Source organism: Capra hircus (genome assembly GCF_001704415.2).
Source record: "Capra hircus breed San Clemente chromosome X unlocalized genomic scaffold, ASM170441v1, whole genome shotgun sequence".
NCBI lineage: Eukaryota > Metazoa > Chordata > Mammalia > Artiodactyla > Bovidae > Capra > Capra hircus.
In genome coordinates, this window is record NW_017189516.1 from 8818968 (window position 1) to 8891056 (window position 72089).

General features: G+C 40.3%; 1 long non-coding RNA gene and 1 pseudogene across 3 annotated transcripts; one reads left to right on the forward strand and one right to left on the reverse strand.

Annotated features, from left to right (window-relative positions):
• Positions 1-1020: 1020 nt before the first annotated feature.
• On the reverse strand, positions 1021-1962 carry LOC102168808 (annotated as a pseudogene). The gene has a single exon (XR_001917561.1). The product of XR_001917561.1 is annotated as a ferritin heavy chain pseudogene (transcript).
• A 14882-nt stretch (positions 1963-16844) lies between these two features.
• On the forward strand, positions 16845-51520 carry LOC102169084. Of its 2 annotated transcripts, none has more exons than XR_001917557.1 (6): positions 16845-18973; positions 37019-37107; positions 38603-38739; positions 40209-40418; positions 43500-43630; positions 44355-51520. It is a non-coding gene; the product is annotated as an uncharacterized LOC102169084 (long non-coding RNA). The 2 variants fall into 2 exon arrangements; XR_311252.3 differs by lacking the exon at positions 16845-18973 and adding an exon at positions 31251-35615.
• Positions 51521-72089: the final 20569 nt, after the last annotated feature.

Here is a 72089-nt window from a genome sequence, read left to right on the forward strand (position 1 = left end):
GAATAGGGCTGGGTCATTATTGACGATTTATTTATTTGTGACCTCGGACAAATTATCTCTCTGAATGTATTTCCTCCTCCTTTTTCCACCTAACTCATAGCGCTATGCACTAGTTCAGGTGAGTGAGAGGATCTACAAATGTAAAATAATATAAAATGCCAAGCTAAAGTAACATATAGTTAAAACATCATATTGTTATTATATTAAACAGGTTGGTTCAGATTATAGGTGTGCCCTTTGGTGCCAGCATCAGCACAAGAAACCTAGGCAGGAATTCCTAAAGCAAAGAGGACAGTTTCCTCGCTCACCCCTTATTTACCAGTTTTTAAAATAAGTTTACTGAGGTATGATCAATACACAAAGTCTGTACATATTTAATGAATAGGACTTGATGAATTTGGAGAAAGAAATGGCAACCCACTCCAGTATTCTTGCTTGGAGAGTCCCATGGACAGAGAAGCCTGGCAGTCTATAGTCCATGGGGTCGCAAGAGTCAGACACTACTTAGCAACTAAACTACCACCACCACTTGATGAATTTGGAGGTAAATATATACATGCAGCCATCACCATGATCTGTGTCATGAACATATACAACAACTCTAAAACTTTCCTCCTATCTTCTTATTATTTTTGTGTGCTAAGAACATCTAACATCTACTCTCTTAGCAAATACAGTACAGTATTGTTAACTATGGGCACTATGCTGCACAGTAGATCTCTAGGACTCACCCATCTTGCACAGCTAGAACTTTGTACCCTTTGACTAATACTTCCCCATTTCCCCTTCCCACTAATCCCTGAAAGCCACCATTCCACCCTCTGCTTCTGTGAGTTTGACTATTTTACCGTCCTCATATAAATGGTGTCATGTAGTATTTATCCTTCTGTGTCTGGCTTCTTTCACCTAGCATAATATTATCCAGGTTCATGATATCCAGGTTTCCTCCATTTTCTTTCCTGGAAGTCTCCCTCTATACACACACATTTATAGTCAGATGAAATCAATTTTTTTTGGGGGGGGTACCAAATTACTTTATTTGAAGGAATGGTACTAAAGAAAGAACTTAAGTAGATGTTTTGTTACAACTTATAGAAAAGATGAAGGTAACCCAAATATGCATGCACTGCCTTGGTGACCAGGGAAGTCACCCGTGTGGCTGTGGGAAGCCAGCCTGAGGCTTAGCTGTCACTGTGTCCCAGGGTGTGCTTGTCAAAGAGGTACTCTGCCATGCCCGATCCAGGGGCCCCCATCTTGCGCAGGTTGGTTATGTGGTCACCCAATTCTTTGATGGCTTCCACCTGCTCACTCAGGTAATGAGTCTCAATGAAATCACACAGATGGGGATCATTTTTTTCAGTGGCCAGTTCGTGCAGTTCCAGTAGCGACTGATTCACATTTCTTTCCAAGCACAGCGCACATTCCATTGCATTCAGCCCATTCTCCCAGTCATCACGGTCTGGTTTCTTGATATCCTGAAGGAAGATTCGGTCGCCTCGCTGGTTCTGCAGCTTCATCAGTCTCTCAGCATGTTCCCTCTCCTCATGAGATTGGTGAAGAAAGTATTTGGCAAAGTTCTTCAAAGCCACATCATCACGGTCAAAATAGTACGACATGGACAGGTAGACATAGGAGGCGTAGAGCTCCAGATTGATCTGGCGGTTGATGGCGGCCTCCGAGTCCTGGTGGTAGTTCTGGCGCACCTGCGAGGGGGATGCGGTCGTCATGGTGGGCGGCTGAAAAGGGGCGGTGGTGGTGGTGGCGGCGGCGGCGACGGCTGAGCGGTGCTGGAGTGGCGGCGGGGACCTTGGGCCGGTCGGAGGGCGCTGTCAAGTGGTGACGAGGGCTGGCTCTGAGTGGCCGGCCGGGGTGAGGGGGGGACGAGCAGCCGGGTTCCGTTCAAGCACTGTTGAAGCAGGAAACCGCGGCAACTCTCCGCGAAGACTGTCTGAAATCAATTTTTATTAAAGGTTAAATGTAGTCTTTTAAAGTTGTGAATGTCAGTCACAAAATGATAACTTGAGGAACATGGATGCAAATTCCCAAAGTCATCTCCCTACCATTTCCCATTTGGAGATAAAAAGATACTAAATTTGGCATAGTCCTTGCCCTCAAATAACCCTAGATAGCCAATTGAATATCTCCCAGGGAACAGAGAAGTAACATAAATGAGTTAAATTATCGAATAGAAGACAATAAGGCGTTATAGAGACTATGGGCAACTAGACAATGTATGTTCCATATGATGACATTTCTACTTAAAAATCAAGAAAATGAACTTGAATACAAAATCTCAAAAGACCTGTCTACTTACTCAAAAGGTTGCCCAAAAAATGCACTTGGTTGCTCTTTTGTCTTTATCTTGGCCAACTGGTACCCACCATGCCTAATCTCTTTCCAGCTCTCTGCACATTTTTCATTTAAAGAAAGGGGACCTGGCAGTGGCAGTGAGGACCACTCTGGATAGGGAAACTGGAAATCTGATTTTTAGTCTCAGTTCTGACTCTCTTTTTCCACTTGCCTATTCCCAAGTACCCATCCTGAATATATTGCACAAGGTGACAGTAGGTCTTTGAGCCTCGGTTTCATTAACTATAGAAGTAAAAGACTTAGATTCTGACCCCTAAAATGCCCTTCAACTGAGATGTTCTGTATTTAAACTTGGGCTGAGGAAGACGTAGTATTGGTAGCTCTTTTTCTGTTACTCATGCCAGAATTCCACCTGTCCCTCGTCCTGGAACAGCCACATTAACTTTGGATTGACTCAGACTCAGAGGAGTCAGCTTTCTTTGGATGAAAAGTTTCTTCCTGACAACTTTGCCTTTACTCAGAGAAGAGGGCTACCTTTGCAGAAGGAAACCAGTTAATACCTCTTTGATCCCCTGCCGCTGATGCAAGCAAGGAAGAGGGATTGGATACAGGAGGTGAAAGCCAAGAAGTGACATCTGAGGAAAGTGACAAATGCCAGCAACAAAGATATCTGAGAGATCTTTGGCCTTTGGCCCTCTTTGCTTTGCAACGATGAGATATGTGGCCCATATCTACCTCAGTCACGTCCTAGTTTTCTATCGACTTTCACCTGGTACCTATCCCAGAGTATCCCATCCTGGATAGCCCACTCAACAGAAACATCAAGATAGTGGTGTTGGGGGGAAGCCATGTAGGGATCACTATGAGTATGTGTGTTTGGGGTAGGAGGACAGAGGGCAGTGAAATTCTGGGGTCACTTCTCCTCACAATACAGTGAACAACTGAGAGGTCTGGCTGATGAGGGAGACTGAGAAGAGAAAGACAAAGGAATTGCATCAAGAAGGATGCTGCCAGTCAGGTTGAAGGGGGCTGTGTGGTCCCAGAGCCTATGGGTAAGCTATTTACATAGGAAAAACAGAGAGGAGGGAGTTTGGGGCTGAAAAAGAGGAATTAGGTAATTGCCCCCTGGTCCAGGGAACAGTAACTTGGGGAGATGGACTTGCAGCCCCTCCCCTCCAAACTCATTCAACAGGTGGCTCAGCTGCATAGGCAAAAGAGCTAAACTCAGTGATGCTCTTCACTACCCCACTACCCAGACACCCTCTACCCATGGAGGGGAAATCTGTGGCTTTCCCTACTGCTACTGTCACTTGTTTCCCTCTCCTTCTGCTCTCTCCTAGCACTAGGCTAAGAATTTTTTGAGGGAAGTGGGGTGGGAAAGTTACCCTTCTCCAATTCTTGCCTTAGAAAGGAACAAAAGTTTACTCAGGATCAAACAAGTCAATCCTTCAACCCAAGAAACTGTCCCACCTCCAAGGGCTCTTAAAGCAAGAAGTTAAGAAGAGGGTGGGGTAGCATAAGATGTTGTCTTTACCTTGTTTTACAGCTCTGGTGATCAGCTTCCACACTCATCATTTCACTGAAGAATATGAGGCCAATACTGGTAAGTGGTTCCTGAAGCTCTTCTCATCACTTCTCTCCTCGAAAAAAGGAAACAGACGCCTTGTGCAGAAATAAAAACTCCCATTAGTTCCTTTTTCACTCTCTCCCCACACCCCATATCAGAATTCCACCAATTTAGTCCTCTTCTTTTTCTCTAACCTTTGTCTTTGTCCTTCAGATGAGGCCAAAGCATCAAGAGATGAGGCATTCAAGTCTGAACCTTCTAAGGGAGGGGCAATCTCCCCCTAGATTTCCGTGGGCCTCCCTCTTTCAGAAAGTCTATCCAAAGATGTGAAATTAAAGGAGAAAATCTGAGAAAGTAAGGATGGCATAAGGTAAAAAGTACACTTTTTCAATCAGAAAGTGCTGTCTAGGAAAGACAGAAACAATAGATATTATGTACACATTTTTCCCCTCTGTGTTTGTCTCTATCTTCTGTGTGTGAATATGTATGTAATGTCTATATGTGTGTATTTAAAGTATAATGTATGTGATTATGAGAGAAGAATTTATTTTTTGGTTGGCATTTTTATTGAATAATATCTTAATTGATTTTTATTGCAGTATATTTGCTTTTTACAATGTTGTATTAGCTTCTACTGCACAGCAAAATGAATCAGCCACACATCTACACATATCCCCTCCTTTTTGGATTTCTCTCCTATTTAGGACACCACAGTGCATTAAGTAGAGCTCTCTGTGCTATACAGTATGTTCCCATTAGTTAAGAATTTAAACTAAGCTGCATCTAGCATTACTTTCCTGGCACTCTAGGAGTTATGCCAATCATTTTCCCAGGAAGTGATTAAATGACTTTAAGAATTATTTTTCTAAGATTTTCTAGGTTGATACCATGGCAAGCTGGCAGAAGATGTGCTAGCATTTCCAAGAGACAAGAGAAGTACTGTGCTAGAAGCCCCAAGGGCAGTAAGTGAGTGGTATGTTCACGGTAACCAAGCTCAGCCAGCCCTCTCCTTTATGAAATTTTCCTCCCTTGGAACTTGGCTCTGGCTAATTAAAGCACTACTATTCACTGAATTTTCTGTGACAGATCAAGGGGGAGCCCAATTATCTAGATGCCATTTTACAAAGTATCAGCCTAGGCATTACATGCCCAAGTGATAACCATGTATCCACTCCTAAGACTAGATCAAAGGCAAGGTATTGGTGGCAGTGGGCAAGAGGGAGAAGTAAGCCTTCAGAAAAATTAGAAAGCAGGTGAAGCTGAATCCTTGCACCTCTCCTTTTCTGAAAGATGTATCCCTCTCAGGCGTTCTGTCTACCCCATCCCAAATTTCTCACCTGACATCTAAAACCTGATCCATTTCCCATTAATGAATGGATTATAGACCGTTTTCCCACTCAAACAGCTATTTCAGTTCTGAAGACCCTTGGAGATTATGTGTCCACCAGTCTCGATTTTCATTTAGCAAAGAGTTTAATAATATGGAAGTGACTTGCCCACAGTCACACAGCAAATTGTAGAACTGAAAATTACTCCTAATTCCTTGATCCATGTTTTCTACCACAACCCAGTGAGTCTTAATTTCTGTTGTGTTAGTTAGGTGCCTTATAGTCCCACTGTGTTTCTATAAAGTGGGGAGCAGATCTATCTCCAGGTTCAGAGTACATGTTTTTTCATGTAAGAACTCTTTCTACCAATCTCCTCATTGGTTTATCTATATGTATGTCACACTGGCTCCAACAAAACTCATTACCCTGTCAACGTCCAACTGCCCAATATGATGAGGGAGAAGGGCCTCCCAGTGGCAACCTGGTAGGAGGATTCTGACCTATATAACTCTTCCCATGGTTTGAGTCCCTATGTATTTAATAGACTGGCCTCTGGAAGAACAATTGATTTTGAAATTACAGGAAGTGTGATAGTGAGTTGAAAGCCACATATATAGGCCCAGATACCTCAATATTAAAGCTGAGTAGCAAGCAGGAAGGCCAGAGATTCCAGAAAGAAAACAGGAGATATTTCCTGTTTGAAACCTCCTTGGCATTGTTATTCCTTATGCCTATCTCACAAAGTGTAAAAATGACACACCTCTCACATTTCTGAACAAGGTCTTCAGATTTGTGTGGATATTTCCATACCAAGAAGTCAGCTTCTCCATTACTTGGAAAGATAAAATGAAATCAGAAAACTTGGAGTGACCTCAAAAACCATAAAGAATCCATGCAATGCCAGAAAAATCAGATGAGTTCTTTTCATTGAAGTATTTTAGTGTTTATCTCCACATCGATCAACTCACTGCCTTTGTAAACAAATTCTGTTTACACCATCCAATTAAACTCTTAACCATGGCCATTGGTAAGAATGTCATATAATAAAGCATTTATTTCTTAGGCATTTGTGATTAGAATGGTATTATATTTAATACTAAGACTTTCAAGACATCATATTTCAGAGTCTTATAATATCCCAATCATTTGGAGAATTCCTTTAGATAATTCTTCTAGAGTTGAATCATTGTAGGTGAGATTTAGTGGAAAAAATGAATGTGAATATATTTGATTAATAAATTTAATTTCCCATCAAATGTATAAAACTAATACACAGCATCTTGCTCAAAACAATGCTAAATATTCAAAGATATTTCAGGAATATCTAGAAAGATAATAATAGCTTGTTCATTTCATAATTAGTTCTGAGACTGCTATGAAAGCCTTTAGTCATTACAAATCTGAAATCTACTTTAAAAAAATGGTACACCTAATTTTATAAAAGGCAAACTAAACTTCCAGAGAGTTTCAGTATATTGTCTACAGACACACAATAAAATTTCAATTTCTTCTGAATCCCAATCCACATCACACTTCCCTTCAGGTTTACCTCCTAATTTACTCATTCAAAATTTTCGTTCATTACTCATTAACCAAAAAAAAAAAAAAAAAAAGGTGGGGGAAGGGGGCTGAGATGCATGCCTGAGTGTTTATTCTACTTATCCTTTTAAAAAATATTCTTATTTATTTATTCATGGCTGCAGTGCGTTTTCGTTGCTGCCCACAGGCTTTCTCTAGTTGCAGAGAGCAGGGATACTCTTCATTGACAAGCGTGGACTTCTCATTCCGGTGACTTTTCCTGTTGTGGAGCACAGCCTTTAGGTGATCAGGCTTCAGTAGTTGCGGCTCATGGGCTTTAAGAGAGCACAGGCTCAGTAGTTGCGGTGCATGGGTTTGGTTGCTCTGCTGCATGTGGGATTTGCCCAGACCAGGGATCAAAGCCATGAATGACTTCTGCATTGGCGGGAGGATTCTTAACCACTGGACCACCAGGGAAGCCCTCTACTTATCCTTGACTTCTCCAGCTACTTCTTCACGTGTTCTTTAGTTCTTTTTTACGGCCATGGCTTGGGGCTTGTGGGATCTTAGGTCCCCAACCGGAGGTCGAATCACGGCCCTAGGCAGTGAAAGAGCAGAGTCCTAACCACTGGACTGCCAGAGAATCCCCTGTTCGTCTTTAATGCCTCAACCTTGATTTTAACAAACAATGCCACTTGCAAATGAGACTTGGAGAAGGAATGCAGAGGAGAGAAGACAAAAGGAAAGAAGACTTAGTCTAGAACGTGTTTATCTTTCTTGGATTGATCTTTCTGATGAAGAGGAGAATTGCTACTTAGTTCAGCTCCTAAAGAAGGCTAGAGATTTGGGATTGTGCTGTGAGGGGAAAGTAAGGGATGGGAAAGAAAAGATAAGAAAGAAGAGGAGTGAGTGAAGATAAGTAGTAGGTGAATGTGGGTACAAGTGTGGGAAGTGAGTAGGGTCCAAGTATTAGGGTAAAATGATAGAAGCAAGTGCTGAGGTGAGTGTCAAGGAGTGGGAGGAAAGGTGGGGAGCAAGGAGAGACAAGTGTTGAAGGAGAAGCCCTAAGGTTTTAGTCCCAAGTGCTGCACATTTGAGCTACTGCAGTTCAGAAGTATGTGTGTTCATTTGTGCGCACATATGTGATTAATAGCTGGCATCCCAGAATTCTGTGCTCACACTAAAAAATGAATCTCTATTCACACATTTTCCCAAGAAGCAAAACAAAAGAAAATAAGTTAGGTGGGTCTTTGCAGTTTTTTTAACAGAGATTTTCTCCTGAGATTGGCTCCCAGAACTTCCAAAACCATGCACAACTGATCAGAGTGTTGATGGTGGAAAATACCCCATTAGTAAATGTAGCCTTAAGGACTTTGCAGAGAAGTTGTTTGGTGTCTATTCAGAGTAGCAACCTCTAATCTTCCTCACTCAAGGAATCTGGAGGTGGAGTGCAAGCAAAAATATGAATATGGATCTTTCAGACATTTTTCTTCTTTAAAGTGGTAAGGATAAACTCAGCTTTGTCCTATCAATTGATTTTTCTTTCCCCACTATTTCCACCCAGAATGATCCTACCTTCATCTGTATTTTTCCAACTCAGGTATTTGAACAGCTTTGCCTATAAGAGCTCCAGCATAATCATGCTGTTCCCATGTTTGCCTCTACAAACCAAACTCTCTGGAATCCATCCATATTTCATTTTACTTCTCAGCCTCATCTTTTTCCATTTATGCAAAGAATAGTAATGTTGTCATCTTACCTGAGCAAATCAATTGTTCCTTCCCATGAGCTGATGACTTGGTTTGTGTCTACTTTGTCACAGACTATAGAAGCTACCATCTCATCCACCTCCTGTTCCTTAATCAACGTGAGCCTCAACATCCCCATGCTGCTGGTAGCCAATGAGCTTTTCTCGCCTCTTTCGCTTTTCCCTCTTCCCTCATTCTTATGGTCCTGAGAAGGCCTTTCCCATAGAAAGCATTAACTCTTAATCCTTGCCCAAGTCTCTGTTTTCTAGGAAAACTCAGATAATAAAAATACTGTTTATCTTACAGCAGCGGTCCCCAAACTTTTTGGCACCAGGAATCGGTTTCAGGGAAGACAGTTTTTCCAAGGACCAGGGTTGAGGGGATGGTTTCAGTATGATTCAAGTGCATTACATTTGTTGTGCACTTTATTTCTATCAGTGTTACATCAGTTTCATCTCAGATCAGTAGGCATTAGATCCCAGAGATTGGGGACGCCTGTGCTGTGGAACCATCTTCTGTCATCAGAAGACACTGTACAGGTTCCCAGTGACACAGATAGCAAGCTCTCTGACAGGGAGTATGTTTGAAACCTTCCAGAAGTTGTGTCAGGAAGTGAACCCAGAAAACTCAGCTTGGTGACAGGGTCAACTACAGTACTCAAGTCAGTGGGGATGGGGGGGCGGTGGGCAGTAACAATTGTGTGAACAGCAGCAGTGGAAGCAAAAAACAGAAGGTGGCTCATTTTTCACCGAAGTCTCCTAAGTCTTCCTATATCTCCCAGCATACAAACAAGCACTGACCTCTAAGAGCAGGGCATCTACTACCCATACTTGAAAAGTCAGAACTAGTGAGCTGAGGATTAGAGCATTTTTTCTTTCTCTTCCTGTATTATTTATCTTGGTTTCTAACTTTGTGGTTTTCTGTTCTCATTGATTATTTCTATGGAAGCAGAAACTCTCTGAGAAGATCCATCCCTTCATACTTCCAGATGCCTCTTCATCAGATTATGTCTGCCCTTAGCTCAGACAAGGTAGAATTGGGTCCCCTGAAATTGTCACTACTACTTAGTACTTTAGGGGATACACCACTTGTGGCTGGTCTTTAGGTACTTTTTTCCTCCTCTCCATCTTATTCATTTATTTTTTTATTTAAAAACTATTTATTTGGCTGTGCTGGGTCTTAGTTGTGGCACATGGGATCTTCAGTTTTCATTGTAGCATGCAGGATTTTTAATTGTTGCATGTGGGATCTAGTTCCCTGACCAGGGATAGAATCTGGGCCCCCTACACTGGGAGCATGGAGTCTTAGCCACTGGCCCACCAGAGAAGCTCCTTATTCATTTATTTTTAAAGCCTAATAAATGAACTTGTTCCTAAGATTTTGTTTGGGTTTCTCTTCTTTTCCCCAAGATGATCCCAGAGACTTAACAGCTACATGTAAAAGAATGAAATTAGAACATTTTTCTCATACCATATATGAAAATAAACTCAAAATGGATTAAAGACTTAAATGTAAGGCTGGAAACTGTAAAATTCCTAGAAGAAAACAGGAAGTCTTAATATATTTTTTGAATCTATCTCCTTAGGCAAGGGAAACAAAAACAAAACTAAATAAATTAGAACAAACTGAACTTAAAAGTTTTTGCACAGCAAAGGAAGCCATCAGCAAAAACAACAACAACAACAACAACAACTACTAAATGGGAGAAAAATATTTGCAAATGATATGTCCAGTAAGGGATTCATATCTAAAATAAGTAAATAGCTCATATTCAAAATGAAAAACCATATAAAAAATGGGCAGAAGACCTAAAATAGACATTTTCCCAAAGAAAACATATTGATGGTCAACATGCACAGGAAAAGTGTTCAGCATGGCTAATCACCACAGAAATACAAATCAAAACTACCATGAGATAGCACCTCACATCTGTCAGAATGGCTATTATCAGAAAGACAACAAATAATATTTGCTGGAGAGGGTGTGGAGAAGAAGGCAATGGCATCCCATCCCAGTACTCTTGCCTGGAAAATCCCATGGATGGAGGAGCCTGGTGGGCTGCAGTCCATGGGGTCGCCAAGAGTCGGACACGACTGAGCGACTTCACTTTCACTTTTCACTTTCATGCACTGGAGAAAGCAATGGCAACCCACTCCAGTATTCTTGCCTGGAGAATCCCAGGGATGGGGGAGCCTGGTGGGCTGCCATCTATGGGGTCGCACAGAGTCGGACACGACTGAAGCGACTTAGCAGCAGCATAGTATACTGTTGGTGGGAATGTAAATTGGTGCAGCCACTGTGGAAAACAGTGTGGAGATTTCTCCATTTTGGGTATTGTGAATAATATTTTAAATTTTCTTCTGAAATTGTTCATTGTCACTGTATAGAAATACAATTGATTTTATATCTTTCACTACTGGTGAATTGATTTATTAGCACTAGCACTATTTTTCTGGATGTTTATGATTTTATATACATGTGTAAAAGATCATGTCACCTATGAATGAAGTAAGCTTACTTCTATTTTTCCAGTTTGGATATCCTTTATGTCTTTTTCTTCCTTAATTGCTTGGTTAGAACTTACAGGACAATGTTGAATAGCAATGGGGGAAGTAAGCACCCTTGTCTTGTTCCTGATCTTTGGGGGAAAACTTTCAGATCTTCACCAATGAGTCTCATGTTTGCTGGGTTTTTAAAAAAATAAATGCCCTTTATCATGTTGAGGAAGTTCTTTTCTATTCTTATTTTGCTGACTTTTATAATGATAAAGCATTGGATTTTATCAAATGCTTTTTCTGCATCAGTTAAGATAACCATGTTGTTTCCTACATTTCATCAATGTGGTATAGTATTACATTGATTGATATTCATACGTTGAAGCACTATTGCATTCCTGGGATAAATTCTGATTACTCATGGTTATAATTTTTTTTTATATATGTTGCTGGAGTCAGTTTGCTAGCATTTTGTTGAAAATTTTTGCATTTTTGTACATAAGAGATCTTGGTCTGTAGCCTTCTTTTTTAAGACGTCTGTCTAGCTTTGGTGTCATGGGATGAAATATGATTTTACCAGTTAAAATCATAACTCTTTTAACTGGTGTTAATTCTTGAAACTTTTGGTAGATTTCACTAGTGAAGCCATCTGGTCCTGGATTTTTCTTTGTTGGAAGGTTTGACATAACTGATTTAACTGCCTTACTTGGAATAGGTTTGTTCAGGTTTTCTATTTCCTCTTGAACCAGATTTGGTAGCTTGTGTGTTTCTTGGAATTTTCCCATTTCATCTGGGTTATCTAAATTTTTGGCCTTCAATTGATCCTAATAATCACTTATTACTATGTAATTATAGTAGTCACATTATTATAATAGTAATCACTTATTATAACCTTACAAAAATAAAGAAGGTAAAGTCTTTTTCTGTTAGATGGTAGCAATGTCTATAAGGTTTTTTTTTTTTTTAATTATAAAACAAGGTCCATTTTCTTCCCCCCGACACAAGTAAGCCACAATAGTTGTGCATGCTGCCACCCCCACAGCAGATGTCCAGATGAGAAATGGGGAGTGGTAAGTGGGTACAAAAATATGACATAATACTCTTATCTTTTTTTTTTTAAGCAATCTTTCTTCATTAAGCACTCCTCTGGTTGCTCTTAGTTGTTTCTTTTTCTCCCCCTTAGATTCCAGAGTTCTGAAAAAGTTGATTCTAACAGTTTTCCCCAACCTAATGGTGGTTGCTTTAGTGGATGGATAAATCCTTGGAGTTTCCTCTCCTTCATTCTTAGTGACGCCATCCCTCCCCCCAACATTTCATTTTGATTATGAAAACTTTCAATCACACAGAAAATATAAAAGAATAGTACACTGAAGACCTACCACAAAAATTGTACCATAGACATGTTGTTACACTTGTTTTAAATCACATAACCATTTATCTATGAATCTACGAGTCTGTTAACTTTTCTTATGCTTTGATGCATTTCAACATAAATTGCAGACTTCCATAAACTCTCTTGTTCTTTTTTGATAAACATAAAAACCTCTCCCAACATCCTAATCTACCCTTGAAGGACACCATAAGTGGTGTGTGTGTGTGTGTGTGTGTGTGTGTGTGTGTGTGTGTGTGTGTGTGGTGGGACAGGACTACAGGAATGTCCCACATACTCTGATGAGGTTAGTAGAATCTTGAGCTAGTTAAAAGATCCTCAGGGCATGTTGCCCAACTTTTTATCTGATCAATCTCTCCATAGCATCCCCACAGAATCCACCGTTAGCTTGTATACCTTCAGGGATTGGCATCTCACCAATTCTGAAGTAGACTGTTCCATCTTCGGACAACTCAAAATATTCAGATATCCTTATTCAGACATCCTAGAGCTACACACATGGGGCTTCCCTGGTAGCTCAGCCGGTAAAGAATCCTCCTGCAATGCAAGAGAGCCGGTTTCAACTCCTGGGTCGGAAAGTTCCCCTGGAGAAGGGAGAGGCTACCCACTCCAGTATTTTGGGGCTTTCCCTGGTGACTCAGGTGGTTAAGAATCCACCTGCAATGTGGGAGACCTGGATTCCATCCCTGGGTTGGGAAGATCCCCTGGAGGAGGATATGGCAATCCACTCCAGTATTCTTGCCTGGAAAATCCCATGGTCAGAGAAGCCTGGCAGGCCATAGTCCATGGGGTCACAAAGAGTCGAAAATGACTGAGCGCCTAAGCACAACACAGCACGGAACTACACAGAAGATTAATCATCTCTCTCCCACTGCAGACAGTTCTTATGCGTTGTAAAGAGTCCTTCCTCAAGTATTCCCTTCTCCATATGTCCTGGTTCCTTTAACTACTCACTTCCCCATCGGCCTGCTAATTCGACTCTGAATGCTTTACCAAAGTCCTCTTTAAATGGCACGCGTCGAAGCCACGGACAAACTCCCATTAAGGTGGGCTGTTCAGATTAGAGGTAGTTGAGTACTTTTCTTTCACTCTTAACTGAATCTGTATAAGACGTTTTCCCCTTTGACTCAGACCTTAGCGGAGCTTGGTATAAGACGTTGGCTCTTTCCCCAAAAGCGACTCAGTGTTTCTTTGATTATTCCATGCTGCCATCTGGTGGCTCAAACAGGTAGTTCCTGCCTGCCCCTCCCCCTCGCCTTCGAACTATGAGAGCAGGGGAGAGGAGGTATAGGTTAACAAAATAAAAAGCCTAGAAGTAAAATAATCGAAGTCTTTTTAAAAGAGGACTTGAATCCTCCCCCCGCCCCATATAATTCCTGCTGTGTGTCCTACATTTGGGAGAACCAAAGTAGAGGGAGTGGGCACAGCTAGGGTACAGCCCCAGAAAATATGCTGAGACTATCCCATTTCGGTCCAACTCTGACTTTCAGCAAGTCACTTTTCCTTTTAGTATCTCAGTTTCCACACTTGTGATCCCAACAGATTTATCAAATGAAGTCAAGCAGAACTGAAGGCAAAGCCAGGCTGTGAAAGGAAGAAAGTGAAGTGGGCTGAAAGTGGGGGAGGGAGGCAACAGGAAGGAGATAAATAAACCCTGAACTTGATAAACAGCAAGAAAGTGCTGGGTTGCTGCAGGGTATGCTGGGCCCTAAGCATGTATTTTGGGGGCTTACCTTTCTATATAAGTAGTTCTTTCTATAAAACTCATTGGCCCAAGAGAGATGTAGTGATTTAGCAATGAAGACTTAGAATGATGGGTAGAGAAGAGGTACTTAAATACTTGTTTATTAAACAGTTCATGTGGAAACTCTCCATAAGGGCTGAGTACCATCTCTTCATTTTTAGGTCTCGAAACCATTTCTTCATGTTTTTTATTGTCAAGTGAACCATACTTGTCTAATTTCATGTCTTCCCTTACTAGAAAAAGGTAGCAACACTTACTACTTCCAGAACAAAGGCTCTTTAGAAACTGTTTGTGTCTTCTGCATTTCTTTTAGCCCAAGTCTTGGCATCGGATCTTGGTAATTTAGAGCCTTAAAATGTCCCGTGTCTGATGTGAATGAGAGTACCCCCAAATTAGCATGTCAACACCAATTGGGGGCCTAATCTCACCCGATCCCATGAAAGATTACTGTGACAGTCAATGGGAATAATCTTCAGTCTGGAGACCCTCTTGGAACCAGGGCCTAGCTGCAGAACTCCAGGACAACCAATTTATAACTTGTCTTTTCACTTTTTAAGGGGTTTTTGGGAAACAAAAGGTTTTGATTTCAAAAATTCAAATTTATCTTTTTTTTTTTTTTTGTAGTCGATGCTTTTTGAGGTTTGCTTTAGAAAATTTTCCCTAATCCAAGGTCTAAAAAGTATGGAACATTTCCACAATTGTAGAAAATGCAATTGGACAGGCCTAGTTACCCTAATTATTGGTAGCCTGTGTAAAAGACACAATAAGTTGAAACAGGTTAAATTCTATAGTGAGGTCAGATTCGGGATGATACTATTAGTTAGTGTCCTATACAGAAGGAGCTTAGGACTGCTCTTCATAGTGTTGCTGCTGGTTACAGCTGACTTGCTATTTACCTCCTGCTGATTAGTCTAGATTGAAATCACAGGTGTTATATAATAACTACTTATATAATCAAATCATTTCTTTCTGCTGACTGAACGTTATCAAAGTGGTTGTAGCTATTTATTGCCTTTTACAGGTATGGTTTCCCTGGTAGCTCAGTTGGTAAAAAATCTGCTTGCAAAGCAGGAGACCTAGGTTCAATCCCTGGGTGGGGAAAAATCCCCTGGAGAAGGAGATGGCAACCTACTCCAGTATTCTTGCCTGGAAAATCTCATGGACAGAGAGGCCTGACACACTATAGTCCATGGGGTCTCAAAGAGTTGGACAGACTTAGCAACAAAACTGCCACTAGCTTTTAAATCAAACCCAAAGAAAACAACATTCCTCAACCTTAATTTACCACTCTATGCAATGAAAGACTCTTTTTCTTTATTTGTCTCATTAGAAACTTGTGAAAGATTAAATTAAGGTGAAATCTTTAAGACTTACAGAAATACATATACCATATATATGAAACCCATTTCCTGCCCCAAATCTGGAGAGCATAGCAGATTTGTTTGAGGGCATTTGCTTCTAAGTGTTCAGGAAGGGTTCAGTGGAAAATTATGCCACTTTTACCATATAATATTCCTTATTCGGAATGACAAGTCAGAGTACCATTTTATGTGAACCAAGAGCACTTCGAAGATGGAGTGCGTCCTTTAAGGAAGAAAATTTTGCATACTTTATAACTTACCTGGAGACTGGAGGGCATAGTTACCTGTTCGTATTTGGGTTAAGTTACACTTTCCAGTTCAGCCACAGGGAGGGCAATGTATCCTTTGATTTTCTAGTTGTGTGGAATAGTTGGTTGTTTCCCTCAGGTTCTCTGTTATTTCTCTGATAAACAATATAGGACAGTTTATGAGATTAATTGCTTCTCACCGAAATAGCTATGTTTCTGGGGGAGGCTTTGGCTTTTATATGAGCATTTTCCTACCAGTTGCTGGCAGCGGGTGAACTTCACTATTGTATTCTTATGACTGCTTCAATGTTGGGGTCGTCAGATTCACGGAGTAAATAGAAAATATACTGAAGATTAAGGGTTCTCAGTTTAAAAGTTACAAGTAATATAGATTGGTTAGGGGCTAAATCAGCATTCTGTGAAATGATTTTTCTGTCCTCTCTCTTGCTCACTTAGAAGCACTTCCATTCTTCTGTTTTCAGGGGCCACAGAAATGCAGAGTGCTGGAGTAGAAAATACACTGACTCAGAATTACAGTATGTGACTTTGAGCACATCATGTAACCTTTATGGGTCTCTTTTCCGAGTAAACCTTCACTATCACATTAGATAACGGAAGGGAAAGTCCCTTGAAGAGGGTTCTAACGTTAATGTATTGCCCCTTCCTAGCTTCTTTGGTTCCTATGTCTGGTGGAGAGTTATTCATTCTGACTAAATGAGGTATTTGGATAGTTTATTAACATATCAAAGCTCTACCCCCCTCCTTCCTCCTATTTCAAAACCAAATTAAACTAAAGCCTTTTCATTTGTTACACTGTTTAGGAGAATTTTAGCATCAGTTATCTAATTTGATTTACTTAACGTCCCTATTTTACAGACACGAACCCATTGAAAGCCCTTTGAAGTCATGGCTCCCGGACTAGAAATGAAGCCTACTTCCAGTATAATGTTCTTTTTAGTATACTGCTATTTTCTTGAACTCTCTTTTTCTTGTTACTGGGTAAATTTTTGAACCGGCTAAACTACAAATATGTCTGGCTTTCAATCTTCTAGGCCACTCCTCTTCTATTCCCTCCGCCCTCAGTCCCCTCCCTCTCACTTCTTAAAGCGCTGCCCTTTGCTGCGACCGCCATATTTCTTCTTTTCCCGAGGTGGAAGCTTATTAATATTGGATTTCTTTGCCCGTGTGGTTCTTTCTGGAACATTTTCTAGACCCCAACCATGCCTTATGGCGTATTTCTTGGAAAAAATTACACCAAAAATTCATAAAATATTTTTAAAAACCTAAACTTTCTTCTAGTATTTTCTTGACACCTTCTCAGTATTTTACAGATACTTGGGGATATTTTAAGGCAATTTTCCATTTTAAAGGACGTTTTCTTTGGAATGATTTTTGGTTGACTCCTATGGTGTTTTGTGGTTTCTTTTTCTTTTTCTCCTCCTTTTCTATATTTTTTGCCCATTGGGGCTGTGGATACCTGGTTTTAGTGAGTATATAGATAGGTGGATAGATATATTATTATTGTTATTATTTTTTACCCAACGGGGTCATGGATACCTGCCTTTTATTTTATTTTTTAAAAATTTGCCCATCGGGGCCACGGATACCTGCTTTTAATTTTTTTTTTCCCCCTTAGCCCATCGGGGCCTTGGATACCTGCTGTGTACCCCCTCTCTCCCTAACCTTCTGGCCCATCGGGGCAATGGATACCTGCCTCTTTTTTAAATGTGTTTTTTTTTTTTTTGCCCATCGGGGCCTCGGATACCTGCTTTAATTTTTTTTTTTCCTTGCCCATCGGGGCCTCGGATACCTGCTTTAATTTTTTTTCCTTGCCCATCGGGGCCGCGGATACCTGCTTAGATTTTTGTTTTATACCACCCATCAGGGCTTTATATGGTTGGAAAAGTGTTGGGTTTTGTGGTTCCTTGTACTATCTGGAATGTCTACAAAATTTTGCTGCTAATCGTTTGTGTTGTGTGAGTGGACCTACGGCTTTGGTTGGGAGATGACTTTGCAGTTAGGCTAGAGGGTTGGTTAGGCTGGGGAGGAAAGATGGCGGCCACTTCAGATTTGCCGCCCAGCTTGGCTGAGGGATAACTGTGCTAAGTATCACTAGGAAGGTAAGATGAATAATGTGACAGGCAAAGGAAATGGTATGCATTGCATGAGTTAAATGTTTTGAATGAGCTGACTTGGGTCATGTTAGGAGCTTGGCATGAATTGTGGTATCATGAGGTGGGAAAACATAGGATCATCCTATGTCATATTACAAGGGTCTAATGGAAAATGAGCGGGAGAAGAATTAGGCACAGTGTTCAAAATGGCGATTTTGACCTTGCAGCATTGCTTAGCATGGCTCTCTGCTTTGTTAGAGTGTTCAAAATGGCGGATCCATTTTGCCGCAGTGTTCCAGTGGCGGGAAGCCACATCATGGGTGTCTTTGTTCTAGTGTGCAGCATGGCGGTAGAAATATTCTGTTACATAGTAGAAGATGGCCGCTTAAGTACTTGCCGCAGTCTAAAACATGGCGGGCTTTTGTCTCTGCCGTGTGCATTTCCTGATAGGTTTTGCTGCAGGGACAATATGGCTGACCTTGTCATGTGGACATCATGGCAGTTTGTCACGTGGATATCGTGGCAGGGGTGTTTGACCGTTACATTCTTGGCGGGCTTTGCATCAGGAGGGCCTGCCGCATTGTTAAAGATGGCGTACTTTGCCGCGGAAAAAGTGAAAGGAGGGATTGGCAGTGTTAAGATTGCCGCGTGCCCCACCCAATCAGAAAGGGTGGTAGAATTGGTCACAGCCAGTTAGTGGAGGATGGAGTTAGATGAGTTAGCATAGCACCTCACTGCCGTCTCTATTCAGCCAGTCAGGACTGGCCACATTTGTACTAATCTCAGTGGGTGGTACCAAAGTCTTTCCAAGGACATTTGGCCTTTCCACTTCCTCCCTCCCTCTCACTGGCTCCCTCCCCTCCCTCACTGCCACCTGCAGTGCCGGATATTAGGTTGTGCAGGCAGAACCTTACGCCATTCCTCTGCATTGGTGCCGTGGCCGAAGCCCTTCCCCCACTTCCCCCTCCCCCGCCCCCTGCTCTTCTGCGCTGTGGCCAGGGGCAGTGCTCCATGCCTGCTAAGTGTGAACTTGGCAGTGAGTCGGTGGCAAGGACCAGAATGGATCGCAGATGATCGTTGGCCAACTGTTGGCAGAAGAGGAATCCCTGCCTTCCTCAAGAGGAACACCTACCCCGTGGCTAATACTGGGGTCGGATTTTGATTTCTATTTATTTATTGGATGTCAGTCGTACATAGTTTGATTATGTGGTTTGCTAGTGTTTGATTTCAGCCTTAAGTGACTAGTATGGAAATGTATTTAGGGGCTTTATTTGTAGAATTCATTTTAATTACATTTAATGGGTTTTCATATTTGGATTCCTTTAAAATTCCTTAAAATTTTCAATTTCTTTTTTACAAACCTCTCAACCTTTTTTTGTATTTAGATATTCAAAGTCAAATAATATACCATTAAACATTTTTTTAACTATTTTTTTACTTTGAAATTGACTTCATAAACTACTTCCCTTTGGATTTTTGAAGAGTCTTATAGCATAGAAGTAATTAATTAAAAATTTAACGTTATGACCGAATGTGAAAAGGAATATTTGAAGGTCCACTCAGGTTCAGGCCTTGCTTTGTCCCCACTCTTAATGCTGCACTCATTGACTAATGATCCACAAACCTGCAGGAAACCAATTGCTGTGAATTTGCTTCTTCTATTTGAATGTATTATATTGGAGAATTATTGTTCATAATTTCAATTTTCTGTGGTCCCCTGCCTCCACAGCCCCTAGCTCCTCCTCAGCCCTGTTCCCAGCAATCCCCTTTCTGGCCCCAGCCCCTGCCCCGGCCCCAGCCCCTGCCCCGGCCCCAGCCCCAGCCCCAGCCCCAGCCCGGCCTGGCCCCTGCCCCAATCCCAGCCCCAGTCTCTGGCCCTGCCCCAGCCCCAGTCTCTGGCCCAGCCCCAGCCCCAGCCCCAGCCCCAGCCCCAGCCCCAGCCCCAGCCCTGCCTCAGTCCTGTTTCTGCTTAAAGCCAGTGCAATTTTTGTTGATTCAGTGAAAAAAATAAGTTGTCCATTGCTCATCCATTAGACTGGGATACCCTCTCTACCTCTGGCATTCCTGATCTTGAGTGCTGGCTATCCAAGTCACCATTTTCAGTTAATCTACAGAATCCCATTTGTCCCTTGGCCCATGTTAAAAGAATCCATTCATCCTTTGCATTAATGTTAAGAAACATTAACTAACTGAGAGCTTCATATCAGACAATTATTGCCCATGAGTCTAGTTACTCATAATCGTCTCAATCCCATGTCAATAAGGGAGAAACCATTCCTCTGTCATTGCTGCAGTCCTCACAATCCTAGTTTTCTGGACGGTGCATATTTACTGAGCTGACCACCTAAACTCTTCGTACTGAGTGAAGTTGCAATTGCCCATAACCCTGCCTATTGGATTAGATTCCAGTCCAAAACCCTCTTGGATTCAGCAAAGGGCACAAAAAAACCAATTTTTTTTTAATGTGCTCAGTCCCAGTTGTCATAGCCTTGTCCATTAAACAAAGGCATCCTACCAGTTTTGTCCTGCTTCTGGGGAGTCCTGTTCTTGTACAATTAAAGTACCAAATTGTAATTTCTGTTCCCCCATTAACCAATGATCCTCCATCCTATTTGCATTGCTCTTAGGCATTGCTGATTACCTGAGACCATGTTCCTTGAATTATTAATGTGTAGAATCCCAATTGTTCATTACACAGGTCCTTTGCAACTTTTTTGCACTGTAGCAGAAGTGCTCATCTTAAAAGTCACTTACTTTGGAATATTAATGGATTCAGTTATTGTTGATCACGGTCCTGCTTAACAGGTAAGATCCACCCATGCTCTTTTCATTGCCCCTATGTAGTTCGGACTACCTGCCACCTTGGGTTAATATATAAAATTCTCATTTCCCATGATCCTATCCATTAGTCTAGGATAGCTCTTATCTCGATGCCATTTCTTCTGAGGAGTTCTGATTACCCAAAGTCCCTTCTCTTATTAAAAAATTGATGTGCATAATTGTGTATATCCATGGTCCCATGCAATAAAAAATGAAACCCCACACTTGGTGGAATATTGCTGGGTCGTGCAGATTATTCAAGAACTCAGCTCTTGGACAGTTCATTTGCATAGTTGCAGTTGTCCAGAGTCCTGTCCGTTTTAATGGGCCATTGCTATCCTATTTGCAAGCTACATGGGTTGAACTCTCAAGGGCCCTCCTCTTGAATTTATAATGTCCATAATTGCTTTTGTCCCTGTCCTGTAAACTAGTCACACTGGCCCACTTTGTCTTTGACCAGGGCACCCTTACTACTTAAGAAGTCTGAACTAGAACAGTTTATATGCACAAACCTAATTGATTACACCTCGGGTTTTTGTATCAGGAACTCTGCATCATCTTTACTTCTGAAAGGGTGCTGATTAAGTAAGGCCATTTCCTAAAATTGTTCACTTGCAAAACTGGAATCCCTAGGGACTCCTTCCTTTTAACTAGAAGCCCATCCCCAACTAACTGCCTTTCCATTACAGCAGAGGATACTTGGGGCAGTTAATGGGCTTGATTATACGTAGAGACCCTTTGGCTGGTTTAATATCCGCTCCCCTACTGAATGATTTGCATTACCACAGGCAGTACAAAGGAATGATAATGGGTTTATACAGCTACAGTCCCTTATGTTAACCTAGAAACCCGTCCCCACCTCTCTGTATGACTGCATAGGGTACTTGGGACTGTTAGAGAACTATATTGCAGCTACAATTCCTTTTGTTAGTCTAGAATCTGTTCCCTTCCTGCTTGATTTGCATTACCACAAAGGGTACAAGGGACTGTTAATGTGCTTAAGTGGAGTTACAGTCCTTTAAGTTAACCTACAATTCCATTAGCACCTAACTCTCTTTTTATTAATGCACAGTGTATGTGGGACTTATTCCTGAGCTTAACTGCACTACTGTCCCTTTTGTTAGTCTAGAATTCCATCACTCTACTCAGTTTGCATTACTCTAGAGTGTACCAGAGACTGTTGACATGCTTTTAAATGCATCTGCAGTCTCTATGTTTACCAATGATCCCATTCCCAACTAAATCTCTTTGTAAGACTGCAGTGGATACTTGGGACTGTCAAAAGGCTCTGTTAGAGTTACAGTCCCCTCAGTAAAGACTCCCATGCCCTCCTACTTTATTTGCATTACCAAAAGGGGGACAATGGACTTGTAATGGGCTTTATTACAGTTACCATTCCTTCAGTTAAACTGCAATCAGTTCCCTTCTTACTGAATTTGCATTACCACAGAGGGTTCAGGGACTGTTAATGTGCTTAAAGGCTGCTGCAGTCCTTATGTCAACCTAGGAGTCCATCACCAGCTATCTCCCTTTCATTACTGCAGAGCCTACATATGACTTGTTAATGGCTTTAACTATACTGCTGTCCCTTATCTTTGGTGGGTAGTCCATGTGTGCAGTGGTGTCCGACTCTGGTGACCCCATGTACTGTAGCCTGCCAGGCTCCTTTGTCCATAGGATTCTCCAGGCAAGAATACTTAAGGGGGTTGCCATGCTCTCCTTCAGGGGCTCTTACCCACCCAGGGATCAAACCTGCATCTCTTAGATCTGCATTGGCAAGCAGGTTCTTTACCACTAGCCTTGGACCCCATCCCCTCCTAAATCCGTTTACATTACCAGACTACACAAAGGACTGTTAATGTGCTTAGATGCAACTACAGTCCTCCTCCCCGCTTTTTAAACCTAGGATTCCGCCCGCCCCCCACCTAACTCCCTTTTCCTGACTGCAGATTACCTGGGACGGTTCCTGTTCTTAAAAGTAGCTAGTTCCTTCTCTGAGTCTAGATTTCCATCCACTCCTACGTGGTTTGCATTAACACAGGATGCATAGACTGTTGATGTGCTTAAAAGCAGCCACAATCTCTTATGTTAACACAGGATTCTGTCCCCAGCTAACTATTTCACGACTGCAGAGGGTATTTGGGACTGGTAATGCACTTACCTGCCTGCCTATACGGTCTCATCTGTTGGCCTACTTCCCCATGATCTCCTACTAATTTGAATTATAAAAGAGGGTTTGCTGCTAAGTCACTTCAGTCGTGTCCAACTCTGTGCAACCCCAGAGACAGCAGCCCACCAGGCTCCCCCAGCCCTGGGATTCTCCAGGCAAGAACGCTGGAGTGAGTTGCCATTTCCTTCTCCAGTGCATGAAAGTGAAAGTGAAGTCGCTCAGTCGTGTCGGACTCCTAGCGACCCCATGGACTGCACCTACCAGGCTCCTCCGTCCATGGGATTTTCCAGGCAAGAGTACTGGAGTGGGTTGCCATTGCCTTCTCCAAAAGAGGGTATAAGGGACTGTTAATGTGCTTTACTGCAGCCACAGTCCCTTTTGTTAATTTAGAATCATTTTTGTTCCTACCGGATTTGTGTTACCACATAAAGTAACTGGGACTGTTGATGTGCTTAAATCCAGGTACACTCCTTTCTATTAATCTAGGATCCCATTCCCACCTAACTCCCTTTGTATTACTGAAGAGCCTACAGGGACTTGTTAATGGGCTTAAATGCACTGCTGTATTTCTGTTGAGTCTAGAACCCCATTTCTCCTAGTCAATTTGCATTACCCCAGGGTGTACAAGAGACTTGCTGTGCTTAAATGCATCTGTATGCATCAGTCTGTTATGTTTACCTGGGACTGACCCTATTCCCACCTAACTCTTTTTTAATGAGAGGGTACTTGGGCTTAACTGAAACTTCAGTCCCTTCTCTTAACCTAGGGTCAGTTTCTTTCTTACTGGATTTGTAGTACCACATAGAGTAACCAAGACTGTTAAGGTGCTTACATGCATTTACAGTCTTTTATACTTACCTGTGTTTGTTGCATGACTGCAGAGGTTACTTGGAATAGTTAATGGAGTCAATTAGAGCTACAGTCTCTTCTGTTGAGATTCCCATGCCCTCCTACTCCATTTGCATTACCAAGGGGGATACAAGGGACTGTTAATGTGCTTAAATGCAATGTCCTAGGATCCCATCCCCCACCTAACTCCCTTTTCCTGACTGCAGATTACCTGGGATGGTTCCTGTTCTTAAAAGTAGCTAGTTCCTTCTCTGAGTCTAGATTTCCATCCACTCCTACATGGTTTGCATTAACACAGGATACAGAGACTGTTAATGTGCTTAAAAGCAGCTACAGTCTCTTATGTTAACACAGGATTCTGTCCCCAGCTAACTATTTCAGGACTGCAGAGGGTATTTGGGACTGGTAATGCACTTACATGTCTATACAGTCTCATCTGTTGGGCTACTTCCCCAAGATCACCTACTAATTTGCATTATAAAGAGGGTATAAGGGACTGTTAATGTGCTTTACTGCAGCCACAGTCCCTTTTGTTAATTTAAAATAATTTTTGTTCCTACCGGATTTGTGTTACCACATAAAGTAACTGGGACTGTTAATGTGCTTAAATCCAGCTACACTCCTTTCTATTAATCTAGGATCCCATCCTCACCTAACTCCCTTTGTATTACTGAAGAGCCTACAGGGACTTGTTATTGGGCTTAAATGCACTGCTGTCCTTTCTGTTGAGTCTAGAACCCCATTTCTCCTAGTCAATTTGCATTACCCCAGAGTGTACAAGAGACTTGCTGTGCTTAAATGCATCCACAGTCTGTTATGTTTACCTGGGACTGACCCTATTCCCACCTAACTCTTTTTTAATGAGAGGGTACTTGGGCTTAACTGAAACTTCAGTCCCTTCTCTTAACCTAGGGTCAGTTTCTTTCTTACTGGATTTGTAGTACCACATAGAGTAACCAAGACTGTTAAGGTGCTTACATGCATTTACAGTCTTTTATACTTACCTGTGTTTGTTGCATGACTGCAGAGGTTACTTGGAATAGTTAATGGAGTCAATTAGAGCTACAGTCTCTTCTGTTGAGATTCCCATGCCCTCCTACTCCATTTGCATTACCAAGGGGGATACAAGGGACTGTTAATGTGCTTAAATGCAATGTCCTAGGATCCCATCCCCCACCTAACTCCCTTTTCCTGACTGCAGATTACCTGGGAAGTTTCCTGTTCTTAAAAGTAGCTAGTTCCTTCTCTGAGTCTAGATTTCCATCCACTCCTACGTGGTTTGCATTAACACAGGATACAGAGACTGTTAATGTGCTTAAAAGCAGCTACAGTCTCTTATGTTAACACAGGATTCTGTCCCCAGCTAACTTTCAGGACTGCAGAGGGTATTTGGGACTGGTAATGCACTTACATGTCTATACAGTCTCATCTGTTGGCCTACTTCCCCAAGATCACCTACTAATTTGCATTATAAAACAGGGTATAAGGGACTGTTAATGTGCTCTACTGCAGCCACAGTCCCTTTTGTTAGTCTAGAATCATTTTCGTTCTTACTGGATTTGTGTTACCACATCAAGTAACTGGGACTGTTAATGTGCTTAAATCCAGCTACAGTCCTTGTTTTAATGTAGGATCCCATTCCCACCTAACTCCCTTTGTATTACTGAAGAGCCTACAGGGATTTGTTAATGGCCTTAAATCCACTTCTGTCCTTTTGTTATGTCTAGAATCCCATCTCTCCTACACAATTTCCCCAGAGTGTAGAAGAGACTGTTACTGTGCTTAAATCCATGCAGTCTGTTATGTTTATTTATGACCCCATTCCCAATAGTTAATGACTCTGTTGCACTATCACAGAAAGTGGAAGGGACTTACTGTGCTTAAAAACAACTGCAGTCCCTTATGTTTACCTAGGAGTCTATCCCACCCAACTCCCTTTTAATGACTATAGAATGTACTTGGGACTATTGATGGGCTTAACTGCAGCTACTGTCCCTTCTATTAACCTAGAATGAATTTCTTTCTTACTCGGTTTTTAGTACCACATAGAGTAACTGGGATTGCTAATATGCTTAAATGCCTCTACAGTCCCTTATGTTAACCTAGAATCCCATTCCCACCTGACTCCCTTTTTTATTACTGCAGAGTCTACAGGGACTTATTAATAGATTCAATTACACTACTGTCTATTCTGTTAGTCTAGAATCCCATTTCTCCTACTCAGTTTGCATTGCCCCAGAGTGTACAAGAGACTGTTACTGTGCATAAATGCATCCACAGTCTGTTGTTTGCCTATGACCCCATTCCCAACAGTCAGTGACTCCCTTGCACTACCACAGAAAGTAAAAGGTACTGGTACTGTGCTTAAAAGCAACTACAGTCCCTTTTGTTTACCTAGGACCCTATCCCACTCAACACCCTTATAATGGCTGCAGAAGTTACTTGAGACTCTTAATGGGCTTAACGGCAGCACAGTTCCTTCTGTTAATCTAGAATCAGTTTCCTTCTTGCTGGATTTGTATTACTACATAGAGGAACTGGGATTGCTAAGGTGCTTAAATGGAGCTACAGTCCTTTGTGTTAACCTAGGATTCTGTCTCTATCTAACTAGTTTTCATGACTTCAGAGGGTACTTGGGACTGTTATTGCACTTATCTGCTTAAACAGTCTCATCCAAGTTGGTCTAGATTCCCATTCTCTGCTACTCAGTTTGCATCATAAAAGAGGGTATAAAGGACTGTTACATTGCTTAAATGCAGCTACAGTCCCTTTTAGTAAGGTGGGATCCCATTCCCACCTAATTCCCTTTGCAGCATCCCAGAGGCTCCCAGGGACTTTCAGTGTACATAAGTGCAGATCCAGGCCCTTATATTAACCTTGGATCCCATTCCTACCTAATTCCCTTTTTACCACTGCAGAAGGTGCTTGGGACTGTTAATGCACTTCCTGCCTATACAGTCTCCTCTGTTAGTTTAGATTTCAATGCCCTCCTAGTAAATTTGCATTATAAAAGGATACAAGGGACTGTTTATGTGCCTAAATGTAGCTATAGTCCCTTATGTTAACCTAGATCTCATTCCCACCTAACTCCCTTTTCATTACTGCAGAGCCTATATGGGACTTGTCAGTGTACTTAATTGCACTGCCATTCCTTCTATTATCCTAGGAGCCCATCCCTCCTAGTGGAATGACATTATCCCAGAGTGTTTGAAGAGGTTGTTACTGTGCTTAAATGCATCCACAGTCTATGTTTACCTATACCCCCATTCCCACCTGACTCCCTTGCACTACCACAGAAGGTAAAAGAACTGGTACTGTGCTTACAAGCAGCTACAATCTCTTATGTTTACCTAGGACCCTATTCCCACCTAACTCCCTTTTTTAGTGCAGAGGGTACTTGGAATTGTTAATGTGCTTTATTGCAGCCACAGTCCCTTTTGTTAATCTAGAATCATTTTCGTTCTTACTGGATTTGTATTACCATATAAAGTAACTTCGACTGTTAATGTGCTTAAATCCAGCTACAGTCTTTTCTATTAATCTAGGATCCCATTCCTATCTAACTCCCTTTCCATGACTGCAGAGGGTACTTGGGGCTGTTAATGCGTTTACCTGCCTATATAGTCTCGTCTGTTGATCTAGATTCCCATGCCCTGCTACTCAATTTGCATTGTGAAAGAGGATACAAGGGACTGATATGGTGCTTAAATGCAGCTACAGTCCCTGATGTTAACCTAAGATTCCATTCCCACCTGACTTCTTTTTCATTAATGCAGAGCCTATATGCTGCTGCTGCTGCTAAGTCACTTCAGTCGTGTCCAACTCTGTGCAGTCCCATAGACAGCAGCCCACCAGGCTCCCCCGGCCCTGGGATTCTCCAGGCAAGAACACTGGAGTGGGTTGCCATTTCCTTCTCCAATGCATGAAAGTGAAAAGTGAAAGTGAAGTCGCTCAGTCGTGTCCGACTCTTGGCGACCCCATGGACTGCAACCTACCAGGCTCCTCCGTCCATGGGATTTTCCAGGCAAGAGTGCTGGAGTGGGTTGCCATTGCCTTCTCTGGAGCCTATATGGGACTTGTCAAAATGCTTAATTGCACTGCTGTCACTTCTTAGTCTAGGAGCCTATCCCTCCTACTCGATTTGTATTACCCTGGAGTGTAAAGACTTAACATGGTTAAATGCATCTATAGTCTCTTAGGTTTACCTATGATCCCATTCCCATTTAAATCTTGTTGCATGACTGCGGAGGTTATTTGGAATAGTTAATGGCCTCAATTAGAGCTACTTTCCCTTCTGTTAGTTGAGATTCCCATGCCCTCCTTCTCAATTTGCATTAGCAAGGGAGATATAAGGGACTGTTAATGTGCCTAAAAGCAATGACCTAGGATCCCATCCCCCATCTAACTCCCTTTTCATGACTGCAGATTACTTGGGACTGATACTGTGCTTAAAAGTCCCTAACAGTTCCTTCTGTTAGTCTAGATTTCCATCCACTCCTACCTGATTTGCATTAACAGAGTGTTCATAGACTGTTAATGTGCTTAAAAGCAGCTACAGTCTTATGATAACCTAGGATTCTGTCCCCAGCTAACTACTTTTTCATGACTCTGCAGAGGATATTTGGGACTGGTAATGCACTTACCTATCTATACAGTCTCATCTGTTGGTCTACTTTCCCATGCCCTCTTACTAATTTGCTTTATAAAAGAGGGTATAAGGGACTGTTAATGTGCTTTAGTGCAGCCACAGCCCCTTATGTTACCTAAGACCCTATTCCCACCTAACTCCCTTTTAATGACTGCAGAGGGTACTTGGAACTGTTAATGAGCTTTACTGCAGCCACAGTCCCTTTTGTTAATCTAGAATTGTTTTCGTTCCAGTAACCCAGTTACTTTATGTGTAACCCACCCCTACATGATTTGTATTACTACTGACTGTACAAGAAACTCTTAATGGGCCACAGTCCCCTCTGTTATTCTGAAATTTTTTACTTTTACTTTATTTGCATTACTGAAGATGCTACAAGAAACTGTTAATGTGCTTAAATGGAGCTACAGAGTCTTACATTTATCTAAAATCCTGTTCCCACCTCATCCCCTTGACATGATTGTAGAGAGTACTTGGGACAGTTCAAGGGCTCAATTAGAGCTATAGCCCCTTCTGTTAGTCCCAATTCCCATGCCCTCATACTTGATTTGCCTTACCACAGTGAGTACAATGGACTGTTGATATGCTTAAAAGGACCTACAGTCCCTCAGGTAACCTAAGATCTCATTTCCACCTAACTCCCTTTCCTGCCTACAGAGGGTATTTGGGACTGTTAATGAGGTATACTGCAGCTGCATTCCCTTCTGTTATTGTACATTCTTATGCCCTCTCACACGATTTGCAGTACCACAAATTGTACAGTTTAGTTCAGTTCAGTCACTCAGTCGTGTCCAACTCTTTGTGACCCCATGAATCACACAGCATGCCAGGCCTCCCTGTCCATCGCCAACTCCTGGAGTTCTTGCAAACTCATGTCCATTGAGTCGGTGATGCCATCCAGCCATCTCATCCTCTGTCGTCCCCTTCTCCTCCTGCCCCCAATCCCTCCCAGCATCAGGGTCTTTTCCAATGAGTCAACTCTTCGCATGAGGTGGCCAAAGTATTGGAGTTTCAGCTTCAGCATCAGTCCTTCCAATGAACACCCAGGACTGATGTCCTTTAGGATGGACTGGTTGGATCTCCTTGCAGTCCAAGGGACTCTCAAGAGTCTTTTCCAACACCACAGTTTAAAAGCATCAATTCTTAGGTACTCAGCTTTCTTCACAAATTGTACAAGGGACTGTTAAAGGTGATTAAATGGAACAGCAGTTTCTTATATTAATCTAAAATACTATTCCCACCTAACTCTGTTTTCATTAATGTAGCGCCTACATGGACTTGTTAATGGGCTTATTTGCACTGCCCTTCCTTCTGTTAGTCTAGATTCCCAGGCCACCCTCGATTTGCATTACCAAAGAGGGTATAATGGACTCTTAATATGCTAAAATGCTGCTACAGTCCCTTATATTAACTTAGGATCGTATCCTCAACTAAGGCTCTTTGCAGGATTGCAGAGGATGCTTGGGGCTGTTCATGGCCTTAAATACCACTACATCCCTTATGGTAACCTAGGATCCCATTCCCAACTATTAATATCTTCCTTTTAATTACTGCAGAGCCACATAGAACTTGTTAATGAACTACCATTGTTCCTTCCCTTTGTTTAGATTCCCATCTCTTAAAAATTTACATTACCACAGAGGATACAATGGACTGTTAATGTGCCCATACAGTTCTTTTTCCTCCCCCTCCTTTTTAAAACCTAGGATCCTATTCCCACCTAACTCCCTTTGTATTACCAGTGACTGTACAAGTGCCTGCTAATGTTTTTAAATGCAATTACAGTCCCTTATGTTAACCTAGGATCCCACCCTCAACTAAGTCCCTTTGCATGATTTCGGAGGATACTTCGAACTATTAATGTGATTCACTGCAGCTACATTCCCTTATCTCATCTAGGATCCATTCTCTTCCTTCTTGATTTGCATTATCAGAGAGGATAGAAGGGATGGTTAATGTACTTAAATCGAGCTATAGTCCCTTATGATAATCAGGATCCTATTTCTACCTAACTTCCTTTGTATTACTTCAGAGCATACATAGGACTTTTTAATGGGCTTAATTGCACTACTGTCCCTTCTTTTAGTCTAGATCTCCATCCTTCCTACTCTATTTGCATTATCCCAAAGTGTACAAGTGACTGTTATTGTACATAAAGGCAGTTACAGTCCCATGTTTTAGTCTAAGATTCTCTCTCCCCCTTTAATTCCCTCTACATTATCGAAGGGGATACAAGGGACTGCTAATGTGCTTAAATGCTGCTTGCAGTCCTTTATGTTACCTAGGATCCCATCCCCACCTAACTCACTTGTCAAAGAGGCTACAAGGGACTGTTAATGTGTTTAAATGCAGGTATAGTGCCTTAACATCGAAATCCATTCCTGCATAACTCCTTTTTTCAGGACTACAGATGGTAATTGAGACTGATAGTGAGCTTTATTGCGCTTACAGTCTCTCTTAGTCTAGGATCCCATTCTCTCCTACTAGATTTACATTACCACGACTGTACAAGGGACTTTTAATGTGCTTAAATGCAGCTGTAGTCCCTTATGTTAACCTAGGATCCTATTCCCACCTAACTTCCTTTTCATGACTGCAGAGGGTACTTAAGGACTGTTAATGCATTTACTTGCCTATACAGTCTCATCTGTTGATCTAGATTCCCATGCCTTCCTACTCAATTTGCATTATAAAAGGGTACAAGGGACTATTAACTTGCTTAAATGCAGCTACAGGCCCTTACGTTAACCTAGGATCCCATTCCCACCTGACTCCGTTTGCATCATCCCAGAGGCTACAAGGGACTTTCAATGTGTTTGAAAGTGAAAGTGAAGTTGCTCAGTCGTGTCCTACTCTTTGCGACTCATGGGCTGTAGTTGGCCAGGCTCCTCCCTCCATGGGATTTTCCAGGCAAGAATACTGGACTTGGTTGCCATTTCCTTCTCCAGGGGATCTTCCTGACTCAGGGATCAAACCCAGGTCTCCTGTATTACAGGCAGACTTTACCATCTGAGCCACCAGGGAATCCCAATGTGTTTAAATGCAGGTAAAGTCCCTTATGTTAAGTTCAAAGTCCATTCCCACCTAACTGCCTTTTTATCACTGCAGGGGGTACTTGGGACTGTTAATGGGACTCTTGCTTATCCAATCTCATTCGTTGGTCTAGATTCCCATGCTCTTCTACTCAATTTGCATTATAAAAGAGGGTACAAGGGACTGTTAATGTGCTTAAATGCAGCTACAGTCCTAGGATCTCACCCCTCTCTACTCACTTGTGTTACTTGTTGGTATTTGGGACAGAAAGGTGCTTAAATGCAACTGTGGTCCATTTTGTTAACCTAGGGTCCCATGCCCTCTAACTCTTAACATTACCTGGGAGTGTATTGGGACTGTAGAACTGCTTAATTGCAACTGTGGTCCCTTCTCTTAGTCTGGAGTCCATGCTCTCCACAGTTTTGTTTATATTACCACAGAAGGTACTTGGAACCTGTGAATGTGCCTAAATGCAGATGTGGTCCCTTTTGTTAGTTTAGGATCCCAGGACTTCCTTTACATTATATGTGAAGGCATTTGGGACTGTCAAGGTGATAATTGCTGCTGTGTTCCCTTCTGTTGTTTAGGATCCTGTTCCCTCCTACTTCCACTTCCTTCGCATTACATGGAAGGGTGCTTAACTGTAGCTATGGTCCCTTCTGTTAGCCTAGTTTCCATTCCCTTTCTACTTCCTTTGCTTACCACAGAAGGTACTGACTATTGTGGTGCATCTTATCCTCTCACGTTACACCTTAGGGTCCCGAACACTAAGGCCCCTCTTTTTGCGCTTTTTAATGTGCAGTTGCATTTGTTCCTCTTCCTCTGCAGTGTAGACTCCACTCATTTCCCTTGTATTCAGTGGTGGATGTCCTTTACTCAAGACCTTTGTACTAGAATAAAGTCAACCACGACAATTCACCACGAATATATTCTTTCACTTCAGTCCCTTGTAGTCTGTTTTATATGAATTACTGCCATTACTTTTTTCTGGGAATATTTACATGCAAAATTCCAGTGTTTAAGGCCCTTCTGTTTTAATTAATATTCCTCCCTTTTTGTGTTATATCAGGGGATGTTAGTGACCCAAACTCTTTCTCTTGGGACTCAATGTGCATGTGCCCTCATGACAAACTAACATATTGAATTTTTAGTATTAAAGCAGGGACTACTGACTAGTTTTTCTTTTGGACAGTTAATGTGCAGAATTATACTAAGAACCCATCCCATTCCACCTCCTTTGCATCAGGGGTCCTAATCAACTGGCTGCTTCTTCTGTACAGTTTCAATGTGCATAATTTCAGTAGTCCATGCTCCCTTATGTTAGACTAGGATCCCATATCCTTGCCCCATTTACATTACTGCAGGGACTTCTGACTAGCTAAGATTCACTGTCTTGGACTGTTAATGTATGCACTTAATGTTTGCTCCTGTACCTGTACCTCAGGTAAGGACCCTCCCCATTCTATTTATATTTCAGCAGGAGATGCCTACTATTCAAGATCTTACACACGATTGCAGTTAATGTGCACAATCTTAGTTGTCTTATACACATTCTCAGTTGCCCACAGCTGTGCTTTTTAGATCAGGGCCCTTTCACTTATTGAAGCACAGGTTAACTTACCACCTTAAAGCCCTTGTTCTGGGACTGTGACTATGTGTAATTACACTATGGTCTTCTGAGTTAACTTGTCTCCCTGACTCTTTCCATCCCCTTTGCTTTACTGCATGGGGTACTGTCCACTTAAGGCCCCTTTCTCAAATATGTGTAATGACAATTACATTATAGGGGCTTCATACTTCCTTTAAGATTCTTATATTTGTACAAGGTATATGATTTTAATTGACCACACCATGTCCCTCCAACATTAATTTACATAATTGCAACTTAGTTGATCTTATCCTGTTGCCTTCCCTTTCCTTAGCTTGTGAATGTACACTCTTGTGCACTAGACAAGGACCCTCCCCCTCACTTCCTATGCCTTCCAGTAAGTTTGCCCATTGCTAAGACCTTTCCATTTGGACAATTAATGTGCAGAGTTGCACTTTCCCATAACCCTATTACTTCTAGGACTATTGTATCTCCTTTGTAATAGTGCAAGGGATACTGTTTCCCCGCCAAGATCCCTTACTGTTAGTATACGTAATAGAAATTCTTGTCTTTATCAGTATACTTTGGTAATACTCCCTGAGCCAGCTATCATGACCTCAGCTCTTGGACAATTAATATGCACCAATAATACATCAAGTGTATGATCTTTAGATAGGATCCCTGTACCCTCACTATGAATCAGGAGTACTGACTTAAGGCTTCTTTTTTTGACTCTGGGTGTGAATATTTGCAGTTATCCGTACACCCTTCTATTAGAGTAGGACATCATTCCCACATACCCCCTTTGCATTACTTCATGGGCTGCTGATGACACAAAACTTTTACTGGGACTGCTGATGAGCACAATGGCAGTTGGCAATGGGTTTTTCCTCCCTGGTCTTGTTAGGCAAGCACTCCCAGCTCCAATTTCTCATGGTATAATAAAGTATAAACACTGCACTATGCTGTCAACTTGTCCATCAAAGGGCGACCCACATTCCCACTCCTTTTGCGCTGGCTCCAGTGTATCAAATCCCAAGTAATCATGGCCTTTCCCTTATCTTCCCTCTTCAAACCCCTTGTCTGCCCTTGAACCCTTCTTATGGATTTTTAATGTTCACAATTTCAGGTGTCCATCCATCCAGATAAGATTATGCTCCCTCACCCCTCCCACCCCTGCCCTGCCCCTTTTGCATTGTTGCTGGGAAATGTTGACTGAGCAAAACTCCTTCCTCTTGGATTTACAATGTTAACAGTCCCAGATGTCATTGTTTTGCCCGCTTTGAATTTCTATAATTCCCTGTTGCACTTCCCTTGGTCCCACCCATCAGGCACGGACTCTTCCACTTCCTTCTTTGCATTACTTCTGAGTAGTGCTGACCACCACAGCCCCTTCTGTGTTATTAACACAGTATTGATTGTCCCATTTTTAAGCCCATCAGCCCAAGATCTCCCTACCATTTTGATGTTATATTTGTGCAGTATGGACTACCAAAAGCAGGCCAGAACTAGGTGACTGGGCCTTTACTCCTTTTCCTGCATTTGTTAATGATCCCAGTTCCAATTATTGTCATATTCTGGGGACAGAACCATTCCTGATCCCCTCTGTTACTGCTTTACTAAGCAAAATGCTCAAGGCAAGTCAGACCCAAGGGAACTGGATTGCTACCCTTTATTTGGGGTTTTCATTATATATAAGTATCATTTGAAAATTGACTTCCCAGGAAGGAAGGTTATCACTATCTGTGCATTCTTCCTTTCAAAGCAGATTGCCTGGCTATGTCTCTCCTTTCCTTTTGTATATTGCCATTGTATAGTGCCAATTGCCAGGATACAACCAAAAAGTTTCTTTTTTAGTTTTTAAGAAAGACATCTGGATTGCAGGGTGGAATTGATAACCTGGTCATTGAAATTTTGAAGTCGGTAAACCCATTTATATTATGTACCTGATGACCAGTGTCTCTCATTTTACTAAGGGTGGTGAGTCTGTGGATAGACCACTGTGACTTTGATATTATAATATATTACTAAAGGAGTTCTAGAGTGGAACTCTTAAGACCAGTATCTTTGGGCTCTACCACCATTTTCAAACCACTTGTTGTTTGGGCTTTACCAGTATTCACTTCTAGGAAAAACTATCTAAACTTCCTAATCGTTAAATTTCTTCATCTGGAGTTCCAACTAGGCTGTACTTATTTCAAGAAGATTGCTGTAAAAGGATAAAATGAGAGAACATGCTGAGGTGCTTTTGAAAACCATAGATCACTTTGTTTGATTAATCTATTACATTTTATGTACCCTGTTTAATTCTGCTATTTTAAAGTTACCTAAAGCACCACACTGAAGTGAGGACTTAGAAACGATGGAACCAGTTTCCCCATTTTATATGAAAAGAAAAATAAGCCAAGGTCTAATCAGTCTTTTGGATATAAATTTCAATAGTGAAAATGAATACAATGAATAATATCTCAGCCTCTAGTGTACAAGGTGTTTGGCAGAGAAGTATTTAGTATGGAACTGCTGAAGCCAGTAACTAATTATCACCACAGCAGTTCTTTCTAATCACTGAAAAAGGATACTGTTGTCTGAGAAGGATGTCAAAAGATCGGCCCAGCTCAGGGTGCAGTTTGCACTACTAGCTCCTTGGACAGCTGTAAGAAGAGTCTCTGGCTCTTTAGAATGCTGTAAGTACTACTTTGTAGCTATTAAGTAATCTTTTTCCTGTTCCATTTTCTTTCTCTTAGATGCTACCCATACAAAAATTGGAGGGTCCTTCCATGTTTCTACCTCATCTGTAATTTATATATCACCATATGAGTTAACAAAATTAGAAAATTAATATTGTGTATCTGGCCCTACGCTAGGCTGTATTGAAGTGAGGGATAGAAATGCTATAGTCCTATATAATCTCATCCCTAATATGGTTATATTGTTAAAAAAGCTAATATAAGCACACTTGAAATAACTGTAGAACATAATAATCAAGTACTGTCTTGTGTGAATTATATGTTTTAGAGTTTTAAAAAATGAGCACACTAGGGTTTGAAGTTGATAGGGTGAACTTGAGGTAGGTTAACTTTTGTCTTTGGTCCAGGACATGATTACTATTACAGCCACCTGGGTAGTATAATGTTTATTTTAATGTTATTTGGTTTTTACCTTTTTTGAATGCACGGAAAGTGATTAGAAATAACACCTGGCCATTGTGTTTGGCTCTATCCAGGCTGGCAAATTGTTGATTGTTTTAAGCTTGAGTTTTTCAGGCTCTAGGGATTGGGAGTATAAATCTGATATGTTAGAACTTTGTATGCTTTTTATTCTCTCTCTGCCCCAGAACAGATGAGAGTAGCAGTGTCTTTTTAGTTTGAGATATTTGTGGACCCTGTTTGGCAAGAGGGCAATAGAGAAATATGTTTTATAAGACCATGACCTTCCCCTCTTCCCTTTCACCTTTTTCAACAAATACTTTTGTGAGCTAAAAAGATTAGCCTCTCTGGTATAAAAAGAACAAAGATCCAACTGAAAAAATATTAACATCAAATTTGAAAACTTTTTTTGTGCATGTTCATGTATCCCAGCAAGAGCAAGAAGAATTATATTAATGAGCTGGGCTTCTCTCACTGCCCATTTTAATTAATATCCATATTTCCTCACAGCTTGTTTCCCCCAGCCAGTGCCTAAAGATATTTGTCTGACTGACTGGAGGTAATATATGAATAGTTCTGAGCCTTCTTGTTTCTCAAACTGAAGTAATCTGTCAGGATGCAGCACCTTTTAAAGAAACAGGTTTTTTTGAGATCCTAAAGAGTAAATGTTTTGAGTAACACTGACTTAAGTTATTTGAAATGTAAACATGGTTTCCAATTTCAAAATAGCTTTGTCAAAAATATAATATTTTATATAACATTTTAAATAATTTATATAGAACTTGGAGATCGTGAGAATATATCCACAAACCCCCAGGGTTCTTATCACCCCAATTTGAGAAACACTGGTCTGTGCTTATGAGATCATTTATTGTAGTTAATCAAGTTATCATTCAATGTTAATATACAGCTATAACTATTTATTGGAATTTGTTTTAAAGGGATGAATTCTGAGCTGGTTCCCCCCACTCAAGAGGAAGGATGGATCAAGTTTAGGTGGAGTGAAGGCTGCACTGGACAGCATCCAAAGGTGAATCTTGGCGTTGTATTTCAGTTCATTGCTTGAAATAAAATCTCTAGCAGTTTTAGAAAGGGATGCTTTGGGAATGTTGGCATCTTCAAACTCAAGATAAACCTTTAATTCAACAGATATTTATTAGACCAGGCACTGGAATAAATAGTAAAATCAAAGACATAGTTCCTGTCCAGGAATCTGCTATCTCATGGTGGATACAGAAGTGAACAACTTATTATGGTATTGGGCAGTTTGAGTATCATAAAATTTGGGGGAAATTCTGTGGTTCATAGAGGAAGAAGACTGGGGGAAAACACTGTTACTAAGCAAAATGATCAGTTCAGTTCAGTTCAGTTCAGTCACTCAGTCGTGTCCAACTCTTTGAGACCCCATGAACTGCAGCACGCCAGCCCTCCCTGTCCATCACCAACTCCCAGAGCCTACCCAAACTCATGTCCATTGAGTCGGTGATGCCATCCAACCATCTCATCCTCTGTCATCCCCTTCTCCTCCTGCCCTCAATCTTTCCTAGCATCAGGGTCTTTTCAAATGAGTCAGCTCTTCGCGTCAGGTGGCTACAGTATTGGAGTCTCAGCTTCAACATCAGTCCTTCCAATGAACACCCAGGACTGATTTCCTTTAGGATGGACTGGTTGGATCTCCTTGCAGTCTAAGGGACTCTCAAGAGTCTTCTCCAATACCACAGGTCAAAAGCATCAGTTCTTCAGTGCTCTGCTTTCTTTATAGTCCAACTCTCACATCCATACCTGACTACTGGAAAAAAACATAGCCTTGACTAGATGGACCTTTGTCAGCAAAGTAATGTCTCTGCTTTTTAATATGCTGTCTAGGTAGGAAATATAACTTTCCTTCCAAGGAGTAAGTGTCTAGGATTTGTTTGATGCTGACATAAAGATTCTTATAATGTGGTAATTCTTGATCAGGGATCTGGAAGCCATACCTGGTTCTTTCCACACTATACCATAACATAAAAAATACTTTCAAGATTGCAAACCTGACTTAGACCTTCTTCAGTGACCTCCTATCCTAGAGTAAGGGCAGGTAACCAATTATTAAAAATGATCAAGGCAATTGTACTTCTAGGCAGCAGTAGCAATTCCTCTGCTGCTTTGCATCTTGAAGTATTTTTAGCACCTTTAGGCCACAAACTTAGACAGCCCTTAAAGTAGCTGTTGGTTTGACTCATACTTTCATTTAGCTCTTTTTTCTATACTTGGTTAGTTCTTCTGTGATACTGCCAGTGCTAACTATTACAGGACCTTAGGGAGACAACAAGCTAGAGATGTGAGACAGGAGATACCTATATCTAATATTTCAGGTTAATGCTTCTTAGTGGGTTTTTTGTTGTTGTTGTTGCAGTTCTCTCAGCATTTTAAAAAAAAAATTATTTTTTTTAATTGAAGGGTAATCGCTTTAAAGAATTCTGTTGTTTTCTGTCAAATCTCACCATGAATATTATATTGAGCCCTGCCCTGTCTTTCTTCTCAAGGACATTCCAAGCATATCAGACCTGAAGACTGCAAGCAACTTTAAGAAGCTCCGTATTCAGCAGGTCTTTCCTTTTGAGAATCTGAATAAGCTCCAAGCAATCTAATAGGATGGCTTGCAGTTTCCCTGGAGAAAAAGGTAGTGTAAGGAGCTTATTGTGTGAATTTTGTCTTTGGGCTTAAAGGCTTTAACTTCCTATAGCTCTCCTTTTAAAAACTGAACGTGAGCCAGTTTTCATCAATTTCTATACATTTTTTCTTTTTGAGTGTAAGAGTAGAATAATAGAGACCCAAGGGCCTGTGTAAGCTACATTATTGGATCCTTGTTTTTCCTTTTGCATAGATTTGCTTAGTTGTTATAGTAACTGAGGTTTTATGTGCCTGTACCCATTCTTGATTTTTTGAATATCCTGGTACTTTGGTGGTACCTCATTTATATAAGCTATTCAAGAACTATACCATGTAGATTGAGGAGAAAACAATTCTGTTTACCTTGGCAATGCTCCAACATCTTACTGCTTAATATACAAATTATTAATAAAAGAAGGGAATGCTACAAAACTAGGTGAGAGAGACGTACTTTTGTTGAGATGGATCGCTCAATTCTTACCATAGTGCTTTATAAAAGAAGCCTGAGGCAATGTCTTACAGAATTCATATGGTCAGAACACATTGGAATACTTCTCAAGTGGCTTGATGGCTCTCCTGATAGAGAAAGCTAGCTCCTCCTTTTGTTATTTTCAATCTCTTAATTTCTTGACCTGTATTTTCTGAGGACACAAGGACATTAAAAACCTATGCTCTCAAGCAGGGTCCCCAACCTCCAGGATCTAATGCCTGGTGATGTGAGGTAGAGCTGATGTAATAATAATAGAAATAAAGTGCACAACAAATGTAATGCACTTGAATCATCCCAAAATCATTTCCCCAACCCTGGTCCATGGAAAAATTGTCTTCCATGAAACTGGTCCTGGTGCCAAAAAAGTTAGGGACCACTGCTCTAGAGGATTATTCATCAGTAGAGACTGGTGACTAAAACAAAATATGGGAATCTGGGTAATTATTCAGCTCTAAATTGCTCTTGGAAATGAAGGGAAGTACAAGGAATGGAGCTTGAATGAGTAGAGGAATTTGCATGTTGCTAGGCTGGTAGCTCAGAGAAGGTGATGGCACCCCACTCCAGTATTCTTGCCTGGAAAATCCCATGGACGGAGGAGCCTGGTGGGCTGCAGTCCATGGGGTCGTGAAGAGTCGGACACGACTGAGTGACTTCACTTTCACTTTTCACTTTCATGCATTGGAGAAGGAAATGGCAGCCCACTCCAGTGTTCTTGCCTGGAGAATCCCAGGGACGGGGGAGCCTGTTGGGCTGCCATCTATGGGGTCTCACAGAGTTGGACACGACTGAAGTGACTTAGCAGCAGCAGCAGCAGCAGCAGCCTGGTAGCTATTAATAGAATATAAAGCTCTACACAGTTCTAAATCTCCAGTCCTTAATCTGAAGAAAAGGGTAGACATGGTTTAATTTAACCCCTAGTTACTCATTGGGACAGACTTTCCCAGTGTACTGCATTTCAGTAATTTATTTTTCTTTTATCTCTTTTCCAGATCTACCTCAAAAGAATAGGCCTGTTGCTTTACAGTGTTAGTGACCCATTCCCTTTGACGATTCCTAGGTGGAGATGGGGCATGAGGATCCTCCAGGGGAAAGATTCACTACCACTGAGCAACAACTCTAGGCCAGGAGTTTATACCAAGATTCTTTCCTGGGCCCAGTTAAGAAGGTGGAGTCTCAAGACAACCACCACACATCCAGAGGTGGGTAAACTGTCCCTAAAAGCATAATAATTAGTCTTTAATTTCTTGTTTTTCAGTATACATTGCACTTAGCTTTCCATTTAGATTGTTTTAGTCATTGTCATCTATGTCTGCTTTGGTTAAAAAAAAAACAAAAAACTGCCTCCTAATTAACCTGGGAAGTAACTGAGTGTGACATGGATTAAAATGATGATGTGAAGAAAATAGCAGGCTGCATTAGTTAGGGTGTTTAGGATGGGACTGTACTCTGTGGTAGAGGCGCACAGCTAAGTTTTAGGAGAACATGGATGACGACTGACACATCTGTGACACTGATCATGGGCCAATCGTCATTCTGGACCCTCTGATCCCCAAAGTCTCCCTTGAGGCCCTGTTGGAGAATTTTCCCAATCATTTACATACTTCAAGAGGCCTTGGGGAAAGCTGTGGGACAAAACAAAAAACAAGCTGTTGAGAAGATAAAATAGAGATTTATCTTTTTATGCTCTGCCTGCTAATTGACAGAAGCTTCACAACTATGAATGGGAATGTGATTAGAAGTGGCACAAAGTTGTCTATCATTAGACTGGATCTAAAGAACTAGCACACTGTATACTTTAGGTCACTGATGAGAGAGGATGGTTAGGGGGATGCAGGTTGAGAAGTAGAGGTAACTGTTCAGTGTAAAAAGTCCTGATTGTGTAGGCTTTGTAAAGATTACTATCCAATTAAAGGAATAAGGCTGTGATTGATGATGTTTCCAGTGCCTCACCAAGTGTTATTCAGTTCAGTTCAGTTGTTCAGTTGTGTCCGACTCTGCAACCCCATAAACTGCAGCACGCCAGGCCTCCCTGTCCATCACCAACTCCCAGAGTTTACCGAAACTCATGTCCATTGAGTTGGTGATGCCATCTAAGCATCTCATCCTCTGTCATCCCCTTTTCCTCCTGCCTTCAATCTTTCCCAACATCAGGGTCTTTTCCAATGAGTCAGCTGTTTGCACCAGGTGGCCAAAGTATTGGAGTTTCAGCTTCAACATCAGTCCTTCCAATGAACTCCCAGGACTGATTTGCTTTAGGATGGACTGGTTGGATCTCTTTGCAGTCCAAGGGACTCTCAAGAGTCTTCTCCAACACCACAGGTCAAAAGCATCAATTCTTTGGTGCTCAGCTTTCTCTGTAGTCTAACTCTCACATCCATACCTGACTACTGGAAAAACCATAGCCTTATCTAGAGGCACCTTTGTTGACAAAGTAATGTCTCTACTTTTTAATATGCTGTCTAGGTAGGAAATATAACTTTCTTTCCAAAAAGTAAGTGTCTTTTAACTTCATAGCTGCAGTCACAATCTGCAGTGATTTTGGAGCCCCCCAAAATAAAGGCAGCCACTGTTTCCACTGTTTCCTCACCTATCTACCATGAAGTGATGGGACCATGATCTTAGTTTTCTGAATGTTGAGCTTTAAGCCAACGTTTTCTCTCATCTCTTTCACTTTCATCAAGAGGCTCTTTAGTTCTTCTTCAAGTTCTTCTTCACTTTCTGCCATAAGGGCGGTGAGCATCTGCATATCTGAGGTTATTCATATTTCTCCCAGCAATCTTGATTCCAGCTTGTGCTTCATCCAACCCAGTGTTTCTCTGCATATAAATTAAATAAACAGGGTGACAATATACAGCCCTGATGTACTCCTTTTCCTATTTGGAACTAGTCTGCTGTTACATGTCCAGTTCTAACTGCTGCTTCCTGACCTGCATACAGGTTTCTTAAGAGGCAGATCAGGTGGTCTGGTATTCTCATCTCTTTCAGAATTTTCCACAGTTTATTGTGATTCACACAGTCGAAGGCTTTGGCATAGTCAATAAAGCAGAAATAGATGTTTTTCTGGAACTCTCTTGCTTTTTCCATGATTCAGCAGATGTTGGCAATTTGATCTCTGGTTCCTCTGCCTTTTCTAAAACCAGCTTGAATATCTGGAAGTTCACCGTTCACGTATTGCTGAAGCCTGGCTTGGAGAATTTTGAGCATTACTTTACTAGCATGTGAGATGATTGCAATTGTGTGGTAGTTTGAGTATTCTTTGGCATTGCCTTTCTTTGGGATTCGAATGAAAACTGACATTTTCCAGTCCTGTGGCCAATGCTGAGTTTTCCAAATTTGCTGTCATATTGAGTGCAGCACTTTCATAGCATCATCTTTTAGGATTTGAAATAGCTCAACTGGAATTCCATCACCTCCACTAGCTTTGTTTGTAGTGATACTTTCTATGGCCCACTTGACTTCACATTCCAGGATGTCTGGCTCTAGATGGGTGATCACATCATCGTGATTATCTAGATTGTGAAGATCTTTTTTGTACAGTTCTTCTGTGTATTCTTGCCGCCTTTTCTTAATATCTTCTGCTTCTGTTAGGTCCATACCATTTCTGTCCTTTATCGAGCCCATCTTTGCGTGAAATGTTCCCTTGGTATCTCTAATTTTCTTGAAGAGATCTCTAGTTTTTCCCATTCTATTGTTTTCCTCTATTTCTTTGCATTGATTGCTGAGGAAGGCTTTCTTATCTCTCCTTGCTATTCTTTGGAACTTGCATTCAAATGGGTATATCTTTCCTTTTCTCCTTTGCTTTTCGCTTTGCCTTTTTTCACAGCTATTTCTAAGGCCTCCTCAGCCATTTTGCTTTTTTGCATTTCTTTTTCTTGGGAATGGTCTCGATCCTGTCTCCTGCACAGTGTCATGAACCTCCATCCATAGTTCATCAGGCATTCTGTCTATCAGATCTAGTTCCTTAAATCTATTTCTCACTTCCACTATATAATCATAAGGGATTTGATTTGGGTCATACCTGAATGGTCTAGTGGTTTTCCCCAAGTGTTATTAGGCAAGATACTTTCCTGTTTATGCCACAGTTTCCTATTCTGTTGAATGAGGCAGTTATATTAGTTTTATCTCTAAGGATCTAAAAGTGTCAACTTTATACTTTTCTAAGCTCTGTAGAGACAGTTTCTATAGCTCATTAATTTGGATCTTCCTATAACTCTAGCACAGTACTCAGTTAATACTTCTTCATGGCATTTACATGGTTTCTTTCTTGTTTTCTTTTGTAGCTCCTGGTTGTTCCCTTCATATTTGCCAAATCATTATCTTTCCCTGAAGCAGTGCAAAGAGCAAGAAATGTGAACACACCAAGGAAGATCAACGTGCCTGGCATGCTAGCATTTTAGAATAGCAGAATGAAGTAAGTTGTTGTTGGTGTAATCCTATGAGCATTACTTTAGAGCTAATGTCTGTTTGATGGAGGTTTGTGTGGGATTACGTATAGTGATCTATGGTGGAAGAGGTGCTGAATGTGAGATGGGAAAATGATCAGTAACCTATATTAACAGTTGGTTTCACTAAAGCAACTCAAAAGATAATATAGTCTGTGTACCAGTTGTGTCATGAGATGGGAGGTGAGATGAGATGTGAGATTAATGTAAACTGCCACTCATTATGTGAACAACCTTTTGGCAATTTAGAGTCTGATTAGACTTGTCTGTTTGTGAAGCTTAAATGAAATCATGTATGTGAAGTGCTTAGTACACTGCCTAGTACATGATAGGTAAAAGATAACCTAAGAAGTTTCATAAGTTCAGTTGACACAATACAAGTGACCACTGATACCATCTAGTAGCACATAGTTGGTGTGGTTTGATTCTATGTAAAAAATTCCCAAATTAAAAGTTTGTAAGTAGAAGAGTATCTGTGTTGGTGGTAATTGTTGTTATTATAATTATTATTGTTAGTAATATAAATAGTATTGATACTAATAACAGATTATTGCAATTATTAACGTACTTTTTTTGTTTTCTTCTCTTTGTGATGTTTCTTGTGCCTGTCATGCTCCTCACTGTATTTTGTCTCTTCTATTTCTTACCCCCTTCCACCAATGTCTGTCTTTGCTTATCTTTTAAACTCATAAGTGTGTATTTGTTTGCTTGTCTATTTCTTCTTTGAATGTCTTTGGTCTTTCTTGTCTAAAGTATGTCTTACCCATTTCCGTGATTCTCTTGCTAGTTTCTTCTCTGTATATCTTTGTCTCATTTACTTTTTTGTACCCAGGAGTGGTCTGTGTCTTGTCTTGAATGTCTCTCTCTAGTTTTCTTCATTTTGTTGCTGATTCTACTTGCTCTGCTAGATCTAGCTCTTCTTTCACTGTTCTCTTTGAGCCTCTTGAGTTATGTGTGCCTTGTGCTCATTTCTTGCTATGCCTGCCTCTCTTCCTTTTCTCTTTGTGAACTCTGTCACCCATTCCCCTTGTTGGTTTGACATTTCACCTTTTCTGATACTGGCTACCCTCTGCTGTTTCTACTCTTTATCTTGCATATTTCTCTTTTCTACATATTCTTTGTGCCTTTCTTGGGCCATTTTCTCTTTTTTCCCCATGCTTTGTGTGCCCCAGTGTCTCTTTGTTCTTTGTGGTTTTCAGTTTCAGCATTCATCTCTGTTCTCTTGGTTCTTCTCTCATTTTGCCTTTCTATTCTCTTTTGAGTATTTCTTTAGTCTATGTCTCCCCCTCTTCGATTTCATGCAATTCTCCTTGCATATTTTTTTGTGCATTTTTGTGTGTGTGTGCTCTTTTGTGTGTTTGTAAAGGCACCTCCTAACTGCTTCCAGTAGGTGCAGAGTGTCAGCTATCAAAATAAGCATTGCAGAGCTGTTCCTTATGCCAGGCCACCCTGTGAGATGAACCAAAACCAACAGAAGGTCCAAGGGTCTAGACTGAAGTTGGATAGAAGACTCAAGTCTCAGTGAGACAGAAGGCCAAAGACCCAGGATGGGATTAAAAAAACCTGTCTTGAAGACCTGTGACCCAAAAGATGGAAGTGCCCTAGCACACATAAAGACCCAGGACTCAAACGTATCTATATAAGACAGAAGGCCCAAGAGAGACAGATATTTCAAGACTAAATTAGATGGAAACCGGAGGTTCATGACAGAGATACCAGGAAAGAAAGAAGCCCCAGGACCAAAGGAAATTCCAAGATGAGACTCTTAAACCCCAGCTCTTTTCTATTGCTAACCCTAGTCTTGGACATTTTGAATTCTCCCTTCCTTATGTCTCCATTTATATCTACTTCTTTTGAGATGTCCTTTTTGATGTTGCTGTTACCTTTAAAAAAAACATATCTTTAGATCAGTAATATTATGCTTTGGCCTGTTTTTATTACAGTTTTGAGCCACTTATTAAGTTTTTGAAGTTTTAAACTTCCATTTCTCTTCACCTCCTCTCCACTTGAGAGGGACACATAGCTGACATTATATTTCAGTCCCCTCTTTCCTCAGAAGCTCTAGGCTGATGAGAGAAGGAAAGTATCAGGTTCAGTTATTGAGGGGAAACAAAGTGCCAAGCTAAGTAGAGAAAATGTGAAGAGATGCTCCACAGGCCAATGAGAATTAGACAAGAAATACACAGATGTGCCAGTTTGCTGAGAAGTGTGAGCCAGCAACATGTTACTTATTTGAGCTTGGGTGAGCAGGACACCTGAGGTTTGGGATTCTTACTGATGGTTATGAAGGAGGATTGGGCCTAACACATAATGAGGCCCCAAGGAAGGAGCGTGAACTCCCTGCTCATAGTAGTGGCCTAATAATGTGGTAAGCTGCATAAGTTTTATCCCTTGGTTTAATACCCACCTCTAGGCTTAAAGGTGAGAAAATTTGGGAATATTTAGCAGGTTTAATCCTTTCATTGATTTTTTTCCTTTTACCATAAGGAAAGTTAATTTTAGTGATAATATATATGAAAGCACTGTAAAACACAAAAAAAGCAAGACATTCTCATTAATAATGTATTGGCACTCATGCATAGCTAACATTTGAAAATGCATTGTCAGTTGTGAAGCATTATGTAAATCAAGGGTTATCACACCCTTTTTGTAAAGGGTCAGATGGCAGTTATTTTATACTTTGCAGGCCATATGGTCTCTCTCTGCTTTTTTTTTGTTTAAAGTGAATATGGTCTGTGGGCCACAGTTTATCACCCCTGATGTAATTTGCCAGGGACTGTGTGCTGAATGATATTAATTTCTTTCTTTGTGCCTGTCCCTGTATGCATTAAGGATGCAATGATTACGTCTGGTCATATCCAGGTGATATGAAGAAAAATATATGAAAGTGAGTTATAAACTATTATGCACTTTAAAAGCTTGTCACAATTTTCAGAGTTGATGAATGAACATTGATTACATGGTATATACATTTCTAGGCACTGTATATACAAAGAACAAAAGCGTGAATAAAGTACTTTCTCAAAAGTATGAAATACTGTACAGATATTAGGAATTAAGTCTATGATAAATGAGTAATTCATGTATTTGTGGCCATTGTGTTTCTGTGGCTCTGGTGATTTTGAGTAAAGATGTAGTATTCCAAGTCACAGAAAAGAAAACATTGTTCAGTCGCTAAGTCGTGTCTGACGCTTTGTGACCCCATGAATTGCAGCATGCCAGGCTTCCAAACCCTTAAACTATAAAGTATACTGCAAACACAAGGGATTTAAGCTATTGTGATTACTTATAATGTGCCAGATAACATCCTGGGCACTACAGATGTCAAAGGGAAAAAAATGTTCTTATTATAGAATGATTAAAAATTTTAGATAGGCAGAACATTTTAAAGTGCTTTGTACTAAAGCACTGTATAAATACCAATGGGCTATATGTTTATTAATGAATGAATAAGTATTAATTTCCTTATATATGCCAGCTATTGTTTCAGGTACTGTGAAATCCAAGACAATGCTCCCAAGTAATAAGAGGGATGTTTATGTCCTATACTACTTAGACATAAGGAATTAGATATTACTTTTTTTAATCAATAAAGACTTTACTGATGATGTTGAGCTAAATTATTAACAGTATATTTTCCAAGGTAACAGGAAAATGTAATGAATGAGATTGAGCTTTCTAACTATAAAATGCTACATAAATACAAAACATTAGGTGTTTTCTTTGTGAACAAAACTTATGTTGAGACAGACATTTGTTTGTGTGTGTTAGTCATTCAATCATGTCTGACTCTTGCGACCCCATGGACTGTAACCCACCAGACTCCTCTCTCTGTGGATTTCTCCACACAAGAATACTGAAGTGGGTTGTCATTCCCTTCTCCAGGGGATATTCTTGACCCAGAAACTGAACTCAGGTCTCCTGCATTGCAGGCAGATTCTTTACCATCTGAGCCATAGATGCTCATTGTGTGCTTGACCCACTATGAGAAAGGTAGTATAAATCTCTCAGTATACAAACTGAGAGTTTAAATACTTGGTAAATGAATGGGTCATTAATATTAGTTGCCTACTATGTGAACTCACAGTTACAGGCACTAAAGAGACACACAAATTTATTATTTTATTGTGCCTACAGCTGAGAATAGGCAATACACATGTTAATATTTTGTGAACTCTAAAAGCACCATATAAGTGTAACTATTGATTTCCTCAGTTGGTATGCCTAATACTAGGCTTGCAAAATTGTTTCATAGTTATTATACCATGAAAAAAGTCAGAAAAAATTTGAGCAAGGATTATTAATTATTGAACACTTCAAATATGATACATAAAGGACTAAATGTCTGACGAATGCAAGACTGGATGATAATTATGTGCCAGTCTCCTTGATAAGCATAAGAGATATGAAGATAATCCATCTTTACTGTGTTCTGGGCAGCAGAATGTAATATATAAAATCAATTTGTAGGTCTTAAACTGGCATACATATATAAGCCATATCTGCTGAATGAACACTGATTACTTACTCTCTCTTATTCCAAGAGATAGCAACTAGGGATGCAAAAATTCATTGTCATTATTGTTGAACCTGCAACAGAGATCTGTGTAAATTTTACAAAGCTTACTGTTCTATACAGATCTAAAGAATTAACTGTTGACTTAATGAATGGTTACTGATTACTTTCTATCTATAAAGCTCGGAACTGTGTATGCTCTAGGATATAAAATGACTCTCCTTATCAGATGGTGTAAATAACATGTGTTGGAATCCAGACTAAAAGTTGCTTAACTATTGCTCAGCTTATTTGATGATAAAAACATGGGCAGAATGGAATTGTGCAAGGCAGTATGCTGAATGCTGAGCTAGGTGGAAAGATAAAATCCAGACCAGAAGGCCACTTGCTCCCTGGCTGGACTGAAGGAATGGAATTTTTTTGTTTCTTTGTTTAAAGAGCAAGATGTTGTCATTCTCCATTGGTCTTTTAAATGCTGAAGATGGAGGTGAATTCAATCCACTCTGGCCTGGCATAGAGACACTGAAAGAGTAAAAAATGGTTCAGGTTGGCTTTTAGATTAATTTGATGAACAGTGTCTTCTATGTAAAATACATCATTCTAGGTCCTGAGCATAAGAGATGTGAAATGGGCCTAGTCTAAAGGGCTTTAGATAGATCAAAGATCATAACTGAAGATCCAAAAACATATTTGAGTTTTGAGTAAATATTTGAGTTCCCATTCCCTAGATCCTATTCTTGTTCCTTGAATTCTTGTTCCTATTTTCTTGGTTAAGTCTGGTCCAGAAAACCTATTGACTTTCCTTGGAAACTTAAAAAATAGAAAAAAAATATTGTTCTTTCAATGTAAAATGAAGATATATTTCTTGGCTCTAGAAAGTATCAATGTCATGTGCTCATTGACCTAGATTGAAGCCAGAAGATTAATAAAAGGCCTCAGAGTTTGTCCTTTAATTCATTAATATTCTGTTTTTATTATAGTTAAATGGGTAAGATGACAATTAGGATTATTATGGCATAGAGTCAGGAAGATGATAAAAAAGATCCTTCCTAGATTTTCCATATTTTGTAAATTATTCACTTGAATGAAGTACTGTTCTTAAGTGCTGAGGAGAATGAAGAGATTTAAAAGACCTAGACCAAAATATACTTTAATTTCACTAGTTCATGGAGGACACACAAGAACAAATTTAATAGGAGATTGCAATTCTTTCATTAGTTGGAAAAACTAAAGTAGCTGTGATGTTAAGATACTGAGATGGAATGATTAAACAGATCACCTTCTCTTTGGCATGTTTTGTAGAGAAGGAATAAAAAAGCTTTTCAGTTATTCATACAAGCATTGAAGAAGGTGATGCTAAATAAAATAGATCTGGTAAAAAGGTAATTGTCTTGGAGATGCAGTTAAAAAAACATGAAATGGAGTGAAACTTCATTGAATGAGTGTCTATTTCAAGGCATTGTGCTAATTCCTAGACAGAAAACAAAATAGATCTTGACTGAAAGACACTTACTTGACTTGGAAACTGGTATATAAGAGAAAAGGTTATTGTTAATTAATTTTTAAAATTTATTCATTCATTCTGCAAGTATGTTTGAGTGCCTATTGTAAATAAGCTCCTTAGCTGGATTCTAGCTGGGTTCTCTAGCTAGCCCCCAGAGAGAGACATGAGAAAATGAATGCCTTCCCAGAGAACTTAAAATTTGCCTTTTGGCCTGTTTTCTGATCAGGGCTAAATGGCTTACTTCCTTAATAATATTGTGTGGTTTAATTCCTACTCCATCTTAAGCCACTCTGGCCACTACAATAAGCAGGGGTTTTTACTGAACTTGCTCCTTAAGTTGCAGGATCCTTCCTTATAATAAAACACTTCAGTTTTCCTAACCCATCCCTCATGAAAACTGGTTGTGACCATAGTGAACCGAAAGAGGGATGAGAAGCAACTGATTCCCAAACTTCAGTCTTGTTGGTACCAACATTGAAGAACCACTCATACTCAAATCACAATTGGTTTTGAAACACACTTACAGTTTTGTCTATGACAAATATACACTGCATAAGTCTTTTTTAAAAACAATCCTCCAATATTACTTAGCAAGTTTGGAGATGGAGACATGATTTGTGTTTTGCAACAACAGCTTCTCAACTAACAACTTAGAAATCTTTTCTTTTTCACCATCAAAACCTGCTTAAGATAAGCCTTGAAAATAGCCTAACAATTTTACCATGCTTAAGTCTTAAGAATAATAGAAATTGAAAGTATTTGGCAAATATTGGAGGGAAAAAATATCTACATATAGGCCCAAATGGGCTTTGGCCTTTTCTATTTTTAAATCACTCACAGAGGGTGGGATAGGAGGAAGAGTGAAAGAAAAGGTCAAGCCTGATTCTAAGAAGGGTTGGTCTTAAAAGCATTGCTACCTCCAGATCTAACTTGGGGATTGCTGTTCTTAGTGTAATTCAATTTTAATAACTGGTCACTGTTAAGATGAGGACAAAGTCCTTTGTCCCTACTCATTTCTAAAAGTTTGGCTTAATGGCTATCAGTTAAGCCTGGGGTTATATAATTATGGAATTTATTAAATCTATGTGACCTCTCCATCATAAGGTAGTCTTAAAGCTAAAGTCAGTCCACTACATAGAAAGAGGACTTTGTCATTCACTATAATTCATACATACTTTCAAAGCATCTAAACTTTAAAGTTTACATGGCAAGACAACAATACCATCTGTAAATATAGAAGGAAATAGAAGAATGGCAGGAGATAGTTGATGGAGGTAGCGAATTTGAAGGTCATTTGCGGTAATGTTTGTAGTTTTTCCTTTGTACATTTTTACTTAGGTGTAAGGTGTATCTGATATTAATAATGTTTGTTGTTTAATATGTACTATTAGCTGGACTCAGTAACTCCCCTTTCTCCAGGTAGGGATGAGAGATGCATTATTGGAAAGGAGAAAGTAACAGTCTTCGTTTCACAGTTTCTGGCATCCCAAGGCCAGCACTACCAATAAACAAGAATAATAGAACTTTCTGTCATCTGATTTTTGTGGCATAAATGAAATTGTGAACAAATTTTTTTTCTTAAGAAGAAGAAATGGCTTTACATCTACCCTTTTACCTTAAAAGGATCTATGCCAAAATGCTCTGATGAATGGAAGACACACTTGGACTTGTGAACTGATGTGAAACACATAATATCTAAGCCTTGGTTGTTTTGAAGATTGAAAATTCTTGTTCAGTTCGGATAACCACCAAAAAAGCAACCTAAAGCTGTCTATATGTCACAACTGAGACAAATTGGGGAGTTTGTTTAATGTCAAATAAAAATATACTGTTTTGAAAGCTTTGTTTTTGATGCTAAAACAAGTTCTACCTCACTGTCCTTTCCTAATCACACTAGTTACCTCAGTTTTTAAAAAAGGTTGTCTTAACCACCCAGCTTGGGTAAGTGATTTGAGGTCTCATTTTTTCCTCCTAGCTTCAGTTGCTTTGCTTAGAAATGCTGAGCAGCACATAGCCAATATTAAAGATGTGTGAAGCAAAAAAATTATTGAAGAACAAGGGTGGGATAGGAATAGGGCACAGAAAATTTAAGGCTGTGGAAAGTAGGATGTATCCAGGAAGGTAATCACTGTAATGAAAGTAACAGGTCCAATCCTTGAGTAGCTGAAGGGATCTTTGATGTTCTTAAAATTAAATACCCAAATGTTAGATTGGTGACTTCATAGGCAGATGACCCCATGCAGTGTTTATAGGCAAGAGTTTCTACTCCTTTGTTGGCATCTTATGCCATTCTTAATTTGGCTAGAGACAGTGCTCAGCTCCCTCTAACAAATGTCAATCACCACAATTTTTCCCCCATCTAAGGTTTTTTTTTATTTTTCCCAGATTTTTTTTTTTTTTAACATGTCCATCTTCGGAATAAGACTTGCTGGAATAATGGCCAATGTAGAGGAGATAAACCTGTAATGGAAGTCACAGAAGAGGCTGCAGGATTTAGGATAGTATGGCACAGAAGGAATTTGTTATCAGGCAGGGGCTCTCATATCCTAGAGTTACAAAACAAATGTTAATCTGGTGGGGAGGACCGTCTGCACATTTACCTGATGGGCTGATCGATCAGATACCAGTGCCCTTTAGTTGCTTCTGTGATCCTTGCCTATATTCTAGTCCTTTGTCATCTTAGTGTTTGCATCTGTTCTGTCAAGTGCTCTCTATTTCCTAATGTCTCTGAAACATCACATTCTCACGTTTATTAAATTAGTCTGTGATGTGATTTCCAAGGTACTGCTACTGCTACTGCTAAGTCACTTTAGTCGTGTCTGACTCTGCAACCCCATAGACGGCAGCCCACCAGGCTCCCCCGTCCCTGGGAGCCTCCAGGCAAGAACACTGGAGTGGGTTGCCATTTCCTTCTCCAATGCATGAAAGTGAAAAGTGAAAGTGAAGTTGCTCAGTCGTGTCCGACTCAGTGACACCATGGACTGCAGCCCACCAGGCTCCTCTGCCCATAGGATTTTCCAGGCAAGAGTAATGGAGTGGGGTGCCATTGCCTTCTCAAGCCTGTATCTCCCTTTATTGGTAGGTGATGTCTGATGTTCCATTATCTGGAGCTGAGTTTCTGATTCTTTAATATATGATAAAGCAAGGACCGTTTTTCTTTTTTTATCTACACAGAAACAACAGTGCCTTGCCCATATGAGATACTCAACAAATACCTGTTGAATTATACTTAAACTTTAGGACCCTCTAGGAGAGTAAACATGACATTCTATACCTAATGCAAGTACAACTAATAACATCTCTCCTAATCCATAGCAGATGGTATTAAAAGAATCCTAATATTCCTTCTATGCCTAGTCCCAGGAGACTGCTGGTTGCCCATCAAAATATATTCTCCCCTTGTTTAACATGTGGCTGCTAAGCTAGACTACGTTTCCCCCCTTCCTTTGTAGTTATGTGTTGCCAGATGATTATAACCAATGAAAAGTGAATGAAAATGATAGGTGCCATTTATGGGCCTGGTTTAAGTTATGTTCCCCTCTACTTTCTCACCACCTACAAACTAGACAATGGCTATCCACCTTCAACCTTTTAGATGATAAATCATTCCTTATGAGATGGAAGTACAATGACTTGAGAAAAAAGGAAGTTGCCCTTCTACTCTGAACTTTTAAAATTGAAATGGTCATGTCTCAATGACAGGAAATAATATTTATTTAAACATTGAATTGTTGATTTTCATTCTTAGAGTAGTCTATTCTTTTCTCCATAACTCAAAACAACTGGATGCAGCAACACAACCCTTTACATAGCATTTCATATGATTGCTACTAGTAATAAACTTTCAGTTATGACCTCAAAAGTTTCTCTTTTGTCCCACACCCTACTGTCTTTAAGATATGTAAGATTTTAGTTGTGCTGTTGAGGCCTACTACTAAGTTTTCTACTTTGTTTCCCAACAAAATTAGTAATGTCAGAACTCAGCTATGGTAACTTTTACAGGTTATAGATCTACCATCAAGTTGTTGTCCAGGATATGCAAAGGGGAAGCAAATGGTTTTAAGTTCATCAAGCCATAGACTTGGTACTGCTTAACATAATTAAGCCTTCCAAATGTCTTCAGTAAGTCCATAATTAAAACAGTCAGATGGATCATCACCTTCAAATAAACAAAGCCAAAAGGGAAAAGGAGGCTGAGTAGTACATTTAAGAAATGTTTATTTAATCCTTACTAACTGTTAGTGTTAGGCACAGGTGAATAAAACTTTAATAGACATTGTCCCTGACCAAAGGTAACTTAAAATCTATTAGAGGAGACCAGACAAGAGCCAAGGAAATCTAAACATAGTTATACATTGTGATAAGAACATTAATAAGAAATAGGATGCAGTGATAAGTGAGAGGGGCATATTTACTTTAGAAAGGGTGGTTGAGAAGGAATATATGAAAAGATCATACTTAAACCTCAGGATAAAGAAGTCAATCCAAAGGGAATGGATTGTACTTGCCATGTAAGGTAAGTAAACTACAGCCAGCAAACTACAGGTCATGGGTCAAATCTTATCTGTTATATATATATATATATACACACACAGTGGCCTGAATCCTAAGAGTGGTTTGTACATCTTTAGATAGTTAGAAGGAAAAAAATGAATATTTTGATATATATGAAGTTCAAATATTGGTGTCTGTATATAAAATAATTTTTGGATACAGCCAAAGTAATTAGTGTTGTCTATAGTTTCTTGATGTTAGAATAGCATAGTTGAATACTTCTAACTGAAACCATATGCTGCTGCTGCTAAGTCACTTCAGCTGTGTCCGACTCTGTGTGACCCCATAGATGGCAGCCCACCAGGCTCCCCCGGCCCTGGGATTCTCCAGGCAAGAACACTGGAGTAGGTTGCCATTTCCTTCTCCAATGCATGAAAGTGAAAAGTGAAAGTGAAGTCACTCAGTCGTATCTGACTCTTAGCGACACCATGGACTGCAGCCTACCAGGTGCCTCCATCATGGGATTTTTCAGGCAAGAGTACTGGAGTGGGGTGCCATTGCCTTCTCCGAAACCATATGACACAAGTTTAAAATAATTCCTATCTGGCTTTTTGCAAAGAATGCTTGCCAACCCCTGAGCTAGACTATAGAAAGTAAGGAGGATAATGGCATGAGATACAGTTGGAAAGGTAAGAAAGAACAATATCATGCAAGACCTTATATGAAAGAGAGAGACAGAGGAGATGAATAGATTAGTTTGAAATGTATTAATTAAAAAAACTTGCTGTACAATGTGAAACCATTAAAAGTTAGGAAGCAAAGGAGTATCTACATTTTAGGAAGATTATTATGACATTTGATTTTCAATCATAATGTAGAAGATAGTAAAAAGCCATCAAGCCCATTGTAACAACTATAGAAAACCTAAGCAAATAAAACACAGACATTGGGAATTTCTAGATTCCACGTAAAGACATAGCAGGCTGGAAAAGTCATTACTCCCACAATAACAATAAAAAAGCCAGATAAACTATAAAATCATAACTTGAATCCATTAGACAGCTGAGATTACAGGGCAAACAATTAGCCTGAATTTTTAGGAAAGATGTGTGCATTCAGGAGAAAACATGAGCTCTGGCTGACCTCTGCCAATGGAAAGAAAATGAGACATCCCTATAAGCAGGTTATAGAAATTTGACTAAAAGTTTCAATGAATTTCTAAAGGTCAAATGTGGGTTAGTATGAAACTATAGACCCCCTGGGAGCCACAGACAGAAGGTAAATTCATAACCTTGCAGGTTCTTTCCTGTAGACTTCTTTGAGAGCTTATGAGAATAATTAGGGAATGGACAAGAGAGTGAAAATAACCACCCTTGGGAAAAGATTGGAAGAGAGTAGCAGACATGTTTATGTGAAAGGTATGAAGCTCTACCAAAACCATTCCCAATAAGAAAGAAAACTCTTTGTGACTCTAAGAAACGAGAGTAAACTGTGGCTCTTAGGTGACCCAAAACAACTGCAGAAAGAAAAATCTTCCACTCCTGAAGAAGGCCAAGAAATGCTCCTAGGACCAAAGCACTAGAGATTTTCCCTACCACTGGAGATTACCATGAAGGTACTACCTTTTAAAAAAGGGAAATATTATCTGTTAATGTTAAAGCTATGGTTGAATGAGAAAAATGGAAACTCACTCCCTACCCTCAACCAGATAGGAAACACTGAACAGCAAGAAACTGCAGTCTACAATGGTGGAAGGGCAAGAGATCTCACACATGGAAAGGAACACTTAGGGAAGGCCTTAAAGCCTTCTCTTAAAGCATTCAAGCTTTAAAGGAGTAGGAGCACTGAGAAAAATCTGGTAAACCACCACCCTAGGAACAATGTGATGCTAGAAAAATTCGCAACTGATGGTGAACTGAAAGTGATTAAAACTATAACAAAACCAACTCAACTCCCAATTAAATTGAGTCAACATGTACTAAAGTCCTAACAGAAGGGTCATGCCAGTTTCTAGATAACCTTTACTTCTATCTCTATTGTTCTATATACTATATACAGCAGTCAATTTAAATTGCAACATGTAGGGGAAAAAAAGCAAAAGAAACGACTCAAGAGGGAAGTCTCTCAACAGAACCTGAGTCAGAGACTGCCCGGAATCTAAAACGTACTAAAATTAATATGTTAAAAGGTCTGATGGAAAAAGAAGTCAGCATGAACAAAAGGAGAATTTTAGGAGACAGTTGAAAATCATCAGAAAGCTTCTAATAATGCTAGAAACAAAGATGGGGACAGAGATGAAAAATGCCGTTTTAAAATATAATTTTATTTATTTATTTATCTTTGACTGTGTTAGGTCTTCGTTGCTGTGTGGGTTTTTCTCTAGTTGTGGTGAGTGGGAGCTACTCTCTAGTTGCAGTGCACAGGCTTCTCATTTGTGATGACTTCTCTTATTGCAGAGCACAGGCTCTAGGGCACATGTGCTTCAGTAGTTTTGGTACGTAGGCTCAGTAGTTGCGACTGCTAGGCTGTAGACCACAGGCTCAGTAGTTATGGCTCAGAAGCTTAGTTGCTCTGCAGCATGTGGGATCTTCCTGGAGCAGGTATCTAACCTGTGTCTCCTGCATTGGCAGGTGGGTTCTTTACCACTGAGCCACCAGGGAAGCCCTGAAGAATGCCTTTTTATGAGCTCATAAATATTCTAGACAAAGGCAAAAAGAAAAAAAAATCAGTGAACTTTAATATAGGTAAGCAGAAAATTACAAAAACTGAACCTAACCCACTGAACCAAAAAATAAAAACAAAAACCAAACAAAATAACCCCCCTAATACCCCAAGCAGGATTTAAAAAAAAAAATCTAGACATATTATATTCAAATTGTTGAAAGTCAAAGGTTAAGAATATTTGAAGGTATTCAGAAAGAAAGTGAAATTGTATACAGAAGAACAAGAAAATTATAGCAGACATATCAGACATCTTTCAAGCCAGGAAACAGTGGAGAAGAATTTTTAAAGCACCAAAAGAAGAAAAAGTGTCAGACCAAATTTTTCCACACAATGAAACTATCTTTCAAAAGTGATAAAGAAATCTAAAACATAGTTTGAGAAAACCCACTACTACAAAAACTACACACAAGAAACATTAAATGAATTTTTTTCATGAAAAAGGGCTAAGATACCAAACAGAGCCCGGAATCTATTAATACATAGAGAAAAGACAATCTCCACAAATGGATAGAGTGTAGGCAAGTTTAAAAAGTGTTTTTACTCATTTTATCACTCTTCCAGAAAATTGACAGCAATGATATCATTTCAGAACAGTCTTCATGAACATTTTACTAGCCATCCTAATGAGGGCAGTAAGGTGAGAAGAACAAAAAGAATACATAGTAAAGGGAAACAATGAAAATATGATTTCTATGTTCATATGACATGAATCTTAATGTGGAAATTCCCATAGAGATTACACAGATCTATTAGCTCTAATAAGAAAATGTGTTAAGATAATAGGATACAAGATTCACATATAAAAATCAAGTTTATGTAATAAACAAACTGAAATGAAATAGCACCTTAAAATGTAGCTATTTTGATATAAGTCTAAGAAAATATGTGGAAGATCTGTATGTTGAAAACTTAAAAAGTATTGATTAAAAGAAACAAAATAAATGGAGAGGAATACAGTCATTAGGAATTGGAAAAGTCAATACTGTTGAATGATGTCACGTTTTTCAAAATTCAATGGAATCATGTATTATTCACTCGTGTAAATCTTCTTTGGTTCAGCATAAATTCTGTGTATTTTACTGACATATAGTTACATACACCCAATTGTATTCATTTAAAAATTTACAATTTGGGGAATATGGACATATGTGCACACAAAATTTAATCCATAGTCAGAAAAAAAATCAGACCAGTGGTTATTCTATCAGGGTAGTTGTGGAAATTTTAAGGGTCATGAGCAAACTTGCAAGGGTGACAGTTATGCTCTCTATCTTGATAAGGGTTCATGTTGCATCAGTGTAGTCATTTGTCCAAAACTTACTGAACAGTATCATTTTGTTTTTCCTTGTTTAAACAATGACTGCAAAAGAGAACTAAAAAGACTGAATTATACATAATAATATTAAATTAAAATACAAGGCAGAGGAACCAGAGATCAAATTGCCAACATCTGTTAGATCGTAGGAAAAACAAGAGAATTCCAGAAGAGCATGTACTTCTGCTTCATTGACTACACTAAAGCTGTGTGGACCACAACAAACTGGAAAATTCTTAAAAAGATGGGAGTATCAGACCACCTTACCTGCGTCCTGAGAAACCTGTGTCAGGTTAAGAAGCAACAGTTAGAACTGGACATGGAACAATGGACTGCTTTAAAATTGGGAAAGGAGTATGTCAAGGCTGTGTATTGTCACCCTGCTTATTTAACTTATATGTAGAGTACATCATGCAAAATGCCAGACTGGATGAGGCACAAGCTGGAATCAAGATTGCTGGGAGGAATATCAATAACTTCAGATATTCAGATGACACCACCCTTATGGCAGAAAGTGAAGAAGAACTAAAGAGCCTCTTGATGAAAGTGAAAGAGGAAAAAGTAGGCTTAAAACTCAACCTTCAAAAAACGAAGATCATGGCATTTGGTTCCATCACTTCATGACAAATAGATGGGGAAACAATGGAAACAGTGACAGACTTTATTTTTTTGTGCTCCAAAATCACTGCAGATGGTGACTACAACCATGAAATTAAAAGACACTTGCTAGTTGGAAGAAAAGCTATGACCAAACTAGACAGCATATTAAAAAGCAGGGCAATTACTTTGCCAAAAAACGTTCATCTAGTCAAAGCTATGGTTTTTCCAGTAGTCAGGTATGGATGTGAGAGTTGGACTACAAAGAAAGCTGAGTGCCGAAGAATTGATGATTTTGAACTGTGGTGTTGGAGAAGACTCTTGAGAGTCCTTTGGCCTGCAAGGAGATCAAACCAATGAATTTTAAAAGAAATCAATCCTGAATATTCATTGGAAGTTCGGTTCACTTCCGTTGGTCAGTCATGTCCAACTCTTTGTGACCCCATGGACTACAGCACGCCAGGCCTCCCTGTTAATCACCAACTCCTGGGGTTTACTAAAACTCACATCCATTGAGTCGGTGATGCCATCCAACCATCTCACCCTCTGTTGTCCCCTTCTGCCTTCAATCTTTCCCAGCATCAGGGTCTTTTTAAATGAGTCGGTTCTTTACATCAGGTGGCCAAAGTATTGAAGTTGCAGCTTCAGCGTCAGCCCTTCCAATGAACACTCAGGACTGATTTCCTTTAGGATGGACTGGTTGGATCTCCTTGCAGTCTAAGGGACTCTCACGAGTCTTCTCCAGCACCACAGTTCAAAAGCATCAATTCTTTGGCACTCAGCTTTCTTTATAGTCCAACTCTCACATTCATATCTGACTACTGGAAAAACTGTAGCCTTGACTAGACACATCTTTGTTGGCAAAATAATGTCTCTGTTTTTTAATATGCTGTCTAGGTTGGGCTTTTCTTCCAAGGAGCAAGCATATTTTAATTTCATGGCTGCAGTCACCACCTGCAGTGATTTTGGAGCCCAAAGAAATGAAGTTTGTCATTGTTTCCACTGTTTCCCCATCTTTTTGCCATGAGGTAATGGAATCAAACATGAGTCTGAGTGATGGACAGGGAGGCCTGGCATGCTGTGATTCATGGGGTCGCAAAGAGTCAGACATGACTGAGCGACTGAACTGAGCTGAACTGAACTGAATGGGACCAGATGCCATGATATTAGTTTTCTTAACGTTGAGTTTTAAGCCAAAATTTTCACTCTTCTCTTTCAATTTCAACAAGAGGCTCTTTAGTTCTTCTTTGCTTTCTGCCATAAGGGTGGTGTCATCTGCTTATATGAGGGTATTGGTATTTCTCCTGGCAATCTTGATTCCAGCTTGTGCTTCATCCAACCCAAAGTTTCTCATGATGTATTGTGCATATAAGTTAAGTAAGCAGGATAACAATATATAGCCTTGACATACTCCTTTCCCTATTTGGAAACCGTCTGTTCTTCCATGTCCAGTTCTAACTATTGCTTCCTGACCTGCATACAGATTTTTTAAGAGACAGGTCAGGTACTGTATTCTCATCTCTTTAAGAATTCTCCACAGTTTGTTGCAATCCACACAGTGAAAGGCTTTGACATAGTCAATAAAGTATAAGTAGATGTTTTTCTAGAACTCTCTTGCTTTTTTGATGATCCAATAGATTTTGGCAATTTGATCTCTGGTTCCTCTGCCTTTTCTAAAACCAGCTTGAACATCTGGAAGTTCATGGTTCACGTATTGCTGAAGCCTGGCTTGGAGAATTTTGAGCATTACTTTACTAGCGTGTCAGATGAGTGCAATTGTGTGGTAGTTTTAGCATTCTTTGGCATTGCCTTTCTTTGGGATTGGAATGAAAACTGACCTTTGCCAGTCCTGTGGCCACTGCTGAGTTTTCCAAATCTGCTGGCATATTGAGTGCAGCACTTTCACAGCATCATCTTTCAGGATTTGAAATAACTCAACTGGAATTCCATCACCTCCACTAACTTTGTTTGTATTGATGCTTTCTAAGGCCTACTTGACTTCACATTCCAGGATGTCTGGCTCTAGGTGAGTGTAAGTGATCACAACATCATGATTATCTGGGTCTTGAAGATCTGTTCTGTATAGTTCTTCTGTGTATTCTTGCCACCTCTTCTTAATATCTTCTGCTTCCGTTAGGTCCACATCATTTCTGTCCTTTACTGTGCCCATCTTTGCATGAAATGTTCCCTTGGTATCTCTAATTTTCTTGAAGTGATCTCTAGACTTTCCCATTATATTGCTTTCCTCTATTTCTTTGCATTGATCACTGAGGAGAAACCTTGGAGTAATGGTGAAGCAACCCTCAACAGCCAAGAACACCCAATGAGATGGACGCACTTATACAGAGAAGAGAAAAGAGGAAAAAGAGAAAAATTAATGAAAGGAGAAAAATAAGAGTCAAAGAGAGGAGAGCAATCAAGCCAACAATCAAATCCCTCAGTGAAAATGGGTACTAAAAATTAAGATTCTGAAAAATGCAAAATCAAAAACAAAACATCAACAACAAAATTAAAAACACAGAGTTTATTTAAAAATAAGACTTTGTATGGCAAAACCAATACAATATTGTAAAGTAATTAACCTCCAATTAAAATAAATAAATTTATATATAAAAAAAGAGCTACATTAGCACTATGTAGTGAAAAAAGGGACAATAAAGGCAGGGAGATATATAGAGATTGGTAGTGTGAGGAATGTTCAAGTGATCCTTCTGATTTCCTGCTCTATTCAATTTTCCTACTCAGAAAGTCCTCCAACATATGTAGGAAGGTCTCTGGACCTGTTGTGGGCAGTGTGGTCAGCTCAGACTCAGATCTTTTCTTGTTCCAGCTTGTTCATGCATGCTTAGTCACTCAGTCATGTCTGACTCTTTGTGATCCCATGGACTGTAGGGTGCCAGGCTCCTCTGTCCATGGGGATTCTCCAGGCAAGAATACTGAGTGGGTAGCCTATCCTTTCTCCAGGGGATCTTCCCGACCCAGGAATCAAACTGGAGTCTGCTGCATTTCAGGAAGATTCTTTACCAGCTGAGCTACTAGGGAAGCCCCATTCCAGTTTCTACTTGCTCTCAAAGTCTACAGTTGCCTCTGAAGTTAAGTCTCAGGCTAACTGTAGGAATTTAGACCACTGTGCTTGCAACTTCCATAACAGTTTCCCCCTTTTCCGTTTTCTATCCCAGCCCCTGGTGTTCTCCTTTGGTTTTGGACCAGCAAATACTTGGAAAAAGAGGAGAAGCGAAAGACAAAGGAGAAAGGGAAAGATATACTGAACTGAATGCAGAGTTCCAGAGAATATCAAGGAGAGATAAGAAAGCCTTCTTAAGTGAACAATGCAAAGGAATAGAGGAAAGTGATAGAATGGGAAAGACTAGAGATCTCTCCAAGAAAACTGGAGATACCAACAGAAAGTTTCATGCAAAGATGAGCACAATAAGGGACAGTGAACAGCAAGGACCTAACAGAAGCAGAAGAGATTAAGAAGAGATGGCAAGAATCTACAGACAAACTATACAAAAAAGGTCTTAATGACCCAGATAACCATGACTGTGTGGACACTCACCTAGAGCCAGACATCCTGGAGTGTGAAATTAAGTGGGTCTTAGAAAGAATTACTGCAAACAAAGCTAGTGGAGGTGATGGAATTCCAGCTGAGGTATTTCAAATCTTAAAAGATGATGCTAGTAAACAGATCATGATGCTGTTAAAGTGGTGCACTCAATATGTCAGTAAATTTTGAAAACTCAGCAGTGGGCACAGGACTGGAAAAGGTCAGTTTTCATTTCAATCCCAAAGAAAGGCAATGCCAAAGAATGTTCAAACTACCATATAATTGTGCTCATTTCACATGCTAGCAAGGTAATTCTCAAAGTCCTTCAAACTAGGCTTCAGCAGTATGTGAACAGAGAACTTCCGAATGTACAAGCTGGATTTAGAAAAAGCAGGGGAACCAGAGATCAAATTGCCAACATCTGTTGGATCATAGAAAAAGCAAGAGAATTCAAGAGAAAGATCTACTCCTTCATTGACTACACTAAAGCGTTTAACTGTGTGGATCACAACAAACTGTGGGAAAGTGGTAAAGAGATGGGAATACCAGACCACCTTACCTGTCTCCTGAGAAACTTGTATGCAGGTAAAGAAGCAACACTTAGAATTGGACATGGAACAACAGACTGGTTCAAAATTGAGAAAGGAGTATGTCAAGGCTGTATACTGTCACCCTGTTTCTTTAACTTATATGCAGAGTTTGTCGTGTGAAGCTGGAATCAAGATTGCCAGGAGAAACATCAACAACTTTAGATATGCAGGTGATACAACCCTATGGCAGAAAGCAAAGAGAAACTAAAGAGTCTCTTGATCTAAAGAGGAGAGTGAAAAAAAAAAACTGGCTTAAAACTCAACATTAAAAAAATTAAGATCATGGCATCCAGTCCCATCACTTCATGGTAAATAGATAAGGAAAAAGTGGAAACTGTGGCAGATTTTATCTTCTTGGGCTCCACAATCGCCATGGACAGTGACTGCAGCCACAAAATTAAAAGATGTTTGCTCCTTGGAAGAAAAGCAATAACAAACCTAGACAGAGTATTAAAAATCACAGACATCACTTTGCCAACAAAGGTCCATATAGTCAAAGCTATGGTTTTTTCAGTAGTCATGTATGGATGTGAGAGTTGGACCATAAAGAAGGCTGAGCACTAAAGAATTGATGTTTTCTAATTGAGCTGGAGAAGACTCTTGAGAGTCCCTTGGACAACAAGAAGATCAAACCAGTCAATCCCAAAGGAAATCATCCCTGAATATCCATTGGAAGGACTGATGTGGAAGCTGAAGCTCCAGTACTTTGGCCACTCTATATGGAGGGCCAGCTCATTGGGAAAGATTCTGATGCTATGAAAGATTAAGGGTGAGAGGAGAAGGTAGTAACAGAGGATGAGACTGTCTGATAACATCATCAACTCAATGGACATGAGTTTAAGCAAACTCTATGATATGCTGAAGGACGTGGAAGCCTGGAATGCTTCAGTCCATGGCGTCAGAAAGAGTTGGATACAACTTAACAACTGAACAACAACTATTTATGTTTTTCTGCAGTGTCTGGTGTCTGCCTGGACATGAAAAGGTGAATGTAGCTGCTTATTAGGGCTCACTTGCTCAGTTTTGCTGGGTTGAGGGACGGGTACAGAAGTAACAGCTGCGGTGTGTGGGGATGCCTGCCACAGCTGGAATCTGCAGAAAGTTGCCACAGTCTGAGGTGGGAGGTGCACTTCCATAGTATAGTTGGTCCTGGGTTTTGGTACCCTTTTCAGAATCAAGACACTCAGGCTCTCAGGAAGATGTGGTAGTGACCCACAGCCACTCACAGATTGGCGGTAGCTGTGATCTCTGGGCCTGAGACTGTAAAGGCCCTCTGGCTTCTGCCTCCAAAGCTTGTGCATGCTTCTCTGCCTCTGGAGCAGCAGACCCCAGCTTATTCATCCTGCTTCAGCATTTGCTAGTGGAGGTCCTTTGTTCTGTGTGTGCATGGAATTAGAGTATGGTGTTAGAGCCTTCCTGCAGGAATGATCTTTTGCTTCTCTAGCAGTCCCAGGCTTTTCATGGTCTGCCTCGGCTGTGTTTCATTAGCCCCCTCAGATTATCCTCATGACTATCAATGCTGATCCTCTCCTTGCGGTCTGAATCCCAAAGCCTGAGCCTCCGCACCCAGCCCCTACTCTTTGTGGCAGTTGTGAGAATGTTAGCCACTTTTTGGCTGGGAAGTGCCATTCAGCACGATCTCTGTGGTGACTTCTCTTTGTTTTGCCTTCTGAATATTCACTGATTCACTGCCCTCTGAGGTTTTAAAGCTCCCCCCTGACTCCACCTGTTATGGGGTTTTCCAGTGTGCAGAAACTTTTCCTCTTTCATGACTCCCTCTCCAGGGCACAGGTTCCTGTCCCAAAATTCTTTGTCTCCCTCTTTGTCTTCATCTTTTACCCTATCTCATTCTGAGGAGATATATTTGCCTTTCTGGAAGTCTGGGGTCCTCTGCTGGTATTCAGAAAATGTTCTGTGTGTGTGTGGCGGGGGGGGGGGAGGTGATCTTTCCATCTGATTTCTCCACCATCTTGAATCTGGATCTGCAAGAGATTATTGATTTAGGAATATAGTAGAACAGCTAAGGCACAGTAGAAACAGGGGTGAGCCTCTTAGGAAAAGGAAGACATTTAAAAGCAACTATGTATACACTTCCCAGAAGACTCTTGAAAGTCTCTTGGACTGCAAGGAGACCAAACCAGTCAATCCTAAAGGAAATGAGTCCTGAATATTCATTGGAAGGATTGATGTTGAAGCTGAAACTCCAACAATTTGGCCACCTGATGTGAAGAACTAGCTCATTGGAAAAGACCCTGATGCTGGGAAAGATTGAAGGCAGGAGGAGAAGGGAATGACAGAGGATGAGACGGTTGTATGGCATCACCGACTCGATGGATATGAGTTTGAGCAAGCTCCGGGAGTTGATGATGGACAGGGAATCCGGGCGTGCTGCAGTCTATAAGACTGCGAAGAGTCAGATACGACTGAGCGACTGAATTGAAATGACTGATACAGTTCCCAATTTCAAAACTTACTACACTAATCAAAAGAGTGTGCTGATGACATAAAGACAGATATACCAACCAATAAAATAGAATTGGGAGGTTAGAAATAAAGCGCTTCTTCTGCTGCTGCTGCTAAGTTGCGTCAGTCGTGTCCAACTCTGTGCAACCCCACAGACGGCAGCCCACCAGGCTCCTCTGTCCCTGGATTCTCCAGGCAAGAATACTGGAGTGGGTGGCCATTTCCTTTTCCTAAAGCACTGCATATATGACCAAATGATTTTCCAAAATGGTGCAAGGACCATTTCCCCCAAAATGGAGGAAGGACATTTTTTTCCAGCAAATAATGTTGGGAAAACTGGATGCATGCATGCATCCTCAGTCATTTCAGTCTTGTCCAACTCTGTGACTCCATGGATTGAAGCTCACCAGGCTCCTCTGTCCATAGGGTTATCCAGGTAAGAATACTAGAATGGGTTGCCATGCCCTCCCTCCAAGGGATCTTCCTGACCCAGGGATCAAACTGGCATCTCATGAATCTCCTGCATTGCAGGCAGATTCTTTACCCACTGTGCTACCTGTGAAGCTCAGGAAAACTGTATATTCACATGGAAAATAATAAAGTTGGATCCCTAGACAATATATGAAAATTAAGTTTGATCAAAGACCTAAATGTAAGAAGTAAAATTACAACATTTTTAGAAGAAAATACAGGGAAAAATCTGTATGATATTGGATTTGAAAATGATTTCTTGAACATGACACCAAAAGTATAGGCAAGAACAGTAAAATGGACAAATTATACTACATTAACATTTTTAAAAAAAGTGTTTGTGGGGACACAGTCCTAAGATGGCAGTTGAATAGGACGAGGAGACCACTTTCTCCCCCACAAATTCATCAAAAGAACATTTAAACGCTGAGTAAATTCCACAAAACAACTTCTGAATGCTGGCAGAGGACATCAGGCACCCAGAAAAGCAGCCCATTGTCTTCGAAAAAAGGTAGGAAAAAATATAAAAGACAAAAAAAGAGACAAAAGAGGTAGGGATGGAGCTCTGTCCCGGGAAGTCTTAAAAAGAGAGAAGTTTCCAAACACCAGGAAACACTCTCACTGCCAAGTCTGTGGCGAGCCTTGGAAGCACAGAGGGCAACATAACAGGGAGGAAAAATAAATAAATAATTAAACCCCACAGATTATGAACCCAATGGTAACTCCCCCAGCAGAGAAGCAGCTCAGACGCCTGCACCTGCCACTAGCAAGCGGGGACTGGGTTGGGAGGCGCGGGCTGCATTGCTTAGAGTAAGGATCAGGCCTGAATGCCCCGAGGGTAATCAGATCAAACTAACTTGGGCTAGCAAACCAGACTGCAGGATAGCTACCATGTGAAAAGCTCTAACCTAAGACACTACCAGGACCGCGCACAGAACAAAGGACTGAACAGAATTAGCTGGCTGCAGCCCACCCCCCTCCGGTGACAGGCAGCCAGAGCTGGAAGGGGGCAATCACAGCCCCAGAGAGACATTATCTACCAAACTGTAAGCAGGCTTCTTTGCTAGCTAAGACTTCTTGGGGTTCTGAACAGTCATCATCCGCCTGAGAAGGTGCGCCTGTTGTACACCCAGAAAACTGAGCAGCAGGGACGGGAGAGGCGATAAGTTGCAGCAACTGCGCTCGCCAAACACCTCGTCACCTGAGCTGCTCGGACTTGGAAAGGGCACAAAACGCAGGCCCAACAGAGTCTGTGCATCTGAGGACTACCGGAGTGCCTGAACCTGAGCGGCTTAGACCTGGGAGGTGCATGCAGCCCAGGGCCAGCCTCTGACAGTTCCCAGCAGAGCAACCTAGAGCCTGAGCTGTGTGGGCAGGGAGGGCACATGTGTCATGAGTGAGGGCAGGCCCAGTGTGGCTGAGACATGGCGAGCACACGCCAGTGTTATTTGTTTGCAGCTTCCCTCCCTCCCCACAGTGCGACTGAACAAGTGAGCCTAAAAAAAGTGTCCACCACCATCCCCCTTGTGTCAGGGTGGAAATCAGACACTGAAGAGACCAGCAAAGAGAAGAAGCTAAAACAGAGGGAACCGCCTTGAGAGTGACAGGTGCAATCGATTAAAACCCTGTCGTTAGTACCGACTACATAGGAAGGGGCCTATAGATCTTGGGAAATATAAGCCAGACCAAGAAACTATCCGAAAATGAACTGACCCCACTCTACTCACAACAACACCAGAGAAAGTCCTAGATATATATTTTTTTTTACTATTTTTATGATCACTCTTTTTTTTTCCTTTTTTTAAATTTAAAAAAAATTTAAGTCCTCTCTTACCCCTTTAATTTTCATCTTTATAACCTACTATTACTTAAAAAAAAGACCCTATTTTTTAAAGCAGACGTCATATATATATATTTTAATAATTTTTGTGACTTTTTTTCTTTTCTTTTTCTTTTCTTTAATATTGTATTTTTGAAAATCCAACCTCTACTCTAGATTTTTAATCTTTGCTTTTTGGTATTTGTTATCAATTTTGTACCTTTAAAAACCCAATCTTCAGTACCCATTTTTACTTGGGAGTGAGATTACTGGCTTGACCACTCTCTCCTTTGGACTCTCCTTTTTCTCCACCAGGTCACCTCTGTCTCCTCCCTCCCCCTTCTCTTCTCTACCCAACTCTGTGAATCTCTGTGTTCCAGACAGTGGAGAACACTTAGGGAACTGATTACTGGCTGGATCTGTCTCTCACCTTTCCATTCCCCCCCTTTTTCCTCCTGGTCACTTCTGTCTCCTTCCTCCCTCTTCTCTTCACTGTATAACTCCGTGAACATCTCTGAGCAGTTCAGAGTGTGGAACACACATAAAAAAGTGATTACTGGCTAGCTTGCTCTGTCCTCTTTTGATTCCACCTCATCTCATTCGGGTCACCTCTAACTCCCTCCTCCCTCTTCTCTTCTCCATGTAACTCTGTGAACCTCTCTGGTGTCCCTCATTGTGGAGAAACTTTTCATCTTTAACCTAGATGTTTTATCAACAGTGCTGTATAGAAGGAGAAGTCTTGAGACTACTGTAAAAATAAGACTGAAAACCAGAAGCAGGAGGCTTAAGTCCAAATCCTGAGAACATCAGAGAACTCCTGATTCCAGGGAACATTAATTGATAGGATCTCATCAAATGCCTCCACACCTACACTAAAACCAAGCACCACCCAAGGGCCAACAAGTATCAGAGCAAGACATACCACACAAATTCTCCAGCAACACAGGAACACAGCCCTGAGCTTCAATATAAAGGCTGCCCAAAGTTACTCCAAAACCACTGACATCTCATAACTCATTACTGGACACTTCATTGCACTCCATGGAGAAGAAATCCAGCTCCACCGACCAGAACGCCTACACAAGCTTCCCTAATCAAGAAACCTTGACAAGCCACCGATACAACCCCACCCACAGTGAGGAAACCTCCACAATAAAGAGAACTCCACAAATTCCCAGAATACAGAAAGGCCACCCCAAACACAGCAATATAAACAAGATGAAGAGACAGAGGAATACCCAGCAGGTAAAGGAACAGGATAAATGCCCACCAAACCAAACAAAAGAGGAAGAGATAGGGAATCTACCTGATAAAGAATTCTGAATAATGAGAATGAAAATGATCCAAAATCTTGAAAATCAAAATGGAATCACAGATAAATAGCTTGGAGACAAGGATTGAGAAGATGCAAGAAAGGTTTAACAAGGACCTAGAAGAAATAAAAAACAGTCAATATATAATGAATAATGCAATAAATCAAGTCAAAAACACTCTGGAGGGAATCCAACAGTAGAATAACGGAGGCAGAAGATAGGATTAGGTAGAAGATAGAATGGTAGAAATAAATGAATCAAGAGGGAAAAAAGAAAAAATGAATTAATAGAAATGAGGACAATCTCAGAGACCTCCAGGACAATATTAAATGCTCCAACATTCGAATCATAGGAGTCCCAGAAGAAGACAAAAAGAAAGACCATGAGAAAATACTGAGGAGATAATAGTTGAAAACTTCCCTGAAATGGGGAAGAAATAATCACACAAGTCCAAGAAACCCAGAGAGTCCCAAACGGAATAAACCCAAGGTGAAACACCCCAAGACACATATTAATCAAATTAACAAAGATCAAACACAAAGAACAAATATAAAAGCAGCAAGGGAAAACAACAAATAAACACAAGGGATTCCATAAAATAACAGCTGATCTTTCAATAGAAACTCTTCAGGCAGGAGGAATGCAAGACATAGTTAAAGTGATGAAAGAAATAACCTACAGCCCAGATTACTGCACCCAGCAAGGATCTCATTCAAATATGAAGGAGAAATCAAAAGCTTTACAGACAAGCAAAAGCTGAGAGAATTCAGCACCACCAAACCAGTTCTCCAACAAATGCTAAAGGATCTTCCCTAGACAGGAACACAAAAAGTGTGTATAAACTCGAACCCAAAACAATAAAGTAAATTCCAAAGGATCATATTATCATAATTACCTTTAAAGTAAATGGGTTGAATGCCCCAACCAAAAGACAAAGACTGGCTGAATGGATACAAAAATACTCCTATATATGTTGTCTAAAAGAGACCCACCTCAAAACAAGGAAACATACAGACTGAAAATGAAGGGCTTGAAAAAGATATTCCACACAGATAGAGACCAAAAGAAAGCAGGAGTAGCAATACTCTTATCAGATAAAAAAGACTTTAAACAAAGGCTGTGAAAGAGACAAAGAAGGACACTACATAATGATCAAAGGATCAATCCAAGAAGAAGATATAACGATTAAAAATATATAGGCACCCAACATAGGAGTGCCACAATATGTAAGACAAATGCTAACAAGTATGAAAGGGGAAATTAACAATAACATCAATAATAGTGGGAGACTTTAATACCCCACTCACACCTATGGATAGATCAACTAAACAGAAAATTAGCAAAGGAAACACAAACGTTAAATGACTATAATAGACCTAGGTAGACCTAACTTGATATCTATAGAACATTTCACCTCAAAATAATGAATTTGCACCTTTTTCTCAAGTGCTCACGGGAACCTTCTCCAGGATAGATCATATCCTGGGCCATAAATATAGCCTTGGTAAATTCAAAAAAATTGAAATCATTCCAAGCATCTTTTCTGACCATAATGCAGTAAGATTAGATCTCAATTACAGGAGAAAAACTATTAAAAATTCCAACATACGGAGGCTGAACAACACGCTGCATGAATAACCAACAAATCACAGAAGAAATCAAAAAAGAAATCAAAATAGAAATGAATGAAAATGAAAACAAAACAACCCAAAACCTGTGGGACACTATAAAAGCAGTGCTAAGGGGAAAGTTCATAGCAATACAGGCAAACCTCAACAAACAATGAAAAAGTCAAATAAATAACCTAACTCTACAGCTAAAGCAACTAGAAAAGGAAGAAATGGAGAACCCCAGGGTTAGTAGAATGAAAGAAATCTTAAAAATACTCAGTGGCTCAGATGGTAAAGCATCTGCCTAAACTGTGGGAAACCCGGGTTCGAGCCCTGGGTCGGGAAGATTCTCTGGAGAAGGAAATGGCAACCCACTCCAGTACTCTTGCCTGGAAAATCCCATGGACGGAGGAGCCCGGTAGGCTACAGTCCATGGGGTCACAAAGAGTCGGACACGACTGAGTGACTTCACTTCACTTCTAGGGCAGAAATAAATGCAAAAGAAACAAAAGTGACCATAGCAAAAATCAAGAAAGCCAAAAGCTGGTTCTTTGAAAGGATAAATAAAATTGACAAACCATTAGCCAGACTCATCAAGAAACAAAGGGAGAAAAATCAAATCAATAAAATTAGAAATGAAAAAGGAGAGATCATAACAGACAACACAGAAATACAAAGGATCCTAAGAGACTACTATCAGCAATTATATGCCAATAAAATGGACAACGTGGAAGAAATGGACAAATTCTTAGAAAAGTACAACTTTCCAAAACTGAACCAGGAAGAAATGGAAAATCTTAACAGACCCATCACAAGCACAGAAATTGAAACTGTAATCAGAAATCTTCCAGCAAACAAAAGCCCAGGTCCAGACGGCTTCACAGCTGAATTCTACCAAAAATCTAGAGAAGAGTTAACACCTATCCTACTCAACCTCTTCCAGAATTGCAGAGGAAGGTAAACTTCCAAACTCATTCTGTGAGGCCACCATCATCCTAATACCAAAACACAACAAAGATGCCACAATAAAGAAAACTACAGACCAATATCACTGATGAACATAGATGCAAAACTCCTTAACAAAATTCTAGCAGTCAGAATCCAACAACACATTAAAAAGATCATACACCATGACCAAGTGGGCTTTATTCCAGGGATGCAAGCATTCTTCAATATCCGCAAATGAAACAATGTAATTCACCACAGTAACAAATTGAAAAATAAAAGCTATATGATTATCTCAATAGATGCAGAGAAAGCCTTTGACAAAATTCAACATCCATTTATGATAAAAACTCTCCAGAAAGTAGAAATAGAAGGAACATACCTCAACATAATAACAGCTATATATGAAAAGCCCTATCAAGCTACCAGTGGTATTTTTCAGATACAGAACAAATAATTTCACAATTTGTATGGAAATGTAAAAAGCTCAAATAGTCAAAGCAATCTTGAGAAAGAAGAA